Below are 64,475 nucleotides of genomic sequence, written 5' to 3'. Positions count from 1 at the left end.
TTTGCCGCATCACGGAATTTTTTTTCCGTGTCACGGTACACATATTGTGACACGGGAAATTTCCGTGTTTTCTCCGCGTACACAACTGCACGTGCTTTATCATTTGAGGGCAAAATAGTGCATCGCGACAAGGAAATCTATACCGTGTCACGGCACCCTCTGACCATGTCACGGTGCCCCAAATTAGGGTTTTTATCTTTTCTAGGGTTCCATGTGATCCCCTACTCATTTCCTCTATAAATACTAGCCTCCTTTCTGCAGTTCGGGGCACTAAAAATCATTTTCTCTCTCCTTACACCAAAAATCATTCTCTTCTCCCTCTTTAGCCTAAACACTAGCCTCCTTATTCTTCTATAATACATCCCTTAAGCACTCCAAGGAATCCATACTTGACCCGAGGTTCCGTCCTTAAACCAAGGCGTGAAAGGTACAAATAACTGAGGGTTTGGACCAAATCAACTCTACATTTATTTAATTTAATTTTCATTTGATTAATATTTTTGTTGAAGTTACTAACAATTAATTCATGATGTAGCAATTTATAGGAACGCACGTAATGTGAGTAATTAATTAATTTAATTACTTATTTCATTTTTTATATTGCTAATATCATGATTAGGTTAATTTATTTTTGAATTGCTTCCAATATTAATGTTTATTCTGTTATATTATTGATCACCATATTGCATGTTTAAAGGGAACATGTAATTGAAAATCACGACTAATAAGATAATTTGGACGACCGGTTTAGGTTCCTTTTTAATCTTGTTGTTTAATCAAGTGATCACGATATTTTAGAATTATGTGTTGCATTAATATTCAACCAATTTAGCCTAATGTTAGTTTGGAGCAAATTGAATCTTTGTTTGCATGCCTTTGAGATCGCAGGAAATACTTTTCACAATAAGAATTGAGTAGAAGCCAATACGGGCGAATGTGATTCCATGACTCACTTCGTACCATCATCCCCGATCCTCCTTTCGTGGTTCCGAACCATATGGAGTTAGTAATCTCATGGATTATGAATGGGGTGTAACCTTCACGGGTCAATTGTTGTTGCCTATCGTTGTCCCTTTATTCGTGGTTGCCTTTTATGATCCGTGAACGGTTTACAAGTTCCTTAAAAACTTGTTGGCGGCTCCCTACTTTATTTGTCCCTAAACGTATATGTCAATTCCCAATTTCTATGAGTGCCAAGAATATTCACACATGCTTAACGTAGGCGCACTTCAAATGACGCCTACAATTTAATTTTTTTTTTTTTTCATTAAACATATCATCAATTAATTTAAAGTTTTTTTTTTAACAAAAAACTTGTAATTCCTTTTGTTTAATTTAAAAATTACACTTCATATGTTATTATTATTATTAGTTAAAAAGAAAAAAAAAAAATGTATTTACGATTGTAGACACCCAAATGTGTCTCCCAAAACCAAACCCAGTGATGAATACCTTTCACGTCATTTGATTATCGAACGAAGTGAAAGTGTGGAAAGTCTAGTGATGAGGATGTTTTTATTAAAATATTTCTCTTTCTGTTTTCAAAAATATTTCTTTTCTTACTCTATTTATATAAAAATAGCCAGTCCAATTTGGTTTTGTCCATGATAAGGGTCTAATGATAGTGTAGTTGGATTGGGCTTGAAAAGAACTTTCCAATGATATATTATAAGCCCAATTCCGATGAATTATGAGGAAGTTAGGATTATATTAAATTGGGCTCAAAATGATTTTTATATGTGGCCCAATGATCTAGAGGAGGGCCTATTAATTATTATTCCTAAGGTTATTAGGATTGATTTTAATCTTCTAGGAATATCTAGAAGGTTCTCTTTAGTTCTAATAAGATTAGGATTGATAATTATATTTTTAAAAATGATGTTTTATTTTGAATAAAATATATTAAATCTGATTTTAAATCCGCTTGGACGCAGAATTACCCGTAACCGGTTTAAAAAGTGATTCCGCGTGTAAAAGCGCGTTGTACTTTTGAACCAGCACGAGACGACAGAGTCGTCGCCTGGCGCTGACTCCTGTCGTTGGCGACAGGAGGTATTTTATTCCGAATATGATTTTCTTTGATCCCGTGCTATTTTTCCTATTTATAGGGGTCATATCTCCCCGTTTTCGTACACCAAAAATCTACAATTCACAACCATCATCTCTCTCTATTCTCTCTCTAAAAAAGCTAGAAGCTTTCCTTCTCTCTCTATTCTTTTTCTAAACCTTCCCTTTTACAAAATTCCACATACATTAGGTCTAGACACACCTAGCCAAGTTCGAGGTTGCCTTCGCCCTAGACGTGAAAGGTTTAATATTTCTGAGGGTTTGGTCCCAAATCTCTATTTCAATTATTTAATTTAATTGTTTGATTTTATATTTTCCTTGAAGTTACTAACGCGTGTATTTTGTTATTAGAAAGAGATACGAGGCATCCAAGTAAGTACTTTAATTGCTTTATTGATCTTTTGATATAAAAATAATGCTTAGAGTATTTTGTTGATTCCTAGTGTCATGTTAGGATGTTTTATTGCTTCCTAGTATCATGTTTAGGGTTAACTAAAATTTCTAATATCATGCATGTTTCTATGATGCTTCCTATTCTTTCTTATATCATGTTAGTATCATGTTAGGGCTAAAGCTCTGATCTTTAATGTTTACTGACATGCTAGGGTTTGTTATTAATCTTGTTAGTATCATGCCTAGGATCTTGCTAATATTATTAAGCTTTATTGAGATTGAATATTATTATTGATGATTGTTTGATCGGGATTGAGTAGGTCGTTGGGACTACCAACCCAAATCAAATTAACTACTTATAACCTAAACTACCCTAATACAAATATAGGGGTAAGTATAGGGTCGAACCCAAAGGAAGCATGCAAGCTAAATATCAAATTCACTAAGCAAGAGTCAAGGAAAGGATAATTTTGTTGGTTTTTGGATAAAAAGCACTAAGACTACAAACAAGCAAATATAAAGAAGATTAAAAATCAAGAGAGAACGACGCTAGGGGTACGAGGGTGTCAAACATGATTAGAAAGAGGTGAATAATGATAGTTATCATGAAGAACATGCCAAAGAACACAAGATCCTACCTAAACAATTCATTCTCATGCAATAGTCTAGGCAAATCAATGAAAGAGCCCTATGCTAATAGAATCATTCTCATGCATCCTATTAGACACTAGCAAAATCAAGAGAATAAAGAGGCACAATTCATAAAACACTATTTTAACAACTCATTTTCATGCAATCATCAAAATAGAGGTGATCTTAATCTAGTTCAAATCATTTTCATGCACTTAAACTAGAAGACAATCAAATAAAGTGCAACAATAATCTCAAGCCATTAAAAATCATATCTTTCATCGATTTAAGGCATGTATTCAATCCAACCATCATCATTCACCCAACATTCAACTCATATTTTCCACCCCCTTCCCCTAGCTAAGAAATTAGCCTAGAGAAGGGAGATTAAACATGATGATAAAACTAAATGAAAACAAAATAGACATGGAAGCAAACATGATCAAAAACAATGAAAATACCAAAAGATATCAATCCACAAAATAGATAGAAATAAACAACTAAAGTGCAAATAAACAAAGCTAAGAGAAAGGAATAGAGATTACTAGATAGGCAATAGTAGAAAGATTAAAACTTGCAAAGTTGCTTGATTGATTGAAATGAAACTTGAACCAAAGTTGCATACATGAAGATAACTTGAGTAATACTACCCTTTCTCTCTATAAGATTAGGGTTAAAATGTACATCATCCTCATTACAAAAACTAGGGGTCTTTATATGCCCCTCACATTACTCTAAAGAAAGATTAAAATGCACGGAAATACCCAAGAGAGCGGCCGCTCCATCGAGGGTGAGCGGACGCTCTAGAGGGTATTAATCAAAACAGCCGCCTTACTGGAGCGGGCGCTCTCCCAAACAGGAGCGGGCGCTCCAGGTGTGGAGCGGGCGCTCCTCTCTAGTGGAGCGGGCGCTCCATAAGTCTGGAAAACAGGGGATCTGATGAGAAAATGGAGCGGGCGCTCCTCTCTGGTGAGCGGCCGCTCCTCTTGAAAGCTCCGGACTCTTCTCCAAATCCATGCTCCTCTCTTCCGCTATTCCAATGCACTCAAAGAGGTTGACTAAGCCTCGAGCAGGATCACACGAGCACTCCATTCAACCTACTCAAACACTCATACACAAACATAAGTATAGAGAAGAGGGAAAGCGACAAAGCAAGGCCAAAAACAAAGGAAAAGGAGGGGAAAACACAAAAAGGAACAAGGCAAAGCAAACTAAAACAAAGTGCTTGAAAAAGGCTCAAACAAGTGCCAAATGAAGGGAAAAATCCTTAAAGAAAAGGATAAAAGAGTGGTATAAATACCACTCATCATTGTTATTATGTTGCTTGATATTTATTTTTATTTTTATTGTTATTGCTTGATCACGCCTTTTATGCATGTTTAAAGGGAATTTGTACTTGTAATCACGCTTAATAAGATAATTAATAATCTAGTTTAGGCTAATATGATTATAATTCAAGCGATCGCTAATAATAGTTTTGTTTGTGCATTAATATTCAACCAACATAGATTAAATAGGTTTAGGGTAAACCTATTGATTGCATGTTAGTCAGAAGGCGCACATGAATACGAGAAGAATAAAGTAGAGGCTTATTATTAGGGCAGGTTCAATCTCTTTTAGGTTGGATTTGTACCTTCATCCCCGAACTTCCAGTCATGGTTCCATACCTATTGGAGTTAACGATCTCCTGGATCGTTAAGGGGTGTAACTTTCACCCTGTGAACGGTTTACAAGTTCCTAAAACTTGTTGGCAACTCTTTTGCTCTAGCTTTCTTCCCTTTGGACGCCACCATGCTTAAGTGTATGATCACAGTGGGGCTCAAGTGTGGGATGCTTGAAATATTTCCTATAGTTTTTTGGCGACTCCACTGGGGAGGATTTTTATTTTAATTCCTAAAATTTATTTTGGCAATGATTTAGAATGAGTGTATGAGACTCGAAAAGTTCTAAGTATTTCATGTGCGTAATTTTGATTGACATTATTGGCATAAGCATAAAAAGGTTCGCATTGGAAAGACCATCCGTAATACGTCAAAAACATAGGATTTTTACACGTAGGAAATTAGGAAAATATCTTTCACAACTAAAGTCGAAATAACGCTACGAAAAAAACTGGAAAATTCAAGAATAGAAAGCAGAGGCATGTAGGAATTAGTGCTGAGAAAACAGAGTCAGCGCCGAGCGATGGCACTGTCGCCTGGCGACAATACTTGTCGTCTGGCGACAGGGCATCGTCTGGCGACAGACGCTATTTTCTCGCGCTGAATTCTTCCAATGCCGAGCCAGAAATCTACCTTCTTGTTTCGACTAGTTTTCTAGTATTGTTTGCTCGGTTCAGTTATTAATTCCCTTTTCTCAAAAAATATTCAGTTCAGCTCCAATAAGTTCAGTTTAGTTCAGTTCAGTTCAGTGAATCAGAACAGGCCCTTAGATTATTAAGTTTTTAGCTAAAACGAACATTTCACATATTATTACTCTGTATGATCAGAGCTCAAAAAAAAAAAAAAAAAAAAAAAATTCATTTGAAGAAAAACACACTAGATATTATTGAATCATGCAAATCAATTAAGAGTTCTAAACTAACAATAGTTTAAGGTATGAAGGGATGCAAATCAATTAAATATTATTTAATAATAATTTTGAAATAACAGTGTCAAACTTTTGAGGGTTTCAAAAAATAATTGTCATAAAAGATTTTGGTGGCTTTTTATACTTTTACAAAGTCACCACATAGGCACATAAACCAAATAGTACGTATTAAAACTAGCAGGTCTACCACCCTAACCAAAGGTGTAAATACACGCCAATATAATTTCTCCACAAGAACCAACTCCTTTGCGCGCATCGCGTGCGTAGGCCACCCTAGTTATGAGAAATATTGCAAACTAATTTGATTTGAGATGTTTCAAACAAATCATTGACCTCCTTGTTTGTTTTTGTTGGAATTATGATAGTTACTTATTTTGATATTCAATGAGGCCAACTTAGATAATCTTAATCAATTTTCAAGTATGTAATTTTGGTGAGAATTATTCAACTCTCTTGCTTACAAACTGAGTGAATATGAATTGTTAGTGCTTCTTGTTATGTTTAAAAGTCATTAGAAAATTAGTAAAATTAAAACAATTAGACTCAAAAGTAAATAGAAATTTTTTGCTAATTGGTGCTAAAGGATTTTGGTGTGAAAGTTGAGGATGTGATCAATAGGGCTATGAATTTGGTTGGTGAATATGAAAAAGCTAATGTGGTTGCTGCACCTCAGCTGCTGGTACTTGCAAGACTTGGCACCTCCCTGACTTTGGCTTCTATAAAATCAATACTAATGTTGTTGTTTTTAATGATAATTAACTTCAAATATTTTTGGCAGCAATGATTGAAATTGATGTTTTGCAACAGCTTGGTAAGCATGATAAAAAAGGCAATCGGTGAGTTATGTTTCTATTTTGCATTTGCACCTCTGTGTTTGTTGCTATCGATGGCACTTTCACATAGGCTTTTTAAGTTTGACTGCAGTACGTGTGGTTAAATTGTTTTGTTCCTTGCAGTTGTGTGTAATTATATAACTGTTTCACTATTGTAACCATTTCAATTCACCAATGATTATTTCAATCAACACTAATGATGTTGTGTTGGAGGTATTGTGCGTGACAGTGAGGGTGACATTATGGCTGTTGTTGTTTAATGAAAGGTAGTTTGGAGGTTGAGGTTGCGGAAGCGTTTGTAGCTAGACATGCCTTAACAATTGCTATGGAAGCTAGCCGTAGCAATGTTATCCTTGAAACTAAAAACTATACTCTTTTCTTAAGGAAGTTTCTGGTTTTGGGTACATTGCCAGGGCTAGTCTTTGTAATCATATCTATTTCTCTTCAGTAAGTAGATGTGGTAATGTTGTTGGCTTCTTGCTGCCCATAAACTTGCTCATGCTAGTAGAGAGTATGTGGAGATGAGAGTGTGGATTGAGAAGGCTCCTAATGTAATGGATGTTGTTATGCTAGATTCTGCTAGCATTCTGTAATAAAATCTGCAGCTGCTTTCTGTCAACACCAAAAAAAAAAAAAAATAAATAAATAAATAAAATCTCATGACGAGAAATACATTTCTTGTCTCTAAAACTAAATAAAAAAGAATATAAAGTGAATAAAAAGGACTTTAAAGTAAACCTATTAGCTCAAGTGGTAGATCTCTATGAGGATGCATAGAGGTGTAGGTTCGATTCCTACATAGATTCTCTAGAAGTACATATAAAAACACTCTTAAAACGATTCAAAATAGCTCAAAAGTAAATCAAAATTAACTAAAAGTAAATCACATTAGCTCTAAAGTATAAGAAAGATAAATTAGCTTGAAATGATAAATGACTATGGAAACTTTGTTATATCACAAAAACTCCGAGTCATTGACTTTCATATCCTTACAAGATGAGTCAAGTTGTAAAAAACAAATATATTGAGTTCAATGTAGAGGTTTTCAAATTTATTGAGTTCAATGTAAAGGTTTTCAAATTTAAAGTAAATAAAACTATATCGAAAGTAAACTTTAATCTTTAGGTTACATAAATGAACCTACGTGGGATTTGAACCCACATCTTTTGTGCAATTGCAAAAATCTATACAATTTTGAACTTTGGATCATTTTAAACAACTCAAATAGCTAGACTAATAGACCTACATACATAAGATACTATTCCACCAGAAAGAAATTCAAAACTCATAATCTTGATGATTTGTTTATCCATTCAAAGTAAAGCTAAATAACTCAAAAGTAAATAAAAAAAATTCAAAAAGTAAGTAAAAAATACTCAAAAGCAAATAATAAATCAGTGTAAAAAGTTGATTTTATATTTTGGTAGAAAAATGATTAAACAATTATAGTTATAGTTTCAACTATAATAACCTACGTGGGAATCGAACCCACTTCCTTTGAGCACCAATTGAGCTAGTATAGAAAAAGTACATAAAATTGTCACAAAAGTTAATTAAATTGTCGCAAAAGTAAAAAAAAAATTGTAACAAAAAAAATATTGATGATCTCATTAAACTTGAACATGGCTTTGCATCTGATTGCATCAGCTTATCGTTAAACTTATTTATATTAACACTTGGTTGTAATATTACAAATTCATCCAAAACTATAATACAACTATACAAGGCTACATAGTTTATTCACAGAAACGCAAGTAACATTTACAGCAGCAGGAGGAAGAGCAGCAGTAGCAGGTTGCAGAGCAGAAGTAGCATAGCAGCAGCAGCAAGCCATGGCAGGGCAGCAGCTGCAGCAAACTTGGCAGGGCAGCAACTGCAGCAACCTTGGCAAGATAGCTACACTCCGCCACAATGTAGGGGTCAGACATCGGTTCTTGATGGCTGATGCACTCTCATATTCCTACAGAACCAAGATGCCCAACTCAGAGTACAGAAAAGACACAGTTATTTTTTGTCTAGCCTGTTTGCAGCCCACAAAAACTGATCAGCAAAAATTGAAGTTGGTGCATCAGCCAACAGATCATAAAAGCTACTATGAGACTATATGTTCACAGCATATCAATTTGATAATAGAAGGAAGTCTTACTCATTTACTCAGTGAAAGGTACTCTAATTCCAATGTAACTTAAATACCCTAGTCAAATATATCTAGAAAAACTTCAAGAAAAACCTTTAAAAATGATTTAACACACACACACACACACACACATACACACAATTATTTATCAAATTTACACTTTTCCCACCCAAACAACAGCTACCGACACATAATATCACACCCTTTGCCCCGTGCTCCTTGGCCACATAGAGCACATGATTCACGCAACACCCAAGGCTACAAAGAAAACCCTTGACACCCTCACGACTTTTACCCACACATTAACTCCCCACGCAGCCACTACCATTAACTCCATGCACACAAGTATATACCACACTCAGTCACTAGCAACAACTCAAAAGTAACTACCATTAACTTAAAAAGTAAATAAAACTAACTCAAAAATAAATAAGATAACTAGAGATACAACACCACACGTACACCCCTACGGACCATGCATTGCCAAACCATTCGACCAATTACCAAGACCACAACAAAATGCCGTAATACCTTTGATACTTCTACCCAATAGCAGCCCCCACACAGAAGCTGTAGGCTAGTCTATATAAAACAATCAATCAATCAATCAAAGCCTTAATCCCAAAAGTGGGGTCGGCTAACATGAACCAAATTTGATTATTCCGTGTAGTCATCAACATAAATCTTTCTCCTCCATCCCTTACGATCCAAAACTTCATCCTCACGTAAATCCATGCACTTCATATCCTTCCTCACTCCTTCCAACCAAGTCATCTTTGGTCTCCCTCTTCCTCGTTTAATCCCTCCATGGTCCCACTCTTCCACTCTTCGCACCGGTGCACCCTCGGGTCTCCGTCTTACATGTCCAAACCAACGCAGACGATTTTCCCTTAATTTATCTACAATGCCCGCCACACCTACTTTCTTGCGAATAACCTCATTTCTGATTCTATCTCTTAAAGTGTTTCCACACATCCACCTTAACATGCGCATTTCCGTAACCTCCATCTTTTTAATATGCTCTTTCTTAGAAGCCCAACATTCTGTACCATAGAGCAACACTGGTCTTATGGCAGTCCTGTAGAATTTTCCCTTCAACTTTAAGGGAATGCTGCGGTCGCATAACACTCCCGTGGCCGCTCTCCATTTAAGCCACCCTGACTTAATCCTGTGGGTCACGTCTTGATCAATGTCACCATTCTTCTGGATGATCGACCCTAGGTACTTAAAACATTCACTCATGGTCAAATCCTTTCCATCCAAACTCACCACTTCATTGCTTGTCCCCCTCTGAGTGCCAAAACGACATACCAAATATTCAGTCTTACTCCGACTTAGCTTAAACCCTCTAGATTCCAACCTTTGCCTCCATTGCTCCAACTTGGCATTAACCCCATCCTTAGTCTCATCCACCAAAACGATATCATCTGCGAACAGCATACACCATGGAACCTCATCTTGAATTGGTCTAGTTAATTCATCTAGAACCGTTGCAAAAAGAAAAGGGCTTAATGCAGACCCTTGATGCAATCCGATTGTAATAGGGAAATCTTTTGTCAACCCTCCGCATGTCCTCACATTTGTTGACACATCCCGATACATATCCTTAACTAGGTCTACATACCTTCGTGGGATACCTTTCTTCAACATTGCCCACCAAAGTATCTCTCTTGGCACCTTGTCATATGCCTTCTCTAAATCAATAAAGACCATATGAAGATCTTTCTTCTTTACCCTATAAAACTCCATCATTTGTCTTATCAAATGGATTGCCTCCATAGTAGATCTCCCAGGCATAAAACCAAATTGGTTATCTGAAATGCTTGTGCATGCCCTCAACCTTTGTTCAATCACCCTTTCCCACAACTTCATAGTATGGCTCATAAGCTTAATTCCTCGATAGTTAGAACAATCTTGAGCGTCTCCTTTGTTTTTATAAACCGGGACCAAGGTGCTCTTCCTCCAATCTTGTGGGATCCTTGTAGCCGTCCATATCTTGTTGAAAAGGTTTGTTAACCAATCAATACCAATCTTACCCAAACACCTCCACACCTCTATCGGTACCCCATCAGGGCCAACCGCCTTCTTAGGTTTCATCTTCCTCAGTGCAATCTCCACCTCTACTCTCCTAATCCTTCGCACATACTCCATGTTGATTTCTTCATCACTCATAGAGGTATCTCCTATCACAACTCCATTACTTCCATTAAATAATTCATCGAAGTACCCCTTCCACCTGTCCTTGATGCCCTCCTCTTGCACTAGGACCATTTGGTTCTTATCTTTGACACACTTCACCATGCCAATATCCTTCCTTGCCTCTTGTCTTCTCTTTGCCATCTTATAAATGATCCTTTCTCCCTCCTTGGAATCAAGCTTTTCATAAACCTCCTGATATGCCTTTTCTTTTGCTTGGCGAACAGCTGCCTTTGCCTTACTCTTAGCCTCCTTATACGCTGCAAAGGTTTCATCACTCCTACATTTTCCTAAGGCTTGATAGCATTCCCTTTTTTGCTTAATTACTGCTTTCACCTCTTCATTCCACCACGAAGTATCTCTCTGTACCGAAGTTCTTCCCCTTACTTCCCCTAAGACCTCTTTGGCCACTCTTAGGAAACAGTTCTTCATTCGTACCCAAGTCATGTCCGGATCCACCTCTCCATCCCAATCCGCTTCTTCAATTACCTTTTCTGTAAAAACCTTAGCTTTTGCATCCCTTAGGGTCCACCATCTTATCCTTGGTTCTTCTTGTCTAACTTTTTTCTTCGCCTTCTCTTTCAGACGAATAGTCATTACCAATAGCCGGTGTTGGGTGACCACACTCTCCCCTGGGATAACCTTACAGTTTATGCAACTTTGTCTATCTATGCTCCTTGTGAGCAGGAAGTCTATTTGAGTTGCATTTGCTCCATTCCGAAAAGTTATCAAGTGTGAATCCCTCTTCTTAAACCAAGTATTAGCCAAAATTAAATCATATGATTGGGCAAAATCCATAATAGCTTCACCACCGGCGTCCCTCTGCCCATACCCAAAGCCTCCATGGACACTCTCATAGCCATCTCGGCTCGCCCCAACGTGCCCATTTAGATCCCCTCCAATATATAACTTCTCTGAGTGGTGGACACCCTGCACCACCTCGTCTAGGTCCTCCCAAAATTGTCGTTTCTCTTCTGCATCTAAACCCACTTGGGGAGCATAAGCACTGATAACATTCACAATCTCCTTGCCACATAGCAACTTCAGCCTTATCAACCTATCGTTCTTCCGATAGACCTCGATCACCTCTTTTGCCAACCTCTCATCGAGAACCACACCAACTCCGTTCCTAGCTCCACCATTCCTTGTTCTGTGGCTCGTTTCTTGCCCAACATACCATACCTTATACCCCAAAACCAAGCCTCGAGCTCCTTCTCCTGTCCATCTTGTCTCTTGGAGGCACATGATGTTCACGCGTCGTCTTTTCATTACTTCTACCAATTCTGCTGATTTTCCCGTAAGAGACCCCACATTCCAAGAACCAATCCGCAAACTAAATTCTTTTCTCCCACGCTCCCTCCTGATCCCAACTCCAAGCCCTTGATTATTTGACACCACAATTGGGCAATATGGCGCGTCGCTTCTGGGCGACGACCTAGCAACCCTTACATACTTATCACTGCACCCGGGTCTGGGAAGTGCAGCGCGTCGCTCAGTAGGGAACGCCCCAATGGCACGCCCTTGCTCATTTGACACCACACTCGGGCAATGTGGCGCGTCGCTTCTGGGCGACGACCTAGCAACCCTTGCATTCTTATCACTACACCCGGGTCTAGGAAGTGCAGCGCGTCGCTGAGTAGGGAACGCCCCCACGAAAATATCTGTTTGGCTCATGTCATGGGATGTGACGAAGTTTTATACTGGCTGTCACTGGCCTACCGTAACCCTCCTCCTTTATCCAGGCTTGGGACTGGCAGCGGGAAACCCACTGGCGGAGTTGCTAGTCTATATAAAACATTCACAATAAATAAACAATTACTCATAAGTAAACGAAACAATCTCGCAAGCCATGGCAGGGCAGCAGCTGCAGCAGCAGCCTTGGCAGGCAGGGCAGCAGCTGCAGCAGCAGCCTTGGCAGGCAGGGCAGCAGCTGCAGCATCAGCCTTGGCAGGAAGGGCAGTAGCTGCAGGGCAGCAAGGCCAACAACCTTGTTAAACATAAGATTATATGCTTGAGGAATGAGTGTATCAAAGTAAATAAAAATTACTCTTAAGGTAAATAAAATTTCAAAAGTAAATAATAAAAAAAAAAACCAATTCTGTAAATCAATATGGTGAAGTGGATGTCATAAAAATACTGAGTTACAATATGCGAAATTTAATCATTACCAACTCAAAAAGTATATAATATAAGCACAAAAGTAATAATATAAGCACAAAAGTAAACAATATAATCGAATTTACCGTCACTGAAGATCTAAATACAACCAATCAAAAATAATAACAATAAGAGCATAACACACTGTCCTTTAACGCACACCCTTAACAATATTGATTGCATCACTTTCAATCTACACATTCATGAATTCTCCACGTCTGCAAACAACAGCTTCTACATTATCTACTGACCAGCCCGCACACTCCCACTGAACAGCACCACAATTAAAAAGTATTACATAACATTAAAAAGTTGCAAACACAGTCCTATTTACAAGAAACAATAGAGCATGAAAACACAGTTTAGTGAATATCAACTCAGAAACTTGAATTGCAATGAGAAGGCAACATATAATCAATGACTTCTTTAGATTTTTAACCACGAATTAGCTTAATTAGGCAGACCACCAAATCAATAACATTACAGTAATTTAGAGAATCAAACAGTGCAATAATACATAGAAATCAAACAATTTAAAAACAAAACTCTCATTCAAGTACATAAAACAAAAAACCTTGATCAAACAAAATAATATAAAAATTCGAATCATTTAAAAAACAAACACTACAACATTTAATCATTAATCTAATTAAAAATGACAAAAACACAAGTTAAACAAACAAAATCTAGCGAAAACCCTAATTTCAAATTCAAATTGATTGAAACACAACAACACAAATCGTAACTGAAGAAAAGAGAAAAGATAAACGAAATCAAACAACTTACTTGTCCAGAAATAACTAGCAACGAAAACCGCACAAAAAAATCAAGAATTTGATAAGAGAGGAACCACAAAGAAAAAAATCGTAGGAGAGAGAAATCGCAGGAAGAGAAAGAAAGTGTGACGAAGAGAGATAAAAGAAATCAGAAAATTAGAACGAAGGTCATTCACCGACTAAAATTACGAAATTACCCTTAATAAAGCGGGTGAACTACAGGCCGTAAGATGAAGCGCGATGGACGGCTTAGATAGGTTCCTAGATAGTTCCTATTATTCAACTTGGTTCTCACATGATCTTGATTCTATATATATATATATATATGGGATCATATGAGACCACATCCCTTATGTGACAACCCCAATTTATGTGAGAACAAATCTAGACCTTTGAATTGAGGTTATCTGACGGCTCTTATCAACTCGCTCATTAAGGTTAAATGTGTAATTTCAAAGCTTGAATGAATACCCTCAATCTTCTCATTTTTCATTTTCACTTTCTCTCTCTTCAATACATTTTCTCTCTCCTCTTGTGCGCTCTCTCTTGTGATTTTCCTGATTTTCGCAGATCCTCACTTCTCAAAATCCAACTTCTAATCTTTGCTCATTGCTCAAGAAAGTTTATTGGCGGTTAGTTTTTCTGATTTGATTTTTGTTATCATTATATTTCTTCGATTTACTTTCGTTTTTGTAACAAGTTTTTTGTGATTTTGATTGCGAATTTTAGGGTTTTCCTGATCATTTGTTTGTGTATTTGTGATTTTGATTGTTATTCTAGGGATTCTTCAATTATATGTTTTCAATTTTGCAATTTTAATTGCTCGATTTAGGCTTTTGTTTTACAATTTCTAGGACTAGGATTTCGATTTGAACTTTTTTTGTTACTCCAAAATAGTGTATTCTCTAGTCAGTTATTGTTTCATAGCTGTGTTTGTTTAATTTTTCCTTTTGGTTATGTTGTGGTTGTCTGATGAGTTCGAAACACAGAGTGTGTTAGAAGAACTTCAGAAATACTCAGTAATTACAATGTGTAAATTATCACAGCAAGCTCTACGATTTGGATATACAATAAAAGAAGATAATTGATGAACTGCAGTGTAGTACGTTTAAGTAGAAATGTTGTGCACTAATTGCAGTGAGCAAGATAGATAACTACATTAGAATAAATTGTGAATCTATTTTAGCTTCTTACTTAATTCGAAAAGCTCAAGCATGAAAATTCTAGGGATGCTCCTTGCCTTTTCCCTTTCATTTTGGGTGTTATAGCCCTAGTCACCTGATTATATGATTATGATTATGATAATGATAAAGCAATAATCAGGTTTGGACTTTTGTTGAAGTAAAGGAAGAAAAGAAACACATGAACCGATGAAAATGTTTGCTTTACCTAGATACAAGTTCCAATCGTCCAACTCTGGCTCCTTTATGACATTTTTTAGTGTAGCAAGTCGGTCCTCTACAAAGTTGTATATCATTTGATATAATGTTAGACCAAAGTTGCCTATAGTGCTGATTATAGGGTTGTAACAACCACAAATCAATAGAGTTGGAAACTACTGCATAGTGTTTACAAAGCACATCTACTAATTAATTGAGCCAACTATAGAGCAAAAGATAAAGATCTTACTGAAGAGCAAGTCCCTGATGTTTTGATTGTTTCTGAAACATCTTGAGCACTTCCACTTTAGAGCAACTTTTTCAAATGTTTGACACCATCTGCTCTCCAACCACGTGTATTATAATTTGATATCATAGTGTAGTCTAGTTGATTGGTAAAGCTAAACATATGTCTTGGCCTGATGAAATGTATGTTAGTTGATTGGTAAAGATAAACATATGTCTTGGTCTGATGAAATGTATGACATTTTAAATAGTTAGTTGATTGGTAAAGATAAACATATGTCTTGGTCTGATAAAATGTATGACATTTTAAATAGTTAGTTGATTGGTAAAGATAAACATATGTCTTGGTCTGATGAAATGTATGTTCTGTTTGGAATTGCAGTCAATTCTTAAATTAGCACTAAGTATTTGCTCATTTGACAAATGAGCAACTAACTATTTGCTCATTTGCTAAATGAGCAAAAAATTGATTGCTCATTTCCCAAATGATCAAAGAAATGTTTGCTTATTTTACAAATAAGTAATAATTATTTGCTCATTTGACAAATGAGCAACTAACTATTTTCTCATATGACAAATGAGCATTTAAGTTTTTGCTCATTTTGTTAAATTAGCAGCTAAGTATTTGCTCATTTGACAAATGAGAAAAATATTGATTGCTCATTTGCCAATTATGCATAGTTTGCCTGATTAAGGAGACCTCTGTATCAAGAATCAATTTCGGCTATATCACCAATAAGAGATTATCATCAATGCATAGAAATGTTTGCTGATTTAATGAATTATTAAAGAAATGTTTGCTTATTTGTCAAATGAGCAAATAGTTATTTGCTCATTTGACAAATGAACTTCTAATTTTTTGCTCATTTGTTAAATTAGCAACTAAGTAGTCGCTCATTTGACAAATGAGCAACTAACTATTTGCTCATTTGCTAAATGAGCAAAAAATTAATAGTGTTGATTTGAATCTTGGTGGTGTTGATTTAGATACTTGGTGGTGTTGATTTGACTTTCTTAGTTTAGGGAAGTAGAGAAAGAAAGATTTATCAACATGTAAGTAGTTTGGTAGTGTTAATTTGAATCGAAATTAGATACTTAGTTTGAATCGAAATTAGATCTTTGTTAGTCTTTAAATGATGTAAAAATAGTGGTTATATTTGAATCAAAATTGGATCTTTTGTGGTGACTTTTGTGGTGGTTATATTATGGTGACTTTTTTTTTTCTTTATTTATTATGGTGAATTTTATACCTTGCGTTTTTTTGGAAGATTTACTCATTTTACAAACGAGTAACGAACTATTTGCTCATTTGACAAATGAGTAAAGAAATATTAGTTCAGTTGTCTAGTGAGCAAATAATTGATTGCTCATTTCACAAATGAACAAAGAAATACTTGGTGATTTGATTAATGATTAAAAAATGTTTTCTAGCTCATTTGAAAAATGAGCAACTAACTATTAGTTCATTTGACAAATGAGCAACTAAGTATTTGTTCAATTAACAAATAATGAGCAACTAACTATTTGTTCATTTGCTAAATGAGTAAAAAATTGATTGCTCATTTCCCAAATGATCAAAGAAATGTTAGCTTATTTTACAAATGAGTAACTAATTATTTGGCTATTTGATAAATGAGCAAACTAATTGTTACTCATTTCACAAATGAGCAAAGAAATGCTTGTTGATTTAATGAATGATTAAAGAAATGTTTGCTCATTTGACAAATGAGCAACTAACTATTTGCTTACTTGTCAAATGAGAAAAGAAAAAAAATTCAATGCTCATTTGTAAATGAGCAAATGGTTCTTGCTCATTTTTTCAAAAATTAATGCTCATTTGTGAGTGTGTTTGAATGTTTTAAGTACATTAGCCTACTAGCTCAAGGGTAGAGCATTGTGCAAATGCACAAAAGATGTGAGGTCGAATCCCACGTAGGTTCATTTATGTAATGTGGAGACACAAGTTTGTATGAGAGTTTAATTGTAATAAAGTTTATATAGTTATAAATCATTTCAAACCATTTTTTTGCTCATATAATTTAGTACGAATTTGATTTTTTTAATTAATTTTGTTTATAGAGATAACCTATGTAGGAATTGAACCTACATCCCATATGCATTTGCATAGTGCTCTATCAATTGAGCTAATAGGTTTTATCATATGTTTTAAATCATTTTCTATGTTATAACAAAACTTTAGCTAATTATTAAGGAAAACTTTAATGTATACTTAAAGAGCTTACACCTGAAAACTACACTCAATTAGCATGTAAATAACAAAACTACAACTAATTATTAAGGAAAACTTTAATGTATACTTGAAAATGGAATATATCCTAGCTATCAATAAGGTATCATCTCATATGTGTATTGTAACAAGAAATTACCTCGACAGTAATGAATATTGAACAACGATATAGTTACTCTTACATAACCAAGGAATTGACTCATAAAAACTAACCATAGCTCAACACTAACCAAAAAAATATTCATAACGCCATTTCTTTTCCACCCACTTGATGCTAGCCTCAGCTATCCTGCAATATACCACATGCCCAACTGCCTAACCCACTCAACAACAGCTAGTGACACAGCATCACATTATCCTCCCTGGCCATAGATAGCCCACACCACTCACACAACGCCTAAGGCCAAAAGTCCACAACAAATAAGTCTTGATGCTTCTACCAAACATAACACCCCACATAGCAACTCTCCACACAACCAAATAATACTCAACCTCTTCCATCAACTCAAAAGTAAATGACATAAACTCAAAAGTAAATTACATAAGCAAAAATATATTGACGTGGTTCAGATTTAGTTATCACATAAGCTTAAATAACCAACAGAAACATATGACTGAAGCTGTGAAATTCTTAATTTTATTTGTACTATATTACTTTGCATATTTAAATTTGCTCATTTTACATATCTAAAATTATCAAATTTATAACATTAATTTTCGAATGACTTGAAAAGAAATTACCAAAACAAGAACATTCAATAGGAAATTTAACAAAAATTAACAAAGATTAACATGCAATAAGAAAATGTTAACAAAAACCCTAAATTGAGAACACTCAAAGTCAAAAATCAAGGAAAATTAGAATATCAAACTTGAATAACCAAAATTAAGAGCATTCATATTCGAAATTTCAAAACACTAAAATCAAATGTTAGAACATCAAATTTAAAACTTCACTAAATTAAATTAAGATCACTCTATTTGAAAATTCTAATGAAAATCTGAAAATAAAGAGCATGAAATTTGAAAATTACTAGCCAAAGTTAAGAACATCACTTACTTATTTATTGTTCAATGAAGCTTGTTGATTCTTGTTGTTGCTGAAATCTGACATAAAGTAAACGGATTTGTGCTCAAAATCCTTGAATCTCATTGAAATTGTGATTAGAGCTCATAAGTTTTTCCGCCTAAGTTCTTGTGATGAGCAGTAAGTAGTTTTCAATAAAGAGGGAAAAGTTTGGTTTTATTACTATTTTGCCATTATAGAGGCGCGTTTGATGTGAGTTGTTGATGATGTTTGATCCTAAGGCCTAGATTTGTTCTCATATATTAGTAGTGTTCTCACATAAGGATCTGTTCTCACTGGATCCTGACCCTATATATATATATATATATATATATATATATATATATATATATATATATATATATATATATATATATATATATATATATATATATATATATATATATATATATATATATATATATATATATATATATAATGAGAACCAATCCTATAATAGGAAATAGGAACTAATCTGGACCGTCGTATTTAAGAGAAGAGGCGTGCGATCTAACGACCTAATTCAAACAACTTAAATGAAGCACGAAAGTTCAAGCGCCATTTTCTCTCTCTTCTCTCTCTCTACCCCGCCATTTTCAACTTCTCAAAATCTTTGAAAAACCGCCATAACCGCCAATTTCAACTGTTTAATTTTGCTATATAATCACAATTTCAAGTTCTACTATCTACATTCTTCAGATTGGGAACAAAAATTTTCTAAAATTAGCAAAAATTGGTGAATATTAGGTATTACTTCGAAACTTGAAGTTCATACTCTTTCGTTTAATTTTGTTGCAATTTCTTACTTATTTTTGTTTTTTTTTTCTTGAATTTGTTGAATTTGAAGTAGTAGAAGTTGAATCGGAGTAGTTCGAAGTTCAATTTTTGTTTTTCAAAGTTCGTTTTGTCATGTATTTTTGGAATTTTGTTTATTTTTTGTTCCAATGTCGTTTGATTTACTTCTAATTTCTTGGTAAATTTGTTATAATTTAGTTTAAAATTTATTAGAAGTTAATTCGAAGTTGAATCAAAGGTTTATTTATTTTAAAAATTTTGCCATACATTTAGATCAATTTTTTTTTTTTTTTTTTTTTTTTAAATGAATTTTGGTATAAATTTATATCAGATTTTTTTGAAGAATACTGGTAAAAATTTAAATCTGTTTATTTTGACGAATTTGAGTAATTTTGGTTCTATTGCTACTAATTTCGAGTAATTTTAGTTAAGTTTTGAATAATTGTTGATAATAGTCAGTAGAAATAAAATAAAAGTTGATATAAAATTATTCAAAGTCAACAAAATAAAATCATTAATTTGGAGTAGTTTCCTTTGAGTAATTTTGGGTGCTTTATTTTTACTAGTATATAGAAATTGACTAAAAGTAACTTTAAATTGATTAAAAGTTAATGAATTATTGTATGATCTGTAGCTATCATGGCCTGTTTAAAAATTAAGAAATTGATGTGGTTGAAATGAGGATTGGTTTTTTTGTTGCAAAATGGTGCATGTATAGAAATCATTTATGGCTGTTATTATAATAACAAGAGTTGTTTTGAAAGTATACATATTAGGTAGTGTAAAACCATCAAGTATAAATCGAGAAAGCATTTCATTTTATTTTGAATTGCATGCAGATTAAAATGACGAAAACTACAAAGAAAAATGTTGCAAAAAAACCTCAAAAGGAATCTCTTGCAGCAAAGAAAGCTCCTGCAGAAAAAAAAACTGCTCCTGCTGCCAAGAAAGCTCCTGCAACACTGAAGAGAACTCCAAAGAAACTTGCAAATTCAAAGCAATCTCCAATTAAAGGTACATTATCTTGAAGTAAAAGATTCATTTTAAAGTAAATAAAAATAGTTATAAAGTAAACCATTTGCCTTTATAAGTCTATGATATCAATGTAAATATTATGATGCATATGACTACATGATTGGTCATAAAAGTAAATAATAAGTTTAATAAAGTAAATTAAAATTCTTATAAAGTAAATATATGTTTTTAAAGTTATTCAACATGTTTTATATGTATATACACCTTGTATTAACATAAACTCATTGTTAAACTTAACTGTATTAGGTGCTAAAGTTCAAAGGATTTCAAAAAAGCAAATACTGATAAAGAGAAGGCTTAAGGAACTAGAACCTTCAGAATGTTTATAAAAGTTTATTGTATTAGGACCTAAAGTTAGATTGATATGTTGTGAATAAGGTTGTTTGGTCTTGAATATTTTAATTTTAAAAGTAAATGTTTTAATATCTTCTCGTTTAACAAATTATAGAAACCAAAAAAAGAACAAAAGCTGAAGTTAAAAATAGCAATTATGAACCAGAATAAGATAAGAATGAAGAATCTGATGGATCATTAGAAAAATATAGAAAAATACAAAAGCTCATTTAAAGAAGAAAATGAAGCTTGATAGGTCAGATAAGGAGGTACAAGAAGTTATAGAGGTTAAAGAAGGAAGTGACGATGATGATGGTAATCTAGACATGAAGAAAATACACTGCAGACCAAATGTAGTATTTAATATAATCAAGGATTTTAGTGAGAGACGGAGATTAGATGTCATAAGTGTTTGATTTGGAGGCTTGCTTGAACTAAAACTGACAAAAGTTTCAACAAAGATGCTTCCATGGCTTTGTCATCATTTTAATGAAAACAGTTGCATGTTCAAGATTGACATGATGAAGGAGTTCTCTGTAAGTTCCTATGATGTTCAAGATGTTTTCATGCTTCCAAATGTAACAGAAAACAAGTTAACTTATCAGTTAAGGAAGAAACCTATAGCAAACATGGTGATTCAAAAGGAATGGAAGAAGAAGCTAGGAATTCCAGACAGCGAGGACATCTTTGTGAATAATTTGGAGAACAAAATAAAGATTCTAAAGGAAGGAGGGGATCATTTTAAAAGGTTTTTTGTGATGTATGTTTGCAGTACATTCTTGGCCCCTATTGTAAACAAAGTGATAGATTACAAGATAATCAACTATGCAGACAATGTAAAAGAAATACGTAACCTGGATTAATGTGGTTATGTACTCAATAACTTGTGCATGCAAAGAAGTGGGGAGCTTCAAGAAAAACAAGCATAAGGAATCAAGAACAGGATTCAGTGTATGTGTCTTGATTCTTCAGATTGTGTGCTTTAATCACCTTTCATTTAGAGGGTAGCCTGAACCAACAACATTACCCTTGATCAAACATTGGACAAATGAGAAAGTAAGAAAAAGAATTGCAAGTGAAGCAAAAGCATTATTTGGTCAAGGAGAAATCTAGAAGGTTTTGTATCCGGTTTGTAAAAAAGGAGGTCAACAATCATACCTAGGTGATGTTATTGAGACTGCATATAGGAATTTTGTTGACAGAGAGAGAAGATTAGTGTCTTTTAACATTCCAAATGGTGTTATGACAGACAATGAGATACATGAGGCTGCACATGATGCGATTATTTTTTCTAGCTCTAACATGATGCGATTATTATTGTAACTTGAAAAGATTTTCTTTAAGTAAATTAATTTCTTATTTGCTTTAATTAATTGCAAACTAAGCGTTTAATGAAATGCCTGAATTAATGGAATGAATTTTATGCTATGCTTTTAGCTTAAGTGTGATCAACGTTACAAATAATTTGAACAACTGTGATTAACCTAGTTGTCTGCCTAAATTGTAACTAGTTAGCATAGTTGTTATGGTGTTGTTTTTAGGATATTTTGATTTACTTTTGACTTTTTGATTTACTTTTTAATTCCCCTAACATTCACTATGCATGAATTATGAGCTTCTTGAGCCTAGATTAATACATCTACGCTGATAGGCATCCTAGACAAGGGTGTGTATGTAGTTGTGTGGCTGTTTGAGCTTGGCATTACGAGGGTGTGTGTAGTTATGTGGATGTAAGGGTTGGGCATCCTTGCAAGGGTATGTATAATTGTGTGACTAACTAGACGAGGCTTTCATTCATACCAAAAAGAATAGTATATTACAATTAGGAGAAAAACTAGTGGAACAAAAGAGAGAGAGAGAGAGAGAGAGAGAGAGAGAGAGAGAGAGAGAGAGAAAGAGCACTATTCTAGTAGTAATAATGTTTAGTAAATTCTAAAAAAAAAGTAAATAAAATACAATGCAAAGTAGATAAATTAACTTTAAAAGTAAATAGTATTATTTATCAAGAGTATTGTAGTAATAATTTTTTGTTATTTATGTGAAGAAAGTTGAAGAAAATCTGTTTTTTTTTGCTAGAGATTCAACACTCTTTTCAATGTTACATGCCGAGCGTATAAACTGCATAACAGATAGGCATAAAAAGCAAAAAGCGAGTTTGTCTGCATCGGATTCTCAACTATTTTCTAAACACAAAGGCTGATAGAAGACCCTAGAGTGCAAGGGATATTGATGAAATAGTGAAGATTTACAATGATTTGAGAGATGTATCTAATGTGTTTCTATCAACATAGAAGGAGCAACATAAAAATCCTGAAACTAATCCAAATTATGATGGAGATAATCAAGAGGATGTAGATGATCCTTCAAAATTTGTACATAATTCTATCAATTTGGATGATGATAATGAAGATTTTGAAAAAGAGGAGGAAAAGGAAGAGGACAAAAACGAAAGGAGAAGGATGGAAACAAAGAGGAGAAGGAAGAAAATAGAGAGGATAAAGAGAAAGATGAGAAGGAGAAAGAGAAGGATGAAAAGGAACAAGAGAAGGAAGCTAAAGTTAATGTAGCAGATGATGCAAATACTGCAAACCAGGCAGTTGATGGTGATTATATTCATGAATACCTTACTAATTTAGTAAGCTCGGTCACTGAGACTAACCTAAAGGATACTGTTGCTCAAGAGAAACAGCCAAATCTTACAAAGAAAGCAACAGAAAAAACAATTGAAAATAAGTTGTTAACAAAAGAAAGTAAATATTGTATAAAAGTAAATTCATATTAATTAAAAGTAGATGGTGTATAATTTCTTTGATGCTACATTTGTTGTTTTATTTCAGGTGGTAGTGATAAACAACATGTTATAGAAGAAACCATTGTGCATAAGAACACTCACCAAGAGATAGCTTCAAAGATAAAAATCAATGTAGATTGTGGAGAAAAAGATGTTGAAATTGATTTCGTTTCCATAAAGTCGATGAGAAGCAACAAATCAAGAATGGATGAAATGCCAGAGCTGTATCAAGTAGTGGCTGATTACTGCTTTGTGAAGTACAGTGCATTCTAATAGTAAGTTATGAAATTTTTTAATTTTAAAAATATTCTATCTAATTTAGTTAATATTTCAATTACTTTAAATAATATTTTATTTACTTTATAAACATTTAAATGTGCACAGTGAAGAACTTGTGAAATATAAATCTCTTCTCATGATAACAAGGGATGACACAGTATCCCTAGCTCTAACTGCCCCCCCTCAAATGATAAATCCAATATAGTTCAATGTTGGTCATTTCTTATGAATGATTCACGATTGAAAGAAAATCCATCATGTTTTTTCTTTAGCATTGACCACAATGTAAGCGTTAAATTAAATATTTAGCTAAATACGTAATTAAACGTATATGATCTAATAACATGTTTTATGTCCTCATTAATACACATAGATCTCTAGAGCTGTCTCTCATGTTACAAAATCCATCCTAGCCAACTCCAAAAATAGATGAAAAACAAAAACAATCTCCTTCAACACATGTGGCAGAATTGAATCAGGCATGGTATGATAAGATGTGCCTCTGTGACGCAAAGGAGAAAATTATGATAGCTCAGTTGGTATGTTTGATTATTTATGTCAATTAAACTACATTATAAGGCATTATGATTTTGAATTTGTAGACTAATAAGTGTAATTTTAATGACAAATCTTTGTTCCAATTTGTCTGAGTAACCACTATAGTTTGGTAGTGGTTAACTTGTTGAAAGATACCATTCATTACTTGGATAACAGGAAGTATGATGACAGGCATAAGCCTTTCTACAAAATTCTTGCATCTCTTGTGGTAAGATTTTTTAATTTCTCAAAAGTAAATTATTATTAATATAAAGTAAATGACATTACTATTAAAGTAAATAAGTTTGTATTAAAAGTATACATTATTATGCATGTGAAAAGAATAAGATAAAATATAAAGTAAATGATGTTCTCATTAAAGTAATACATATGTTATTCAAAGTAAACTATACTATAAATTTGTTTTACTTATATATTGCTTTACAAATGTTATAGGTGGAGGCAATGTCAAACTTCAGCTGATGAATACTAGATTATGAGTTTGAAGTTAATTTCAAGTGGAAAACACAAAAATATACTCTTCATTGTGGTGTTTTTGCAATGATGCTATGTTGTGTTTTACTGGAGTCCCTTTTGATTCCGACCTTGATTTAGCAAATAAGAGAAAGGTATATCGTGCAGAAATCTTTGTTGCACTTGCTTTGGCAGAGAAAAACACTAAAAGAGAAATTCTTATGGAAAAAGTTTCAAGGTTCAGAGTAGTTAGAAAACTTGAGTAGGAGAAAGGGATGAAAGATATGATATATGTTTCTAATTTCTTGAAAACACACAAGTAATGGAAAACATGAGCTTGAAATGTAACTAAGTGATTGACTACTTAACAATAAATGATGATGAAAACTTTCCAAATAAGAGGTATGTGTTATACTTGCAAATAAACTAATACTCATGTTGCATTATATATTAAATTGTTTGGCATAAATTTAATTTAAAATTACAGCGAAATAGTAGGTTGGTTTGGAGATTCAATTGAAATAATAAGGGAAGATTGTAACACTTTGCTCAATGAATGGACGGAAAGCTTTAACTAATCTAATCACTGCTTGGTCAAACCACCTTAATAACAATGAAAGGCAAAAAGAGAGGTCTGAAAATGACATGGTCAGATTTTTTATTTGGACTTGACTTCATGGTAAGTTTTTTACGTTTACTTTTATAATATAAAATTATGCATTGTATAAATATGTGAAATAAACTTGGGAATTTTATTACAGGATGCTTTAACTATGTGTTTGAATGCACATTGGAAAAAAGGAGTAACAAGTCTGCAAAAAACTATGGATTGATTGGACAAAATCACAATCCTTGGATTTGGATGCAGCTGAATGTGTAAGATATAGGATAAATATTTGAAGTAGAAAAATATATGTTTAAAGTAATAAAAAACAGATTTAAAGTAAATATGTGTAAATATTTTTTATGCATAGGTATTTATACCTCTGAAGAAGGAAGATCATTAATTTCTTGCTGTCATAAACTTCAAAAATGAAACAATTGATCATTTGAACAACACTATAAGAGAACACGGATGAATATGAGCCTGTACAGAGTTTTATCTTCGAAACGATAAAGAATAAATAGATTAAAAAAATGTCATCAAATTCATTTTTCAATGTATCATATTACATTAATATTCATTCCATTGCAGATCATACAAATGCAGAAGTTGTTTATAAAAAGAAAGCATCTAAAGGCAAATGATATGTTATCCTACAAGTTGAGAATAATTGAACTTCTGTTAAAGAAAGACAAGAAAATTACTTAGGAAGCTATCTAATGCTGCACATGAAGATGTATGATGGTGTTAATGGAATAGGATTGGGAACCATAAAAAAGGTAAGTTACCATACTTATTTCTAAAGTCCTTAAATTCTTTAAGTTATATGGATTACTTAGAGCATAATTTATTAAAACTAAGCTTAATCTTTTGTTTTTCACATGAATTTCAAAGATTGACACACCATCATATAAAAACAGTACTTGACCAATTCTCAATGATAACAATCAAATGCAAGAGAAACTGCTAACAAATGTTGAGGGTTGGGAAGAGAAGAAAGTAAAAAAAGCATGTGAAAAATTGTAAATGTTTTTAATAGATTTGAATATATCATAGGCATTAGAGTACTTTAAGTTGTATAGTATTAATCCAAAACATTAGTTTGAAGGTTTAAGTAGTATGTTTGTATGAAGAATACATATTATATCTCTAAGTTGAAGTAGTAGAATTATTCAATCAAAAGGTAAATGAAAATAATGTTAAAGTAACAGGACTTCAGTTAAAGGTAAAAGAAAAATGTTTAGAAAATGAAGTCTTGTGGAAATATTGTGTTCGATTTTAAAGTAAAGAAAAATAATGTTAAAGTAAAAGAAATTAATCCAAAAGTAAATGAAATTATCATTAAAGTAAAAGGAACAAATTTAAGAGAATAAAAGTTCAAAAAAATAGTCAGAAATATGATTTTCGATTTAAAAGTAAAGGGATTTAGTATTAAAGTCAAAGACATGAAGTTAAAAGTAAAAGAAAAAAGTTCAAAAAATAATTAAAATCTTTGTGAGGTGGTTGTGGAGGTGGTCATCAGGTTGTTGTGGAGGTGGTCATTGGGTTGTTGTGGAGGTGGTAGTTCAATGCTTGCTCACACTTAAAAAAAGTAGAAATTTTCCAAAAAATAGCTAGCTCTTATCAATAATGGCGGAAAATAAAAACACCACCAAGCCTTTCCCCCTACAATGAAATGTTAGCCTCTTTATCAAGCTAATTGCAAGAATTACCCTCAAATTTACCATTGCAAGGGTCCCGTTCACAGTCCAAGAAGAAAGAAGGGAAGTGAGAGGAGAGAAAAATATGAAATGTAATTTGATCCGTGCCATTTATGGCACCTTTAGGCTATGTTTTCTTTATATTTCTATGCTCATTTTTAGTCGTTTGTGTCGTGTTTATAGATAATAATGCTCGATTTGGGTTATTTTGTGTTCGTTTAGAGAAATGCATGCTTTTAATGGTTTTCTTATCATTTTATTCATTTCTCGGCTATTTCTCTCACTTCTCTGTTTCTTTGTGTTGTTTGTAGGTACGTCGCGGGCCATATGCATGGAAATTGAAAATAGCACCCACTAGCATCAATATGCACTTTTCGGAATTGAATTTGAGTTTGAAACAAAGGAAAACGAAGGATTGCAAAGTTTCAAATAGGACCTTTGTTCATTGTTTCAGCCATATCTCAATTTCTACAACTCGGATTGATGTGATTCAAGTTGGGTTGAAAACTAGACTTAAAGAGCTTTCCAATGATAGGTCGCACGCCCTCATACGATTTATAGATTGAGTTACAGCCTTCCGAAGTTAGCCTTGAAATTCTGCCGCGGGTGCGGGATACAGTACCCGCGGGCGCGGGGTTGCTGCAGCTCCAAAACTGCCGTTTTTGGGCAGTAAGCACCCGCGGTTGTCCCGAGGGCTCCCCGAGGGCGCGGGCCTTGGCCCCGCGGGCGCGGGCTTGGGCCGCGGGCGCGGCTATCGGGGTTTCCGTCTTCCTCCGCGGGCGCGGCCGAGTTCTCCGCGGGCGCGGGTTTCCTGGTCTTTCACGATTTTTAAGCTTCTTTTATTCTTTTGTTTATATAGTTTTTTGTTTCCTTTTTTCTTGATTCATGTAATTCCTTAGTTTTAGAATAGTTTTCTCTCTCTTAGGTTGAGAGCTTCTCTCTCTAGTTTAGGCTAGCTTAGGAGTAGTTTTAGAGAGAGAAAGTGAAGAATTTCAATGGTGATTGAGAGATTGAAGATGCAAGTGTGACAATTGTGTTGGAGATCATCTTAATTATCAATGAGCATTTCTAAACTCTATCTCATTCAATTGCTTTGTTTAATTTGATGTTTGTTTGGTTTGATTTTGATATTTGATGTTTGATTAGAGTAATTGTTCTTGATATTTTGTTGATTCTTGTTCTCTATAGTTGATAGTAGATTTGATGATGATGTTTCTTGAGTAGTTTACTTGCTAGGGTGTGGGTAAACATGTGTGGTTGATGGATTGAGGTTGATTTGGGAGTTTGAGTAGTTCTTGTGTTGTGATTAAATTGATTCATAGAGGTTTGCAAGTTGCATAAGTTTGATTGGAGTAGCTAACCATGATTGCTAGCATTGATTGCATGATTGAATTGATTGACATGACCACTTGATATCGGTTTGATCATAATTAGTTGAGTATTTGATTATGTTTCTTCATATTGTTTAGCACTAGAGAAATCTATGTTAGAGAGTGTGAGGATGATTAGTTTAATGCCCCTAATTGCTCCTACTATTTGTCTTTGCATTGCTTGGATTGCTTGACTCCCTAATTAGCTTGATTATCATGAATGCATGTTGATCCCCACTCCCTAGTGTTTCATTTGTTTGGTTCTTGATTTAGGAAGTAGAATAATGTTACCTTTCACTTTAAACTTCGACCTAGCTTAGGCGTTAATTAGAAATACTTGAACATAACCGTTCCTAGTGGTTCGACCCTTGACTTACCTCTATACTTGTATTTAGGTAGTTGAGTGATTTTAAATTTGTTTGACCGTAGGGAGGATTAGTTCAACGACATAGTTTTCCCCACGTCATAATATTAGTAAAAGAGGAGTGAGAAAATGCAATTGTGGTGTGGTGTCTATGGACCATGGTGGTGCTCGTAACAGAGGAGAGATAATGCGGGTTAGCTAGTCAGGGAAGAGGAGGGAGAGAAACTATTGTGGGGTGGAGAAAAAGAGGGGTAAAATTAACATTTAACAATACAAAGTTTACTTAAAATGGAAACATGTCAACTAAAAAGAAATTTCCCAAAAAGGAATACGTGTCAACTAATAAAAAGCGGAGGTAGTAGAATATTATCTTCAATTTTGTAAAAAGAAGGACATTACATGATAATACAATTCATATGATATATTATTCATTGTGAAAGGCAGGAAAAAACTGAAGGATTTTTGTCTTCGTCATGTGCAATTACTAAATATATAAATGGATCAAATTATGGAGATAATTAAGTTAGTTCATTTGGGTCGTCGTTATATCACAGCTAGAGGTACTAACGATTTTTGGGCTAGTAAAATTGGCCAAACCCAAATTGGACGGATCATATAAGGTTACACAAAGGGCTTAAATCGAGCAAGAGAGGACGAGGCCCATGATGGGCCTCATCCCTTATAGTGGCCGGCCATATGGAGGAATAAGGAGGGTTTGGGCTTCATGACTTAGTCTAATTATAATGGGATTATAAATAGACTAAGTGCCTAGGGTTTTCAGTAAAGCAATTCAGTGATCAATTTGATCAAACCCTAATTAGCAAACATGAGCCCAACCCCTCTCAAACTCTCTCTCTCACGACTCTCTCCTCCTCCCTCGGCGCCGGTTGTGGTGGTTCGTGGTGGTCGGTTTAGTCCATTAAAGGTGGTGATTGCGGTTTTCCTCTTTCACTCGACCAATCTAGTATTGGTGGACGACTTGTTCGAATCCCGTGGACTAAGTAGAGGAGAAAAGCTTGGGGCTCTATTCTCTCCCTGATTTCTCAATTGATTAGTTTCGTGGAATTCACGATTTAAAGGTAAGATTATGTATCTTGTGTGTTATGCATGTGATCATGGGATTAGGTGCTTTATGAATATGATTCATGTTTTCCGCATTATAGTACCTACAAACTCCTATAGTGGTATCAATTAGCCTCTTGCATGAATACACTTGATGATAATAATACGATTATTTTAAGTCCATGTTCTTAATTTTATTATCAATTAAGAGGGACAATTTAATTTAATTATGGTTCAATTATTATATTTAATGTGATTAAACTTTTGGAATTGATTAAATGCGATTTAATTATGCTCAAATAGCCATGAAGAGGACCGAATTTTAGCCCTAGTTCATTCAAAAATTTCGAACCCTAAACCCTAATTTTTTGGATTGTCGAAAATTCATAGCTCTAATATGATTTTGTGCTTGAATTTTTATTTAATTCGAATTGTTTTATGTTTCATAATTTTAATTGGATTGATTTATGCATAAAAGAGTTTTGTGTATGATCATTGATTTAATTTTAAATGTTAGAATTAAATTGGGATTAATTTTATGACGAACCCTAATTTTAATATTGAATGGTGATTTAATTTTAAAATTTGGACTGATTTAATTTAATTTTAATAAATGTTATTTTAATTAAATTAAAATCCAAAAAAAAAAACAAAAAAAATTAATTTAGGCCGGCAGCTGTGGCTTGGTGGCGCAGCCATGGCGGCTGCTGACCAGATGGTGGTCCAAAAGGGAGGGGAAGGGGAGGGCGGCGGTCCAGGGTGGCTGGGCAACAGCTGTGCAAGCGTTGCACGCTGCTGCCATGGCTGCCACTTCTGCTGCTTGCTGCTGCCCTTTGCGGCAGTGGCTGCGTGAAGCAGCCAGCCACCATGGCTAGCTCAACCACGGTGGCCGATGAGTGTGGCACGGTTTTCAAAAAAAAATTAATTTATTTTATTTTAAAATATTTCAAGATAATTACAAATTATGTTGGGATAAAATTAGTTGATTTGAAATAAAATCTTTTATTTAGGATAAAATCAAATATTCAAAAGTTGATTTATTTGATATTATCCATGTTTAAACTTGTTAATTTTGGTGATTATCCATAATTAAAGTGTTTAATATTGGATAAGATTTGTTAGGATATTCTGAGCATATTCCAAAAGGATAATAATTGATTTAAATAAGGTGATTATCCCATAATTAGATTAGGATATAATTGATTCTAAAATTATTTGATTGGCTAGTAATTAGGATAGAATCTCCAAAACTTGTTAAGATAATCATGGAAGATTAAATATGATTTATCTTTTTAGATTAAAATAAGATTTGATTCTATCTCATGTCTAAATTAAAATATATGATATTTTATAATTGGTCATGAAAAATATACGATATTGTCTAATTATGATTTAAAATATGAGATATTTAGGAAATGCGTTGACTTTATAATGAACATTCGAGGTTGTAGTTTAGACAAGCATGTTGAGTTGTAATACCCCTCATGATTGCTTTAAAGGAGTTTGATATACTACTCATATCAACAAGATACATCTTCCTTTTAGGAAGCTCATATGCTAAGAATACTCCATAGTTAAGCGTGCTTGGCTGGGAGTAGTCTTGGGATGGGTGACCTCCTGGGAAGTTTTCTCGGGGTGCGCAGGAGTGAGGACAAAATGCGCCGGAAGGACTTGTGTTGGTCTGTGGGGACAGTTGTTGGCCCTCGATGCGCATTTCGTGGCAATAGGCCCCTCCCTAATTTGTTTAGGGTCGGGGTGTTACAAATGGTATCAGAGCAACCTTGCGATCGCGTGCTGACCGTGGATAATTGATCCTATGTCAGTCGTCTAGCGGGGGAGAATTCCGGGGCCATATGGCCATAGCCAGATTGGATGTAACACTTTGGCTACCCAGTTGCCGTTAGGCGTAATACTGGAGTCCTCAGGCGCAACGGGGGCGTTGCCGTTTTCAAGTGGGGGTGTATGTAATACCCCTCATGATTGCTTTAAAGGAGTTTGATATACTACTCATATCAACAAGATGCATCTTCCTTTTAGGAAGCTCATATGCTAAGAATACTCCATAGTTAAGCGTGCTTGGCTGGGAGTAGTCTTGGGATGGGTGACCTCCTGGGAAGTTTTCTCGGGGTGCGCAGGAGTGAGGACAAAATGCGCCGGAAGGACTTGTGTTGGTCTGTGGGGACAGTTGTCGGCCCTCGATGCGCATTTCGTGGCAATAGGCCCCTCCCTAATTTGTTTGGGGTCGGGGTGTTACATGAGTGATTTATTATATGGCACTTTTATATAATATATGATATAATGTTGCTATATATAGATTAGTATGACCCATAAATTCTAAATATGATCTGCGCATCATGATATATTTTTGTAATCTAAATACGGTCTGCGAACCGTTAAGTATTTTTGTAATTTTTATTTAAAGTAAATAGATTAGTTATTTAAATAGTTTAGTCCAAAGAAGCCCAAAAATTGAAGGCCCAAAGGAGCAAAGTGGATGGAGATCCATGATGGTTCAAATGGGAGGTTTTTCATTTCTAGTTTTTTTAGGACTAAGGGGCCATACTATGTCATGTTTTGTTGCATTAGTGCGCTAGAGTCACTAAATAATCACAACATAATAAATCTAGGTCCTAGTAATATTGAGATTGCTTTTCCAATTAGATACCCAACAATCCTTCGATCGTGTGTGATGGGTCGGCCTCAGTAGAGTGTCACTTGTTATCTTGGGTAATTTGGGGTAGATCACGTTCTGCATATTTAATTGGTTGTGCTCAATAAGGTTACCTAAAGAGTTTAGAACCTTGAAACAAAGGGTAATAATTAAACATGTGATGGTTAATTATTCAACCAAGATTACAAGAGTTTTAATCAGTAAAGAGTTTACTCACCTTGAAAATGTAATGCTTGATGGTAGGGCCCCAGTCCGGTCAACTATTACACAAATAAAGGGTTTTGGAATCACTTAAAATTCAATTGGGATTAATTAAATATTGAATAACGTGTGTTAAAGTTACCTATATAATTTGTTTATGGTACTTTAATTTTAATTAAACATAATTATTAAACTTTGCCTTATTTTGACATAGATGGGTAGCCGTAACAATGATGACAGTAATCCTTTACCACCAATAATGAAAACAAGGCTTAATTTTCTCAACTTCAACGATTAGGAAAGCGAACTTAGAAGTGTTCTAAGGAACGAAAAGCTCGAATTTTGTTTAGACTTACCAATCGAGGGCAGATTTAGTCCAGGCATGACTCCTGAGAAGCATTTGAGAAATGTTTCAGAATCTAAGAGTCATATATGTCATTTTATCTTCTATTCTAGAGAATTATACTAGAAGATTCATGGACTATGAACCTGATCTCTTATTCAAATGCTTACGTGATGTTTGCAACGGATTAATGAATTCCCATGTTGATGGGGAATTGGATGGAAACGTCGAGGAAATCATTAACATGGTTCCCAAGAATGACGACTCCTGGACTGGAAATATTAGGTTTGAAACCTACAAGATTACTGGTGAGGTAATTAATAGAAAAATTATGCCAGGGCAGTCAGTAAAAATTCTTGTGGACATGATGTTTCAAATATTCAACCACATGAGTATGTTAGGGAGACCCTTCAAGAATAATAAGGTTCGTGACATAATTCTGCATTCTCTACATGATGGTTTCGACCACGAGAAACTTTCTCAAGATGATGAGGATCTGTAGTCAAGCTAATTGATTTATTCAAGAATCATGCAGAGAATTACCTGAAAGGAGAATAAGCCATTGCTTAAACAAGGATATCTCAACTACGATGAAGTGACAGGTTTAAGTTACCTAATATTCTTATTGTAAACATTTTAACTTTCGTTTAGGTATGTGATACCAAGCTGTAGTGCTTAACATTATTAATGTTGTGCAGAAGCTGCAAAGAAGTGAGGCTAGCATGGAAGTGAAGCTTGAAGGTGCACTAGAAGTGTTTGAGTGACCAAGAAAGCTTCATTGTTTTAATTTCTGATTAGTTTTGATGATTTTAGACATTTTCCAATTTTTGATGAAAGAATATTTCGGTTTCCTGTTGAGATACTGATTTGGTTTACTTGGCTCGGACAAGTGTTGATCCATGACCAAGGTAATAAATTGTTTTCATTTTTGCTAGATATGAGTTAATTCTGTTTTATGACATTGATATAAGTAAATCACAGAAGCAAAATTAGATGATTTAAAACAAACTTACTTATAACAAAGTAAAGTTAGGTCACATAAGCCATTTGCACATCATTGGAAGGACTCTTATTCTTATTTGATTATGAATTACTTGAAAATTAAAAGTCATGCTTGATAAGGTAAGATGATAGAATTGCCTTTTAGTTGGAAAGGATGAAGGAGCTAATGAACTTTTGGAACTCATACATATGATGTGTGTGGACCAATAAGTTCAAGAATTAGCAAGAGATTTAACTATTTCATTGCTTTTACTAACGATTTAATTAAATATGTCCATAATTACTTAATGAAGTAAAGCTTGGAATCATTGAAATGTTCAAGAATTCCAGAATGAAATGTAAAATCAGTTTGAGATAAACAATTAACACCATAATATAATTGTTATGAAAATTATTTACCTCAAAATCAATGATCATCTAAAAGGAATTGTTGAATTAATTCATAATCCAGGAACACTACAATTAAAATGTGTGTTAGAAAGCATGAATCAAACTTTACTTGCCATGGTTCGATCCTAGATTAATTTTAATGATTTTCAATATCGTTTTGAGGATATGCATTAGAACAACAATTGTGAATATACTAAACAGAAACTCAACCAAAGCAATTGAAAAGATGTCATAAAAGTTATGTATTGGAAATGTTCCAAAATTTGTCTTTTCTAAACATGATTAAGGGTTATGAAATCAATGTAAAATGTTTACAAAGATGACATAATGCACCCTAAATCAGATAAATATTTCTTCGTGGGTTTTCCCATGGAAATTAAGAGGTATTATTCCTACAATCGCGTAGATAACAAAGTGTTTGTTGCTTGCGATAGTGTCTTTATAGAAAGAAATCTCTTCCTACAAATCCAAGAGGGAGTAAATTTAGATCTCGAAGAAGAGATTCGAGACGAGCAACAAATGGATGTGGATAACACTACATTAGAGACGAGGGCGTATGAAATCAGCTAATTTGATAAATCCTATGTCGAAGCAAGCTAATTCAACTAGTGAGGCTTCTATCGTCCCACCTGAATGAAAGGCTTCAAAGAGTTCAAGAGAATAATTATATTGTTGCTCACACCTATCGTAGGTTTCTTAGGATCAAAACAAATAGTTTGTTGAAATTCTGAGAAAAGGTGGATTCTAAAATTTTCCTATTGGAATGGTTAGAACGCATACCCCACAAGCAAGCTTTGGGTAAGTGCCAACTCAAGAAGTGGCTAAAGCCATGAAATCCAGAATGGACTCCATGTCTGTAAAGATGCGTTAAGTCCATGATAGTCTTACAAATGGGGTCAAACCTATTAGATGCGTAAGCCTATTCGGATTCTTCTAGTGATTGTTGATTTCAATTACGAAGTTTAGCATTGGATATCAAATTCACGTTCTTGAAATGTTCTTGATGGTGGAAATGTATATGATACAACCCAAGGGTTTTGAAATCCAGACATCATACAAAGTTTTGCAAACTTCAGAAATTCATTTAATGGATTTCAGAGCCCAAGGGAGTTGGAACATTCATTTTGATTAGGCAATCAAATAGTTTGATTTTCTAAAAGAGCGAAAAGGAATCTTGTAGAGACAAGAAGTTTAGTGGGAGAAATTGGTCTTCTCAGTCTTGTATGTAGATGACATATAGTTCATGTGAAATGACATATCAATGCTTGAATTAGTCAAGTAACGATTAAGGAGTTGTTTCTATAAGAAAGACTTAGGAGACGTTGAGTACATATTGGGAATCAAGATCCACGAAATGAATCTTGAAGAATGATTGGATTGAATCAAGAGACTTATGTTGATAAGGTTCTTGACAAGTTCATGAAGCAAGACTATAATAGAGGATGTCTTCCCATGTTTCATGGTATTACGCTCAGTAAAACTCAGTGCCTTCAAAAGCTAGTGGAGTTGAGTCATATAGATAGTGTACCTTATGCTTCTGCAAAAGGGTCCATTATATGTTCCATGATATGTATACAAAGCAAGATGTTACATATGACTTGTGCATGTGTAGCAATTTTCAAGTAAATTCAGGATAAGCATACTGATGATTATTAAGAACAAATCCTTGAGTACTTGAGAAGCACTAAAGGAATGTTTCTAGTTTATGGTGGCAAGAGTGAAGTAGTTGTCAAAAGGTTATACGGATGCAAGTTTTCCAGAGAGGTAAGATGATTTTAGATGTTGATCTGATCTAGATACATTTTTGTGTTTGAATGGAGAAGAACAGTGAGTTTGGAAAGTTCAAAGCAGAGCATTGTTGCATACTCAATGTCAGAATATGACTATTTAGCTACAGTAAGAGTAGTTGAAGAGGAAGTTTGGATCAAAATGTCCTGTGACTAAAAGGGTACCTTTTCCAAAACAAAGGAGCCAGGGTCACATAACAAATCCAAACAAATAGATATGAGATATCACCTCATTTACGAGATCAATGACTTGCGGGATGTCATGATACGCAAAGTTTTAAGTGAGAATATGGCTTATTTATTAAACCCCTTCCACAGACTAAGATATGAAAGTCATATTAAAGTCTTGGACTGTAGCAAATTATATTATTCAAGTTGTGTATGTTTTGAGAAAACATATTACATAAGGAATGCATATATTTACAGAATTACGCTTAAACAAAAATTTCATTTCTCTTATTTAATTACGGTTTTGGAAATTAAATAAAATATCCAAAATAATTATGAATTTATGGGCTCATCAGGTTGATGACCTAGTGATTAAAACCCCACAGGTGAACAAAATTCATATATTATTAAGGGCCTAGTCTGAAATCATTAAAGTGGACATAAATGATTTCAATAAATGGACTAGCATGTAAGATGTGTCATGACCGCTTGAAGAAGGAGAATTCAGAATATATGTGGCCGCGTTCAAATGTATTACTCAGTAATCATTTGATTTTGTAATTCGAACTCAGATTTCAAGAAACGATTTGTAGTTTAATATGATCTCGACATGTGATGCAATCATATTATCAAATTGACACACATTGACTTAAGGAATTTGAATATTGCACACTGTAGGGAATATTTCAAGTATCCCACACTTGAGCCCCACTTTGATCATACACTTAAGTACGGTGGCGTCCAAAGGGAAGGAAGCTAAAGTAAAAGAGTCGCCAACAAGTTTTAGGAACTTGTAAACCGTTCACAGGGTGAAGGTTACACCCCTTCACGATCCATGAGATCGCTAACTCCATAGTGGTCTGGAACCATGACTGGATATTCAGGGATGAAGGTACAAATCCAACCAAAAGATATTGAACCTGCCCTAAAAATAGGCCTCTAATTTATTCTTCTCATATTCATGTGCGCTTTCTGACTAACATACAATCAATATATTAATCCTAAGCATGTTTAATCTATGTTGGTTGAATATTAATGCACAAACAAAACTATTATTGGCGATCACTTGAATTATAATCATATTAGCCTAAATGAGATTATTAATTATCTTATTAAGCGTGATTACAAGTACAAATTCCCTTTAATCCTGCAAGAGAGGGCGTGATCAAGCAATAACAACAATATATCAAGCAACAATAATAACAACAATCATCATAATCATAATATTCTCATCACAGCATAATAATATTAGCAAGATCCTAGGCATGATACTAACAAGATTAACAAAAAATCCTAGCATGTCACTAAACATTAAAGATCAAATCCTTAGCCCTAACATGATACTAACATGATAGAGGAAATAGGAAGCAACCTAAACATGATACTAGAAACATACAAAAGCATCCTAACATGATACTAGGAATTAATGTAATCTAAGGATGATTTCTATATCAAAAGAATAATTAAGCAATTAAATCACTTACTTTGATGCTTCGTATCTTTTTCTATCAAAAGAATACACACGTTAGTAAATTCAAGGAAAATATTAAACCAAACAATTAAATTAAATAATTAAAATAGGGATTTTGGACTAAACCCTTAGAAATTATCAACCTTTCACGTCTAGGGCGAAGGCAACTTCGAGCTTGGCTAGGCGGTATTTTATTTGTAAATGGGAAGGCTTAGAAAGAGGGAGAAAGAATAAGCTTCTAGCTTGAGAGAAAGGAGAATAGAGGATTGTTGACGATTGAAAAACGGGGAAATACGACCCTATTTATAGAGAAAATAGCCCGAAAACGATAAGAAAAAGACTGAATCCTATCAGGATTAAAACTGCCTCTGTCGCAGAACGACAGAGTCCAGCGCGATGCGACAAACCTGTCGCTGTGTGACAGGCTTGTCGTTCAGCGCCAGTTTTGTCGCTCCGCGCTGATTCACACGTTTTCTAAAAACTTGTACGAAATCCTTAATCTAATTAAATTCGATTAACAACGTCCGTACTTATCTTTAAAAACCAGATTTAATCTCTTTAAAAACACTTGTTTTAATCCAAATAGAATTCTTATCTTCATAAAAGATATAATTATTTTTCCTAATCCTATTAAAACTCAAAACAACCTCCTATATTATTCTAGAAGATTAAAATCAATTTTAGGAATATTAATTAATGGGCCCTCCACTAGATAATTGGCCCATAAAACCATTTCAGGCCCAATTTAGTATTTTGGCCATAACTTCCTCATTATTCATCGGAATTGGGCTTATAATATATCGTTGAAAAGCTCTTTTCGAGACCAATCCAACTACATTATTATTGGACCCTGATCATGGACCAAACTAAATTGGACTGGACATTTTCATATATAGAGTTCATTTTCGAAAACAGAAAAAAGAGTTATTTTTATTAAAACAACTGCATCACAAGACTTTCCACACTTTCACTTCGTTCGATAATCAAGTGACGTGAAAGGTACTCATCATTGGGTTTGGTTTTTTGGGGAGACACAATTAGGTGTCTACAGAAGCCCCCACTTTGACTGAGTTTGGAGAAACGTAAGTTTCGAAAACAAAAGTCAAAGTAGCGATAGGGACGGAGAATGACTCAGAACGTTCTGCGATTCTAAATCATTCTTGTAACAGCGATACCTGTAAACTAACGTTAGTCAAACAAATAAAAGAGTTAAGAAATGCGTATCTTGCACCGTAGAGCACACGTCTCTGGGGTAACCGTTTTTGTTGCTGCATTTGTATTTTTGTTGTGACAATCCTCCGCAAGCTAGGGAACACCGTCTAACATTGCTCTGCTTGTAGAGATCTTCTACTTCTTTGTGACCATCTTCCGCAAACTAGGGAACATAGTCGAAGATAACTCTTCTTGTAGCCATCTTCTGATTTTATGACAACTTCAGTCGTCGAAGGTGGCTCTACTTGTAGTCATCTTCAGTTGTTTGTGACAACCCTCCACATGCTAAGGAACGTCGTCTAACACCATTCCGCTTGTAACGATCCTCAGTTTTGCGTGATAACTTTCTTAGGAAAGTTATCGAAGATCACTGCTTGTTGATCCTCAGTTTGCTGGTGCTTTGCTAGAATGCTTGATGCGCTGATGCTTTGGGGGTGATGACTATCCTCTCTTCTTTAGGGATAGTTTCCAACACAACTCTTGAATGATGTACTACAATCTGATTTAAGGAAAGTTGTCAATGCCACGTAACAATCCATCCTAGAAAATTTGCCACAATGAAGCGACAATCCGTATCTCGAAAATTTTGCCAAAGTCCAATTTTGGGAAAAGTTGCCAATGCCTCGTAACAATCTATCATAAGAACCTTGCTACAGTTGACAATCCACGTCTTGGTATATAATTCTTGAAAGAAATCCACCTTGGAAATTTGCCAATGTTATGCGACAATCCTTTTGGGAAAATATTGCCACAATTGACAATCCGCATCTTGGAACATTTGCAAGAAAGAGTTGATCGACAATCCCCTTCGGGAAAATTTGCCACTTACAAAAATGAATGACAATCCACGTTGGGGAACCTTTTCCGAAATCTTAAGATGAATAGAGACCTACGACAATCCTTTGGGAAATTTTGCCATAGGGAACTAGGTGTATGACAATCCAATCTCAGAAAAATTGCCGAGGTTTATATGACAATTCGAACTTGGAAAAATTTGCCAAACAAAGAAGGAGTACGACAATCCACGCTTGGAAACTTTGCCAGAGGTGATAATCCAATCTTGGAAAAATTGTCGTTAAAGAAGATGTGCGACAACCCTCTCTTGGAAATATTGTCAGTTTGAGATGACAATTCAATCTTGGAAAATTGTCGTATAGGTGATGTGCTTGCTTTTGAACTAATGCCTTGGTGCTTGTAATGAGCCAATGTTTAGGCGCTTAAGCTAAGTGAGAGATCATCATCAGTTCGATCACTGATTGCGATTGTAATCGAGCCGACTACTAATCATGTCAATTTGCTTATAGGGGCTAACTGGCGTACCAAGGAACCCAATCAATCAATATGACCGTCGATAGGCCGATCGACAATCAAATATGATTGCAATCAAGCTAACTCTAGTTGATTTGCTAAGTTATTTGCGTCCTTTTGCTTCAAATCTTTTGTAAAGATCACCTGTTCGTCTGGGACTTAGTGTATCTACATTTGGACTATAGGACTTTGCTCATGTTTTTAGGGTTGACCTAAGGTTTGTTGTACTTGACTCTTGTGATTGGTTGACTCAATGTGTTTGGACACGACATGACTCAATGTGCATGACTCATGTGTGTGTTGTATTGTGATTGTAAAAAAAAGCAAAAATTAAAATTTTCTGTTATTTTTTTGTGAAGGGTACTGACTTTCTCTCGAAAAAGAAAGACGCCAAAAAGAATCAAAGCGAGTGTTTTGAGTGTTTGCGGTGCATGTTGAATGTATGCGTCGACGTTGTATCTCATAGTGCAAGGATTAATTCATCCTAGGCTATCTCAATTGTTTACTCAATGATGAAAGTATTTGGGTAACTTATGCGCGGAGGCTAAGTACTTCATACTTTGTGATGCAATAATGTTTATGAGTGATTTTGATATGACAAGGCATGCTTCAACGTTGTGTTAAGATTTCATGACAAAGGGTTCCTAAGGGAAGGATTATTTGGTCATGTATCCGTGATGTGTGTGAAAGTGACACTAAAGTTAGGCCGCAAAGGCTAATGGTGTGGAAATATATTGAAAAGAGTCAAATAATGGTGACTTTTAGGCTGGGTAGGCTAATGATGTAAGAATCAAGCCCCCAAGTCTAGCTCTAAATGGATAGGGATGAACATTGGAGATCCCTTGATATGATCATGTATGAATGTGAATGTGAATGCATTTCTATTACGGCCGCACCCCAAGGTGAGGTTGCCTATATATCCGTTAGGAATCAGGCCGAACGTATGTAGCTCTAGCCGAACCTCGCACAAGTGTGTGTATACCTCAAGAAGGTCTTTTAAGGGTTGTAACGTGGTTAGGCTAAAGGTCGAAGAAGAAGGGGATAAAGGCTCAAAACCCTAGATAAGCCCCCAAGGTGTGCAACCTTGCTTTTGAATCTTTATATTTGTATGCTTGAGGTTTCCTCACTTTTTAACTCTCTTGTTTTTATTATTTTTGCTCTCTTCTTTCTTTTTTCTTTATCATTTTTTTATTTTGATAAGTGTGGGCAATCCCGATCATGCGGTCTATCACTCACTTGGCATTCATGTTTCTCAGGCACGGTACCGAGCACTGGATAAGAGATGCAATCTGAAACGTGTTCTTATCAAAGATATGTTCATATCAATGACATTGGAACACTAGCCCTTTTGCACACTTTTATTACTTTTTGAATTTTTGAGTTTTTTTCTGAATTTTTGTAAAAATAACTCAAGCTCTTGTATTTGTAAATTGCACAGGTTACACAACATCCTATCCCAAGGTTAGGTAGATGTGGGTTTAAAAAAGAAAGGTCTATCGTTAGACGAGGCTCAAAGTGGTTTATCAAGAAAGGATTTATATGTGAAGGGTAAAGATGATATGATATGGCTACAAGGGGTGCCTCAAATCATTAGTATACCTTGTGCTTAGTCTAGCGTGGATTTTTTTTTTTTGGAAATGCAATGTGATGATCATATGCAAAGAAATAAATGCTCATTTTTTTAAGGGAAAAAGGACAAAATCTAGGGAATAAATCTAAGGAAGACAAAGGGTGCCTATGCTAGACTAGTTGGGGGAAGGAAAAAATAAAAAGAAGAAGAGGTCACGAAATCTTGTCGTTAAAGCTCGCCTTGTGTCTTTTGCTTTATCATCAACCGGTCTTTTGCTAGCTAGAGGCAACGGGATCTTGTTTGCTTCTATGAGATTTTGAAATCTATAACATTCATCTATGGTATGACCATTTCCTTGATTGTACTTGCAATAAGAGTTGGGATTCCACCTCAAAGATCGCTTTTTCGGAGTTGGATCTTCAGTAGGGCCAATAGGTTTGATTAATCCTTGATCGTGGAGATGATCGAAAGCAGCATCATAGGCCATTCCAATGGGTGTGAACTCTCTTTTGGTTTTCTTTTTAGATCCTTGATTATCCATGGCTAAGACTTCATTGAGGTCAAAGGTACTAACATTGTTACTAGAGTGGGTGTTTTCGGAAGAAGAAGGATTGTCGTTCTTTTTTCCTTTCCAGCCACTGTTGTTACTATTGTTAGTAGCTTTTTGCTTTGAAAGGTCATCTTCAATGTGAATGCCTTTGTCATAGACAGCCTTAAAAGTATTCAAGTTATGTTGATATTTCAAGTGCTTTGATACTTTTCTTGGAGGTTCTTGATGAACATCCTTACAGACTCCTTTTCAGTAGGAACCTCTACCATATTAGCGGAAGTCTCCCTCCACTTGTTGAAGAAAAAGGTAAATCCTTCATTTTCTTTTTGCTTTAGCATCTCAAGTTTTCTATGGTCTGTGTCAAATTGGATGTTGCATTTGTATCTATCTATAAAAGAGTTTATTATGGCGTCCCAAGAAGAGGTCTCTTTCTTTTCAAGGGAAAAGAACCATTGTTGGCAAACGGTCTCTAGAGATAGTGAGAACAAAGTGTGGAAAACCTTCCTGTCAATCCCCTTAATGTTCATTATAGTTTCAAAAGCTCTTAGGTGAAAGTAAGGGTTGTCAGTTGGTTTGAACTTAGGGATGTCATTGGCATTGAACTTCTGCGGAAGAAGTTCCTTGTCCACCGAAACCCCTTGTGAGCTAATTCCTTGATACTTATAATCATTGGAGAGCTTGCTCAAGCTTTCTTCCATTCGCTCCATCTGTTGTTGTTTCGCAGGGTCATTGACTTGAAGAGTAATGACCTTCATCATATAGGTTAAACTAGCAAGGTTTTGCCTAAGTTCATTGACTTCTTCTTAGGATGTCACTCTCTTAGTTCTCCTTCTTTGTCGAATCGGTTTATCAAATAGTAAGACTTGGACGAAAGTGTTGTCTTTGATTAATCGCCCCTCTCTCCTTGACCAAGTGCTGTAGAAAGGGAAGTCATGGATGTTTATTATTAATTATTTGACTCAAACTCAATTCAACATGCAATATATGGGAAGAGATCATGGAAGAATGTGGGAGCATGATATGTGTGGGGAAAGCATGTAAGATGAAAGTGGTGTATGAATGTGGAAAGTGTAAAAGAAAGAAAGTGTGAGATATTTAATGTATGGAGAAGTGATGTGGAAGAATGTGGAAAACTATAGAAATTTCCGGAATAGGTTGGAACCCTAATTCAAATGACGGAAAGAGCGACTTATGCATGAACCTAACACATGGTCATGGTATGAAAAGAGTATGTACAAAGTGTGTGAATACTTGTGAGTGTAAGTGATCAAGACTCGTGGCATGATCATGTGACTAGACTATGTGACTAGACTCAAACAAAGACTAAGTTAAGACCTCACATATGTGCACTAAATTGGACATACTGTAGTATTTTAGTCATAACTTTTGATCTGTGACTCCGAATTGGACCAAACCAACGCCAAATGAAAGATAGAACTTGGGGCTACAGATCCATAGGGTGTACGACTCGTAAATCTTCCTAGAACGCCGGCTATGACCAAAACAAGTTGACGCTTGTGCAGTATACGGGAATAAAAATCCGGGTTGACTCAAAGGAACTATGACTCGATTATAGACATATTTATTGGTTCAAATTAATTAATAAATTAATTAAGAAAAGTCCTTTAATCATTGGTTAGTTTATTTAAGCATATTTATAATCACAAGTCAAACCAAACGGTTAGTTTAATCACATATAAATATGCAGAAGTAAATAATGCACAAGTAATCAAATAGTCACAATATGATGCAATGAGTTTGCAACCTAACCATGGCTTTAGTTCTCTAAACTTCAAGGATAAGGGTTAGTCAAAGAGGGTCCGTGGTTATGAGTCTGGATGCACCGCGCGCAAGCCTTACCTTTGGAAGGATTGGCGCGTGCGGATGGGACTCAGCAAGTTAAAATTGATTCCACGGTTTGGTGAATTCACAAACTCGAATGTACCCTTCGTTGCCATGAGCATTCGATTGGGTAGATGGAGTGTGAATTCCCAGAGGGTTATGGCCATATGTAGAACACATATGGGTTCAGAAAAGTGAGAAAAACTCAATCAAGAAGTAGAATCGAGCAAACAGTACTAAAACTGGTCAAAACAAGAAGGTAGATTTCTGGCTCGGTATTGGAAAAGCATAGCGCAAGAAAACAGAGTCTGTCGCGAGACGATGACTCTGTCGCCACGTGACATTGTTGTCGCACAACGACAGGCTCTGTTTTCTAAGCGCCAGTTTCTACATGCCTCAGCAGCTTTCTGTTCTTTGAATTTTCCAGTTTTTTGCAGCGTTATTTCAGTCCTAGTTGTGAAAGATATTTCTCAAATTTCCTACGTGTAAAAATCCTATGGTTTTGACGCATTACGGATGGCCTATCCAATGCGAACTTTTTTTATGCTTATGCCAATAATGTCAATCAAAATTACGCACATGAATACTTAGAACGTTTTGAGTCTCATCCACTCATTCTAAATTATTGCCAAAATAAATTTTAGGAATTAAAATAGAAATCCTCCCCACTGGAGTCGCCAAAAACTGTAGGGAATATTTCAAGCATCCCACACTTGAGCCCCACTTTGATCATACACTTAAGTACGGTGGCATCCAAAGGGAAGGAAGCTAGAGTAAAAGAGTCGCCAACAAGTTTTAGGAACTTGTAAATTGTTCACAGGGTGAAGGTTACACCCCTTCACAATCCATGAGATCGCTAACTCCATAGTGGTCTGGAACCATGACTGGATATTCGGGGATGAAGGTACAAATCCAACCTAAAAGAGATTGAACCTGCCTTAAAAATAGGCCTCTAATGTATTCTTCTCATACTCATGTGCGCTTTCTAACTAACATACAATCAATATATTAATCCTAAGCATGTTTAATCTATGTTGGTTGAATATTAATGCACAAACAAAACTACTATTGGCGATCACTTGAATTATAATCATATTAGCCTAAACAAGATTATTAATTATCTTATTAAGCGTGATTACAAGTACAAATTCCCTTTAATCCTGCAAGAGAGGGCGTGATCAAGCAATAACAACAATATATCAAGCAACAATAATAACAATCATCATAATCATAATATTCTCATCAAAGCATAATAATATTAGCAAGATCTTAAGAATGATACTAACAAGATTAATAACAAATCCTAGCATGTCACTAAACATTAAAGATCAAATCTTTATCCCTAACATGATACTAACATGATAGAAGAAGTAGGAAGCAACCTTAACAAGATTAATAACAAATCCTAGTATGTCACTAAATATTAGCAAGATCCCAATGAGTATTTATTTGCATCAAACAATTGATAATCTCTTCTACCAATAGCATTAGCCCAAAAAACACGTGTCAAGTGCCTGCTTTCATCAACACAGTAATCAAAATAATAACCCCCTTTACTGCTTTTCACTTTTTGTTCAAGGTTTGGAAGAAACATTGCACCATCAGCATTAGAGATATAAACTTTCAAGTCCCTAGAAAAAATTTTGAAGTCATTTTTACTACCCCTGACACTTTTAAACCCACCAAAAAGTTCTTTCATGATCCTATAAGACATAACAACCCCTATATTCAACTTTGAGTTGTCAACAATAAACTTCTTATGAGAAAAATTTAAACTAACTTCATATTTAGTAACCTGCCTAGTAATAGGTGCAGAAAAAGGGTGGGAATGAGACTCATAAAAAGAGTAAACCATATAATGCCCACCATTACAAAACCTAAATTTAATCTTAGTAGGACATCCAACTCTCTTCACAGTCTTTTCCTTAAACATGCACTTTCAACTTGTTTACCAGCTTTCTTGTTATTTGTCACATACCCTACTCATTAGCATATTTGTAATAAAAGGCAATACCATATTCAAGACTATCAAATTTCATTCCAACAATCGGTTTGTTTTCCAAAGAACAACTTGGGATATACACTAGTAGAAAAATAGTAAATAGCACCAGTTTAAAACCCCCATATAGCACCGGTTGTGAACCGGTCTGCATTAGAGGGATGCCAATGTAAGAAAAAAATGGCACCGGTTCAAAACCGGTGGCATTTTCTGTAATTGGCACCGGTTAATCGGTGGCAATAATTATTTTTGCCTTCGGTTAACCGGTGCCAATTATCCTTCCCGCTTTTTTTTAGCATTAAATGAAATCGGCACCGGTTAACCGGTGCCAATAATGCCCTAAAAAAACCCAAAAAAAAAAAAACAAAATATTTGCATTTTTCTCACTTAAAATGTAGCAGACACACATATATATATACATAATATACATAAAACACATATATTCATCAATAACTAGTAATTATACACTTTTTAAGAATGAAAAAACTACAGTACCAATAATTTCTTTTAGGGTACTTCTAGTAACATGATAGGAGGAGGTAGTAGCAACAGCATTAAAGATAGAATCACACAGTAGCAGCAACATGGAAGCAGGAGCAGCAGCAACAGTAACATGGAAGTAGGAGCAGCACATAAGAAGTTTCTTGCATCATATATAACTGAAGAACAGATGCAAACACTCTCAACTTGAAACTTAATACTGTCAATCGTAGTAAATCCCCTCAGAGATCCTGCATTGGCACTTGCAGTTTGCTCCCTTTTAGAAGAACATATACATCACATCCTTGCACAAGCTTAAAGCATAAAAATTAAGTCAGTTATCATTTATCAGTTATTAATACACTTAAAAGAAAATTTTAACCTTATAAGAATGCCAATTAATTTTTTCTACATATTCATGTCCATTACACAACCTCATAACCATTCAAACATAAGGTTCACAACTTCACATATAAAACCCCAATAGGACTTAATAAAATCTAGAAAATTTACAAATCTAAATCATACGGCATTGATAGTTATCCCGCATTCATAAGAGAGATAAATCATATTATAGTCACTTGAAACTAACAATATTTTCATACTATAATATTCAAACTCCTTGTTTTTACTCATCATCATTTGTCCTAAAACATGCCTTGTATATTTATCTTAGCAAAACATAATGGTTACTAGCAAGGAAATGAATAATCATGCATTACCAACCATCTACAATCATTGTAGCTTCTACTATTTTAAAACAATCTCAAACAAAAACACAAAACAAAAGTAGATACTAGTATAGTCGCACAAAACAAGATCACATTCGATATTAGTATACTCACAAAACCATTCCAAACAATCCCAAGCTGAAGGAGAACAAAAAAAAATCCCAAAGCATGCATTAACAGTACATCACAAATTAATAGTGGAGGGGAAGGGAAGAAGGGTGCCCCTAAAAAGATTGAAACTTTAAGATCGTTGCAGATTAATTATGGAGTTATTAACCACAATGTAAGATCGAAGCAATGTGGGGTCTTGTGGGCAGATAATTCCAACATAAATTGGTATGCAATCTCTACTATATAGGTGATCAATTTTAAATTTATCATTTTTTTCTTCATTTCCTTAGCCATAAAAATATTACACACATTAGTGATGATCCTACTTATTTAGATGAATATCTTTATAATTACTCTACATTACCAAAAGCCTGACACAGGTGTTCTGCATAACATTTTTTTGTGTTTATTTTTTACATTTTTCCTAGTTTTAATCATGTCAAATAGCTATGAAGCTCCATCTACTCTATGCGTTATTTTTCAACGACAATAGGCAATTTGGCATCCATAGTGTGACCGTGCGAGTTGTGTGAATTAGAGTCCCTTAAATTAATTTATTTTCAAAAACCCAGAAAATTTAGTAAAAAAAACCCAAATTATATCTATGTAAGCTGTTATCAAAACCAAAACAATCCAATGTAAGCTTGTTGCAAATTCTAACAACCTTACCACGTTGTATCCAACATCCAATATCTCCTTCGATTTCGAAGATCTCTTCAGGTGGCTGGCATATTACTTCAGCCAGCATTAAATGTTTATACCAGAAACAAGAATCAAAGCATGTATTTTTCAAAACTCGTGCTACTCTCTAGTCATAGAAAATTTGGTTTCTATGGATCATAATGAAGTGTTTCTAGGCATCTAGCATCATTCTCTAATAATTTGGATAAAAACGGGGCTAACAATTAAATGGCAGGTTATTAAACATACTGCATATTCTCTATTACTTGGAACACGTCATAATAAACAATCACAAAAAGCATAAAATAGCTGAGGCAAACACTTCACCACTGTTAACACAAACATAAGTAATGGAGCTTGGATAACATAATCTATGTGTTTGTTCAAGATGCATCAGATGTGGTCACATTTAACAAGTTAACATTCGATAGCCAAAACTAATTCCTAAAACTATAGTGAGATGGATGCATGACATGCAAGCCTGTATAATGAAAATGGTCTTCTCTTGAATCAGTCAGATGAATGCAGTATCTATCAAAACAGAAAAAAAGAAAATATTCGGTCATAATTGGAGGAGTTATGTCTTCGATAAGTGCAATTACTAGATATATCAAGGATCACTATTATGGAGATAATAAGTTCGTTCTTTTGGGTCGTCATTATCTGTTGCTAGACTATGATCAATGATATTTGGGCTAGTCAAATAGTCCAAAGCCCGCTAGAATGGATCCTATGAGGTCACACACAAGGGTATTGGGTTAAGCAAGTTAGAGGCCCATTTATGGGCCTCATGAGTAAGTAACTAATCATGAATTGGATTGGGCTAGCATAGTTAGATTAGAGTTAGGTTTTGGGCTTTGTCATGGACTCTTATTTAGAGATGAGATCTATAAATAAGATCCATGCCTAGGGTTGTAACACAGAACAATTAATAGTTGATTGTGAATCAAGGCAACCAAATCCCAAAACCCTCTCACTCTCTCTCTAACCCACGGTTCTCTCTCTCCTCCCCTTGGACTCACAGTCGGCCGCCCCTAGTGGCGCATGTGGTGGTTCGTGGTTGGTTCGTTGCTCGTTCTTCTCCTTAGAAGGTTAATTGAAGGGTTCAATTGCAACTAACTAACATTAAGTAGAGGAATCACGTTTGAGGTTCTTTGTCTCACTTGTTCTTGTTTGATCACACGTGGAATCACGCTACAAAAGTATTAATTCTAATTCTTTATGTGTTATGCATGATCTTAGGATTAGGTGCTATATGAATATGATTCATGTTTTCCGCATTCGTACCTATAAACTCCTACAATGGTATCAGTTAGCCTATGCATGTACATATATTGAATATTAATTCTTTGATAGTCCACAATTTGAATTCAATTAGGAGGGAGAATAATTTAATTATGGGTCAATTATTATTTTAAATGTGATTTAACAATATAGAATCATTAAAAGTTGTTTAATTTTCTCCAAATTAGCCATCAAAGATCCCAATTTTTCCCCTAAATCACTCGAAAATTCGAACCCCCCCACCCTAATTTTCGAAATTTTCGAAATACTAAACCCTAATTTGTGAAATTTGTGTTTTGGTTTTGATTTAATTTGATAATTATGTGATTAATGAATTTAATCTATTTGATTTCATGTTAAATTATGAATTTTCATGATCAAATTATTTAATTTAAGAGTTAAATTAAATTAGGGATTAATTTCAGAAAGAACCCTAATTTCAAGATTGAATATGATTTAATTTTGAAATTAATTGGACCACATTAAGATTAGTTTAATTTTAACAAAATTGTTTTGTTTTATTTAAATGAAAATAAAAAAGGGGGTTTTAAAGCAGCGGCAACCGCGGCTGGGTGGCGCAGCCACGGCCGCTGCCGCTGCAGGTGGTCCGGAGGGAGGGCGGGGTAGCAGGCGGGTCAGGGAGGGGCAGCAACAGCAGCACCGTGCAAGGGTTGCACGGCACTGCTGCTGATGTTGTGCACCGCTACAAGCAGCGTACACCTCACGGTGTACGGCCACCGTGGCCTGCTTCGGCTGGCCACACCACGGTGGTTGGTGCACGGTTCTAAAAAAAATTATTTTATTTAAAAAAAAAACATATTTCAAAATTAAAAAAAAAGGATAAGTTTTGATTTTGAAAAGATAATTAACAAAGTTAAAGTGGTTAATTTTGTTAAGTTTGGATAATTATGGAGCAAAAGATTCTATTTGGATAATAATTGATTTAATGAGATTATCCCATAATGAATTTTGGGCAATAATTGATTTAAAATTATGTGATTGGCTAGGCAATTAGGATAGATTCTCCTAAATAAGTTAGGATAATTATGGAAAATAAATATGATTCATCTTCCATAATTAAAATATGATTTGATTCTATCTCTTACCTAAAATAAAATATATGATATTTTATGGTTGGTTAGAAATAATATATGATATTATCAAATTGCAGTAATTTATTAAAATATGAGATATTTAGAGCCATGTTTCCTTAATTATGAACATTTGATGTTGTAGTTTAGGAAAGCATGATGAGTGATTTATTATGTGGCACTTCATAATATATGATATTATTTATTGCTATATATAGACTAGTATGGCCCACAGTTTCTAAATACGATCTGCGCATCGTTTCGTATTTTTGTAATCTAAATACGGTCTGCGTACCGTTAAGTATTTTTGTAATTTATTTTATTTTATTTAAGTAGTAGATAGAATAAAATAATATTATAGGTTGCAGTTGATCCAAGAAGCCTATGGAGTGGAGGCCCAAAGGAATAAGATGGATGAGATCCATGAAGATTCAAGTGGAAGCATTTTCTGCTTTATTAGTTTTCTTAGGATTAAGGGGCCATACTATGTCACGTTTTATTTATGCATTAGTAGATTATGCATGTTAGATTTATTTTATGTTGATTGATGATGCGCTAGAGTTCACTAAATAATCACAACATAATAATCTAGGTCCCAGTAATATTTAGGTTGCTTTTCCAATTGAATACCCAACAATCCTTAGATCATGAGTGATGGGTCGGCCTCAGCAGAGTGTCACTTGTTATCATAGGTAATTGTGGGGTAGATCACGTTCTACACATTTAATTGGTCATACTCAACAAGGTTACCTAAAGAGTTTGGAACCTTGAAGCTAAGGGTAATAATTAAACATGTGATGATTAATTATTCAACCAAGAATTACAAAGAGTTGTAATCAGTAAAGAGTTTACTCACCTTGAAAATGTAACGCTTGATGGTAGGGCCTCAGTCCGGTCAACTATTACACAAATAAAGGATCTTGGAATCATTTAATTCAATAGGGATCAATTTAATATTGAATAAATGCTTTAAAGTTACCAATTTAAATCGTTTATGGTACTTTAAATTTATTAAACATAATTGTTGAACTTTGCCTCGTTTTGTTTGTAGATAAATAACCTTTACGACAACACTATTTTGCCAAACAAATTGAATTTAAGGTTGAATCTTAGAAACTTCAGGGAATGGGAAAACGAGCTGAGAAATGTTCTCAAAAGTCAAAAGCTTGAAGCTCGTTTATATACACCCATTGAGAGCAGATATACTGTTGGTTTTACTCCTGAAAGGCATGCGAAAGATGTTTCAGATGTAGAGAAAATCAGGAAACTCATTTTAGAATCTATTCCAACTTGTTGGAAAGGAAAGTTCAGGCACTATGAGTTGACCAATCTTCATGAATGTCTTCGTGCCATCTGTCGAGGTGGCATTGGAAGGCTAGGAAGTGGAGGCTTCAACGACTATAATGTAAGAGATGTCGTTAATTCGATACCTCATATTTACTACTCCTGGACTGACAGTGTAAGGTTTGAGACTTACAATATCCATTGTAAGATTATGGCTAAGAAACTCATGCCTGGTCAGTCAGTTAGGACCCATGTCAATGAACTGATTGGATTATTCAATCAGATGGATGTCCTAGGGAGGTCGTTCTATGATGACTCTGCACATGATACTATTCTGTTTTCACTCCATGATGGATTTGATCTAGTCAAGCTTATTCATGATGATGAAGGCTCGATAGTGACACTAGTCAACCTTTTGATCAACCACTCAGAGGAGTACTTGAAGAAGGAAGGAAGCCAGTGCTTCTATTGCGGTAGGTGGTCTTGCCACATACTTGGGTGTCTCCATTACACACCAATGAGAACGGAAGGTAAGAGTTACCTAACATTTTTGTTGTAGAAATTAATCTTACTTCTCCCTCAACTTGGGTATTCGATACCGGTTGTGGTGCTCACATTGTTAATAACATGCAGGGCTTAGAAGGGAGTAGGAAGTTAGCAAGAGGGGAAGTCACACTCCGAGTAGGAAATGGAGCAACAGTTGCTGCACTTGCTATTGGAGATTATCATTTGAGACTTCCGTCTGGTCTAGTTTTGGTTCTTAATAAATGTTATTATGTTCCAACAATTACCAAAAACATTATTTCAGTTCCAATTTTAGATACTAAAGGTTTTTCTTTTGAAATAAGAGACAAGTGTTGTTTTATTTCCAAAGAAAATATGTTATATGCTAAAGCGAAATTATTTAATGGCTTGTATGTCTTAGATTATACAACTCATATCTACAACATAGATCATAAAAAGCAAAGAACAGATGGATCAAACCTAACTTACCTATGGCATTGTAGGCTTGGACATATTAACCAAAAGCGCATCTAGAAATTACATAAGGATGGACTACTTTCAACATTTGATTATGAATCATTTGAAAATTGTGAGTCATGCTTGCTTGGTAAAATGACTAAGCCACCCTTTACGGGTGTAGGTGAAAGAGCAAGTGACCTTTTGGGACTCATAGATACGGATGTGTGTGGACCAATGAGTTCAAAAGCTAGGGGTGGATTTAGTTACTTCATTACTTTTACTGATAATTTAAGTAGATTTGGTTATATTTACTTAATGAAGCAGAAGACGGAAGCTTTTGAAAAGTTCAAAGAATTCCAGAATGAAGTACAAAACAAACTTGGGAGAACAATTAAGGCATTACAATCTGATCGTGGTGGTGAATATTTAACCCAAGAATTTGATGAGCATCTGATTAATTGTGGAATACTTTCACAGTTAACCCCTACAGGAACGCCACAGTTTAATGGGGTGTCAGAAAGGAAGAATAGGACCTTACTGGATATGGTTTGGTCCATGATGAGCTTTACTGATCTTCACATATCATTATGGGGATATGCATTAGAAGCAGCTGTTAGAGTACTGAACAGAAGCCCGTCCAAAGCAGTTGAAAAGACACCATATGAGATATGGAATGGAAGAGTTCCAAGTTTGTTTTTTCTCAAGATTTGGGGATGTGAATCCTATGTAAAACGTTTACAAGGCGACAAACTACACCCTAAATTAGACAAGTGTTTCTTTGTGGGTTACCCCAAAGAGACAAAAGGGTATTACTTCTACAATCGCGAAGATAACAAAGTGTTTTTTGCTCGCGATGGTGTCTTTCTAGAAAAGGAATTCCTCTGTAGAAAGCCAAGTGGGATTAAAGTAGTTCTCGAAGAAATTCGAGACGAGCAACAAATGGATGTGGATAACACCACATTAGAGGCGAGGGCGCATAATAATGCGTCGGAGCAAGCTAATTCGACTAGCGAGACTGCTATCGTCCCACTTGAATCTAATTCTTGCGAAAATCTTCAAAGAGTTGAAGAGAACATTTCTATCGTTGCTCCTACCCCACGTAGGTCTGCTAGAATAAAAAACAAACAGTTTGTTGAAGTTCTGTTAACTAAGGATTCTGAAATCTTCTTATTGGAGAATGAGGAACCTACAACCTTCAAGCAAGCTTTGGCGAGCCCTAACTCAAATGAATGGCTTGAGGCCATGAAATCCGAAATGGAATCGATGTCTGAAAATGTTGTGTGGACCCGGGTGGACTTGCCTAATGGGGTAAAACCTATTGGTTGCAAGTGGGTTTACAAGATTAAAACAGACAAGGATGGAAATGCCTACATCTATAAAGCAAGACTTGTTGCAAAAGGGTACAGACAAATTCATGGTATTGACTATGATGAAACCTTTTCCCTAGTAGCATTACTTAAGTCCATTCAGATTCTTTTAGCAATTGCTGCATTTTTCGATTACGAAATTTGGCAGATGGATGTCAAAACTGCCTTCTTGAATGGGTTCTTGATGGAGGAAGTGTATATGACACAACCTGAGGGTTTTGAAGATCCAGAAAATCTTGGAAAGGTATGCAAACTTCAAAAATCCATTTATGGATTGAAGCAAGCATCAAGGAGTTGGAACCTTCGTTTTGATGAAGCAATCAAAAAGTTTGGTTTTCTTAAAAGCGAAGAGGAACCTTGTGTATACAAGAAGTCCAGTGGGAGCACCATAGTTTTCTTAGTCTTGTATGTAGATGACATACTGCTCATGGGAAACGACATACCAATGCTTGAGTCAGTCAAGGAGTGGTTGAAGAGATGTTTCTCCATGAAAGACTTGGGAGACGCTGAGTACATCTTGGGAATCAAGATCCATCGGGACAGGTCTTGAAGGATGATTGGACTGAGTCAAGAGACTTATATTGATAAGATTCTTGATAGGTTCGAGATGACAAACTCTAAGAGAGGATTTATCCCCATGTCTCATGGCATTACGCTCAGTAAATCTCAATGTCCGGTTATGCCAGATGAGATGAGACGTATGGCTATTATACCTTATGCTTCGGCAGTAGGGCCGATAATGTATGCCATGATTTGTACAAGGCCGGATGTTTCATATGCTTTAAGCATGTGTGGCAGATTTCAGGAAAATCCAGGTGAAGCACACTGGACAGCTGCCAAGAACATCCTTAAGTACTTCAGAAGGACTAAAGGAATGTTTCTAGTATATGGCGGCGAAGATGAGTTGGTTTCAAAGGTTATACGGATGCGAGTTTCCAAACAGACAGAGATGATTTTAAATCCCAGTCTAGATACATCTTCTGTCTGAATGGAGGAGCAGTGAGCTGGAAGAGTTCGAAGCAAAGCACTGTCGCAGACTCTACAACAGAATCAGAGTATTTAGCTGATGTTGAAGCATCTAAGGAAGCAGTTTGGATTAAGAAATTCCTTATTGAGATGGACATTGTACCAAGTGCTCAAAAAGGGATTGAGTTGTATTGTGACAACAATGGCACCATTGCTCAATCAAAGGAGCCTAGGTCACACTTCAAATCCAAACATGTTGAGAGGAAGTATCATCTCATTCGAGAAATCGTTGGCAGAGGAGATGTCAAGATGTGCAAAGTTCATACGGATGAGAATATCGCTGATCCACTTACTAAACCTCTTCCATTGCCTAAGCATGAGAAACATGCTAATGCAACTGGATTGAGGCTAATGATGTAATTTAAGTTGTATTTGTTTTTGAGAAAAACTTATTACATATGTAATACGTTCATTGGCAGAATTATGTTTAATTAGAAATTCATCATTTCTCTTATTTAATTATGGTTTTATGATATTAAATAAAATGTCCAAAATAATTATGGATTGATGGGCTCATCAGGTTGATGACCTGGTGAATGAAACCCCACAGGTGAACAAAATCCATACATTATTCAAGTTCCTAGTTCAAAATCATTAAATTGGACATAAATGATTTCAATAAATGGACTAGCATGTAAGATTGATTGGATAGCGCAGTTTCATGGGTTATAGGAGCGTAGTGAAGCTCGGTCAATCACATGAATATGCATGAATGATGCATGATCGAACTATAGACCTACTTTGAAGCTCAAGTATAGAGCTTCCGGATATATTAGTGGATTCCTTTGACATGAGTGGAACATTGATTCCATTCAATGATTGATATAACTGTGTACACTCAAACGTCTTCCCATAACTGGAGATTATAAAGGGTGTTTCCTGGTTACTTCATGATTTGAGTGGGAGCCTTGGTTGCCACAAGATTGGATTGAGTCTACCTATTTAATTAGGAATGTGTCTTGGCCCCTTGAAGAGGGAGAATTCAGAAAATGCATGGTCGTGCTCAAATGGATTACATAGTAATCATTTGTTTTGTAATTTTAACTCAGTTTTCAAGAAAAGATTTGTAGGTTAATATGATCACAACATGAGATGCAATCATATTATCAAATAGACACACATTAACTTAAGGAATTTGAATATTGCGTACTTGTCTTAGACAAGTGGGAGATTGAAGGAGTTATGTCTTCGATAAGTGCAATTACTAGATATATCAAGGATCACTTTTATGGAGATAATAAGTTCGTTCTTTTGGGTCGTCATTATCTGTTGCTAGACTATGATCAATGATCAATGATCTTTGGGCTAGTCAAATAGTCCAAAGCCTGCTAGAATGGATCCTATGAGGTCACACACAAGGGTATTGGGTTAAGCAAGTTAGAGGCCCATTTATGGGCCTCATGAGTGAGTAACTAATCATGAATTGGATTGAGCTAGCATAGTTAGATTAGAGTTAGGTTTTGGGCTTTTTCATGGACTCTTATTTAGAGATGAGATCTATAAATAAGATCCATGCCTAGGGTTGTAACATAGAATAATTAAAAGTTGATTGTGAATCAAGGCAACCAAATCCTAAAACCCTCACTCTCTCTCTCTAACCCACGGCTCTCTCTCTCCTCCCCTTGGACTCACGGTCGGCCACCCCTAGTGGCGCGTGTGGTGGTTCGTGGTTGGTTCGTTGCTCGTTCTTCTCCTTCGTTCTTCTCCTTAGAAGGTCAATTGAAGGGTTCAATTGCAACTAACTAGAATTAGTGGAGGTCTTAATCCGTGCCCGTGGACCAAGTAGAGGAATCACGTTTGAGGTTCTTTATCTCTCTTATTCTTGTTCGATCACACGTGGAATCACGATACAAAGGTATTAATTCTAATTCTTTATGTGCTATGCATGATCTTGGGATTAGGTGCTATATGAATATGATTCATGTTTTCCGCATTCGTACTTATAAACTCCTACAATAATCACTATATTTTGATTTATTCATGCAAAAGTGTATATTCAGATATTCAATCCATGGAAATTGAACAGGCCAAAATTAATCTGGTAGAAAGTACCTGACAAGAAATAGCTTCAAGATTTCAATTTTAAAATAGAGAAAGTTATAGTTCATCAGTGCACCTCATCTAACTCATTTATGGAAAAAGGGAACATAATCAAGAACATGGAACCTAGAAAAGCAAGGACAGTAGCTTAGTAACAGAAAAATATTCAAAGCACAGACCACAGTAAGATTAAGAAAACAGAACATAGAGCTAATAGATATATCAAGGAGCGAAAAAAGAGTTCGGAATGCATAAAGCTATATAAGCGAATTGCTAGTTGGGTTCTTTTTATACCAACTTGTCCAAATACGCCCACCCAAACAGATATACATAAAAAGAGCAAAGGTTGCAACATAATTAAGAGCAATGTATGAACCAAAGTAAAATTAAAATCAAGGGCAAAAAATAAGTTTTCTGTTATACAATAGAAGTAAATTAGATACAGTTAATTCATATTAATTGTACATGTTTTAAAAGAAGCAAAATGCTAATCTAACAAGAAAGCAACATAACCCCGTTATATTAATATTTTAAACATCACACAACCCTACTCTAATCACCATAAATCAAGATGCTTCCAATTTAAAATGCCCCAAATAAAATACTCTGGAAAACAAAACTCAATTGACAAATTAAGAAAAAAAAAATCATAAACAAAATTGGACCAAGATCAAGTACTAACCCCAGAAAATCATTTTTCTCCTTGATTTCAAGCAACAGTTGAAGAAACCTCAGATTTTTTTATGAATATCGACATCATTAGAAGGAAGAAGGTTACCACCTTTGATGATCCAACCCAGAGCAAAGAAGGACCTGCTTGCAAGAATATCAATACCCTAAGCATGAGAATACCATATGTTGACATGTTATATACCTTATAGCAAACCTCCATTGATTTCTCAAAGTTGCAGCATCTGGATTAATGATTAGAATGGGTTAAATTGACTAAACTAACAAATAAATTAAAGATAAACCCTATATAATGAAATTGATAATCGACGATTTACCTCAAATTCGCTTCAATAATGGAGGAAACCAAATTTGGCATTTTTTTCATTCTCCATTAACCTAACATTGAAGCAACCATTTCAGCCCCAAAATAATCTTTTATTCAAAAACCCAAACTTAAGTTCCATAATTATAATCTTAACCGTTACTCGTAGTTCATCGTTAACAAAAAACATAAGAAATTCTTATCTCAGCTCTAATGGAGGACAAAAAACTCTGCTTCAATGGAAATTAGGTAATTGCAAAAACACGAAACTGACGGATACAAGCTGTTATCGCTACCCTCAACCATCACTCGCCGGACCACCTACGAAACTGACGAACAATTTAGGGTTTGCCTGAATTGTCGCCAATACATGCATGTAAATGATGTCGAACATCTCGCTCAATTAACATGTTGTAGGATTCAATTTTGTATTTAAAGGAGAAAATATACACTTAAATTAATAAAAATCATAAACCCTAGCTTTCAAATCAAAGATTTAGCACTGGTAAATAAATAGACCATCAATTACGATGGTTGCGACACCATTCACCACTGCCGTCACCCTTAATTCCCCACTGCTGCGAAGAGAGAGAGTAAAAGAAAAAAAATCTAGGAATAAGGAGAAAGAAGAATGAAAGAGAGAGTGAGGTGGCGGTGGATGGGGCAGTGGTGGAGCAGAGAATTAGATAGGGATCTGTGAGAAAGAAAGAGAAAGAGGAGGCAGGTGACTGAAGAGACAAGAGAGAGGAAGGGATTTGAGGAGAGAGAGATAACACAAGTCACGCAAGAGTATAAAGAGCGATTTTTTTATGAAATCCCACCGGTTCAAACCGGTGGCATTTCACTAATTTGGCACCGGTTTGGTTTGAACCGGTGCCATTTCTATTATACTAAACCCCGCCTAATTTTTTTCCCATCGGTTTTTAAGAACCGGTGCCAATAACTCGGTGCCAAAATGTGTTTTTCTACTAGTACTCTTTATCACCTCTAGAATTATAACATATCCTAGGAAGCACAGGCTGAGTGGGTATTTTGAAAATTCTTACATTCATATCTTCATTAGTGACAGCAGCAGAACAATGCTCTACACTTTCAGGCATCTTCCTGAAAAGTAAATGAATCAAAGAAAAAAGTAAATAAACAATAACTTAAAGTAAACCATTTAAAAAAAGTATACTAATAAAAAACTATTAGAGGTATACTAAAAAGTAAATGAGTCAAAGCAAAAAGTAAATAAAAAAAAACTCAAAAAGTTAAACAAACTAAAAAAATGAAGTTATAAGGATTAAGCAAAATTAATAGTGAAAAGTAAATAACTCAATGCAAAAAGTAAATTTAAAACCACAATAAGTTCTACTACTTGATTAAGACTAGCCAGCCATATAGCAACTCTATACATAACCACTACCATGAATTAGGTAGGTAAGTGTAAAAGCCCTAAATAGAAAATAAAATTAAAAAAAAACCCCTAAATCGTAAAAATAAAGCCCTAAATCAAACACTAAATCCTAGAGAATAAATCAGAGAACAATTAATAAGTAAAAATACATTAATTGATAAAAATTACAATAAAAAACCCTAAATCGCAAAAATCGTAATGAAATAAACAATGAAATCAAAATAAACAACGAAAATAAAAATAAAATCAGAAACACAAGAAAAATTACCTCAATGAATGAAAAAAATCGAAGAATACGAAGTAATTGAAGATCAAAATCGAGGAATTTAACAAATCAATGAGCGCAAGCGAAGAGTGCAGATCGCGAAAAATCGCCTTTGAGAGAATTCGAAGGTAGAGAGAGAAAATGAAGCGGCACCTGGAAAAACAATGGAGGTCACTCAACAACCAAAATTACGGAAATACCCTTAATGAAATTGAAAAAGGCGGGTGAAGCATGAGCCGTTGGATTGAGAGCGATCAATGGTCACGATGAGTTCCTATTATAGGACTTAGTTCTCACATGATCTTGATTATACACACACACACACACATATACACACACACACACACACACACACACATATATACACACACACACACACACACACACATACTTTATTATACCAAATGTAACAAAGAATGTTCAATTAACCAGACACATATGTATATTTGGTTCACTTTCATGTTCATGAAACAATTACATGTAATAGTATAGCTATATAGAAATGCGTTATAATTGTAATTAAATTTTTAATTTATTTTACATTGAAAATTATTTTTTGATAACGATTTATTTAAATAAATAGAATATGTGTTATTATTGTAATTAAATTTAATTTATTTTTATTGGAAATTACTTTTTAACAAGATTTTATTTAAATAAATAGATTTCTAAGACGTATGTATTTGCATACATCTTACTATAAAATTTAGACATAGCTCTGAAATGAACATTTGATGATACAAAAATGAACATATGTTGAAACACGAATAAACAAAAATGAACATTGGTTTATGCAAGACTTCTTATAATAAAAATGATTTGAACGCAGTAATCCTTATAAATAAATTTACTCTCATTATTATTTAGTGAAAATTCTTAAAATTTAATTCAAATAATATAATAACTTGCCTAGGACTTTAGATACTCTAAGCAAAATTTCATTAATCATATTCACAAGCATCTAATAACCAAGATCTATGCACAACACATAAAGAGCACACAATTGTACCTTTGAAGAGTGATTCCACGTGCGATCGAGCAAGAACAATAGGAGAACTAGAACCCCAAATGTGATTCATCTACTTGCTCCACAGGCACAAATTCAAACTCCACTAATGCCAGTTAGTCATGATTGAACCCTTTCAATCAACCTTTTATGGAAAGGAGACGAACAAACTAACCATGAACAACCACCACCACCACCGTGCGCCACAAGGGGGCCGGCAACCATATGGATGGGAGAGAGGGGAGGGGAGTGCGTGAGAGAGAGAGATTAGGGTTAGGGAGTTTAGTTGCTTAGATTCACAATTCACTGTATGGGTAAATTATGACTTGTCATCAAAACCTAGGTAAGGACTCTATTTATATATCCCACACATAGCTAGAGTCCATGTGAAGCCAAACTCCTAATCCAATCCAATCTACTCTAGCCTTCCTACTCACATGGATTGACATTACCTCATGACGCCATTAATGGGCCTCATACTTGTTCTATCCAATACCCTTGTGTATGACCTCATAGGTGTAAGGAGGGTGTGCCCATCGTAAGGGATCCTTGTCCTCTATGCCCCCATGGCCCTTTAAAAGCCTAGAACTTTACACTTTTGAAGGTGTATTAGGATTTGAATTCCTAACTGTTTGGGAGACCTTTGAATTAGAGTTGATCCTATTTATGCTTTTTTGTAAGAAATTAGTAAGGAATCGCCAATGAGTTTTAGGAAAACTCATAAACTTTGTTCATGCCTTTCTCCCAAATAGGGTTCAAGGGATATTTAGCATGAATCATAAGTTTACCCAATGCCCAAATTAGTATACGTGTACCAGAAATGAGTTCGGGAGCGAGGGTACTAAAATAACGTTACTTTTAGGGAGGAATCGCTATTCTAGCCCTAGTGCAGCCTCTACTAGCTCTTCCTTTTTCACAATTTCATCACTAAACAATATATGCAACGTGGCTCCTAAAAACTAAGTTAGTTGATTTTATTTACAAGCATTAAACACGTAGGAATTACATTGCAAAATTCGTTATTCTGTTGTTATTCAAATTCGTGAAAAGAACAAGAAATAAACAATGTTCGCCTTGACTTAGGTGATAAAACAACCAATTAATTATTAAAATTCTAGTCTTGATTAACATAAGAATGCTATGTGAATTAAATTAATTAAAAGTTTGTTAAAGTGATCAAACAACACTAATTAATCAATTAAAGTTATTTAAACAATAAAAGACAAGTGATTTATCTAAGTGCTCAGGAAACTAACCGTTCTTTTATGCTAAATCTCCGTGTTATACGTTTATGGACTTTCTTTCTTCTTCATACCTCCAAGGACTTCAATGGATTCAATTAGGGTTGGAAATTATTTGGGAAGGGAGAAGAAAAGTAGTATGATAGTAAGAGAACTTGAGAGATTAGGGTTTTAAGAATGCTAGGGTTTAGAATTCTGATTTTTTGGGTCCTCTTTAAGGCTGCACGAAGACCCCTATTTATAGGCGTAGGAATCTAGGTTTAGGGTTTTAGAGCCGCGGCTTTAGGTGGTGCACGCAACTGGGAGTCGCTCTAGGTGGCGCGCGCATCTTAATGACTTGCGCGCACCAAGCACGTGCAACTCACTGAGTTGCGCTTGGTGCAGTTTGCCTTATACAAAAATGCGTTTTTAAAACTTCCGTAACTTTTGATTTCAAAGTCAGATTAAGGCGTGTAGGATATCATTAGAAAGCTCAAAATGTCTACTTTCTAATTCCCTTAGAATTAGGTTGAAAACTAATATGGATCAAAAGGTATGGGCGTTGGAGGGAAAGGGTGTCGGTTTCAGGGCCCGGTTTAGTGTTTTGATCATAACGTCTTCGTTTTAACTCGGAATTGGGCTTATAATATACCGTTGGAAATATCTTTGAAAGGGCTATCCATATGTATAGGATTTTCATAGAAATTTTATGGTTGGTTTATCTGATTGGCTCGTTTTTTATAATGTAAGATCCATTGGATCTAATCATTGCATTTGACACATTTGGGTCCGTTATAAATCAAGTTTAAACATGTATGAGCACGTTTTAGGCCTAATTAGTAACCGAACAAGGCTATAAGATAACTGGGTCTCAAATATAGGTTTTAACTTACTTCATAATGCATTTCGTAGTCCATAAACACTTCAACTTTGATCAAGCATGAAGAACGGATTTTTGTAACATCATTGCACTTCCTGTCGGGACAGTAGGCCAAAAGTAAGTTTCTATAGTTAGCCCCCACTTTGATCGAGTCTAGAATAGACGATGATTAAAGTAGCCAAGGAAATAAATCCGAGACTCATTCTGTGAAGTTCCATAAGGAATCTTTCAGTAGTGTTGAGAATGTCGAAACTATCCTCGATTCGCTAAATGTTCAAGACAAATAGCAACTAAGACTAGAAAAAGTATTTTCTAGATTTAGGGCTCTAAAGAATCTAGATTGACCCTTTTCAAGTGTAGAACGCTTTTATAAGTAAAGGTTGTCCTAGGTGATGTCATGTTATGAGAAGATATCAGTTTATAAAGAGTAAAGAGGACGATATCCTCTCAATATGGCATCGTTGATCTAAAGTCCCTCGATATGTCATTGAAACTTTAGTCCATGATTTTAACAAGTTAAAAGATGATAAAAAGAGAGGTGCTTCGGCGTTCGGAGCTTGACACGTGAATAGAGGTTTTGACACTCGCTTGCCAAAACGAAGTATTTGGGGTCCACAAGATAGAAATATATGTCTCAGAACTGGAGGCACATGTCCAAATCCAGTGAGAGAGAAGAAAATCGACAACTCTCTCTGCAGTTTTGTCCACAAAATGAAAACACGCGTCTTAAGACTGGGGGCACGTGTCTATATGGGTACGACTTCGGCATGTCGCTTTTTATACATGGGGTGGACGGATACCCTAACTGTCCGATAAGCCAGTAAGCTCACTAACTACCGTATTTTCTTCTAATTGAGAATGTGTCTTGTCCTCGATGGTTTGGCGTGTCTGTCAACTCGTAAAGCTAACGCCTAAAGAAAGAAATTCTTCCGTTTTCGTTACAGGAGGTAGATCACGTTGCTGGGGAAGAGGATGAAATTTTAGCAGCACCTACGCCATGCAATTTTACGCTGCATGAAACTGCATTCTTTTTGTTGTGGATGCCAAAAAAATGAAAAGAACGTGACATTTCTAAAGT

At 35.0% G+C, this 64,475-nt stretch overlaps 1 protein-coding gene and 1 long non-coding RNA gene across 3 annotated transcripts; one reads left to right on the top strand and one right to left on the bottom strand.

Moving 5' to 3' along the window:
* Positions 1-7,906: 7,906 nt before the first annotated feature.
* LOC145592397 (uncharacterized) lies at positions 7,907-13,917 on the bottom strand. 2 transcript variants are annotated; one of them, XR_014102402.1, is made up of 3 exons: positions 13,789-13,917; positions 13,089-13,270; positions 7,907-8,532 (listed from the first exon to the last, which is right to left on the bottom strand). It is a non-coding gene; the product is annotated as an uncharacterized LOC145592397 (long non-coding RNA). The 2 variants fall into 2 exon arrangements; XR_014102401.1 differs by having other exon boundaries at positions 7,907-8,472.
* Positions 13,918-14,272: 355 nt separating this feature from the next.
* Positions 14,273-25,353, top strand: LOC145590839 (uncharacterized). The gene is made up of 4 exons (XM_081647228.1): positions 14,273-14,410; positions 20,352-20,526; positions 23,718-23,946; positions 24,944-25,353. The coding sequence occupies exons 2-3, from the start codon at positions 20,358-20,360 to the stop codon at positions 23,942-23,944; spliced, it is 396 nt and encodes a 131-aa protein (XP_081503354.1). The 5' UTR covers positions 14,273-14,410; positions 20,352-20,357; the 3' UTR covers positions 23,945-23,946; positions 24,944-25,353.
* The last annotated feature ends 39,122 nt before the right edge of the window (positions 25,354-64,475 follow it).

This window comes from Chenopodium album, chromosome 18 (assembly GCF_948465745.1).
Source record: "Chenopodium album chromosome 18, dcCheAlbu1.1, whole genome shotgun sequence".
Classification (NCBI taxonomy): domain Eukaryota; kingdom Viridiplantae; phylum Streptophyta; class Magnoliopsida; order Caryophyllales; family Amaranthaceae; genus Chenopodium; species Chenopodium album.
Note: the sequence above shows the minus strand (reverse complement) of the source record. Positions and strands in the feature narration are given on the sequence as shown.

Excerpts from the sequence above, each read along its gene's own strand:
- LOC145590839 (XM_081647228.1), top strand. The coding sequence starts at position 20,358 with ATGACGAAAACTACAAAGAAAAATGTTGCAAAAAAACCTCAAAAGGAA. Across the intron at positions 20,527-23,717 it reads AAAGCAATCTCCAATTAAAG|GTGGTAGTGATAAACAACAT; the intron begins GTACATTATCTT and ends GTTTTATTTCAG.